This window comes from Enhydra lutris, unplaced genomic scaffold (genome assembly GCF_002288905.1).
Source record: "Enhydra lutris kenyoni isolate GAN:26980312 unplaced genomic scaffold, ASM228890v2 scaffoldscaffold13, whole genome shotgun sequence".
NCBI lineage: Eukaryota > Metazoa > Chordata > Mammalia > Carnivora > Mustelidae > Enhydra > Enhydra lutris.
This window is the reverse complement of record NW_019154097.1, coordinates 459,523-531,611: the sequence shown is the minus strand read 5'-3', so window position 1 is coordinate 531,611 and position 72,089 is coordinate 459,523.

The following is a 72,089-nucleotide window of genomic DNA, read 5'->3' as shown; positions in this document are numbered from 1 at the left end:
TTAATTTAATTTTTTAAATTTTTTTTTAAAGATTTTATTTATTTATTTGACAGAGATCACAAGTAGACAGAGAGGCAGGCAGAGAGAGAGAGAGAGAGGGAAGCAGGCTCCCTGCTGAGCAGAGAGTCCGATGCGGGACTCGATCCCAGGACCCTGAGATCATGACCTGAGCCGAAGGCAGCGGCTTAACGCACTGAGCCACCCAGGCGCCCCTTTAATTTAATTTTAAATTAGCTATTGGAATGTCTTTTATAAGGGTCAGTAAGCAACGTCCATAATCAAGTTCTTCAGCTAGTTGGAAAGATCACCATTCTTGTTCTTAAAATATCTCATTACAAAGTCTGTGACTTTACAACACACTCTAGACATTTTGAATTTTTATCCTGTCTTTCTTTAAATGCTGTCTTCTTTACTCTAATCACAGTTACTCAACTTTAGTACTATTAGTGTTGATAGAGACTGTCCTGCATATTGTAGGCTGTTGGGCAGCAACCCTGGCGTCTACCCTAGAGATGCCAGTAGCCCTTGCTCCCCCCTCAAAGCTATGCCAACCATGTCTGTAGACTTTAATAAGTGTCCTCTAGTTGGCAACCTCTGCTGCTCCCCAGTTGAGAACTAGGGTCTCAGTGATCTTGATTATGAAGTTATTAATCTCCTTATCTAGTTCAACAGATATGTATTCTTGTACTTGTGATTCAAAATCTGCATTTTATTTTCAATTTAAAAGCCAGCATTGTAATTTTATAATGAATTTCATCTATTACATATTATGAATGTGATTGTAATTATAGTATTTCCCAAGGAATTATATCATTAGATGAGATTCATTCTAAAACATTAAAAATGTTTCTGGATTTTAATTCAAAAAGGTCTTTGAAAAGAAAGTATGTATGGAATAATACATTGTGTCAGTTACGCAATGAAGTAATTAAAACAGGTCCTGTGCTAGGCCAGTATATACAAAGCAAAAACAAACATGGTTAATGATCTAGCTAAGATTCTTTAATGAGTAACTTTAAATAGCAACATAAGGAAACTATAGCAAGGAATGTGACCACATATTAATTACAACTAACCTAAGTGGGCCAAGAAAGTGTTCCCAGAGAGTTGCTGCATGACCTGAGGTTTAGTGGGTGAAAAGAACCTGGCATCCAAAGTCATGAGCCTTTGAGTGGGGAAAGACAATGCCTGACGATGATGATGATGAGGCTAACATATATGTTACTGGGTTTGTGCTGGGAAGTTTGCCAAGCACTTAGGCTTCAGATCTAATCTTTAGTTAGTACTTTCTAGTTTCTTTCTTTCTTTTTTTTTTTTTTTAAAGCTTTTTTATTTATTTATTCGACAGACAGAAATCACAAGTAGGCAGAGAGAGAGGAGGAAACAGGCTTCCCGCTGAGCAGAGAGCCCGATGCGGGGCTTGGTCCCAGGACCCTAGGATCATGACCTGAGCCGAAGGCAGAGGTTTAACCCACTGAGCCACCCAGGCACCCCTCTAGTTACTTTCTAATTAGATCTAATCATCAATGACTCTTTGAAGTAACTTTATTATGTCATTTTAGACGTACAGATCGTGTGATAAGGGTAGGAAAATAACTTGCTGGTGGTCTTACAGATGCAGTCGTTTAGTTACGTGTGAAGCCCAGATCTGATAGCCTCCTGAGTCAGGGTCCTTAAACATTACACTATTTTATGTCTCTATTATATCACTTGATAAAATAAAAGAAATTTATGGTATCTGGAGCAAAGAAGAGGGTTGAAAGGAGGGTCTGAGGACCTATGGGATGGGAAGATTAAACATAGCCTTGCGAGGTAATCAGGGAACAGACCATGAAAAGCCATGTTAAAGAGATTGGACATTATCTTAAATGCCGTGAACTACTAAAAAGTTTTAATGGAGCTAATGTCATTAGATTAACATTTTCGAAGGTGCTTTTTGTCTGAAGAAAGGAATACTGATTGGTGGGGTGGCAGAGATCCAGGTAGCAGATGAATGTGAGGTACTTGGATGAGGAAGTGGATATTTTGGATATACTCAAAATATAGTTGGGACATTGAGTTGGAAGGTATTGCAGATTGGCTTTCTCAGGAGACTGACTCAGGTGGCAAGGAACTTTTGGGAAGAGGATTAGGGAGTCAGTGCTGTTGAGAATAAATAACATCTGTGGGGGCAGAGAAAGAAGTGGATTGAGCAGAGGGTAAAGTTAAACTGCAGTTCAGCATCAAGACATGATTTAGCTCCAGCTGAGCTGAGCATTCAGAGTTGTTCTGGGCAGGATCAACTCTGGATCAATGTGGCTGGCCTTTCTGTATCTGCATGAAGTAGTTATTAGGTAGCAGGCTGGCCCCAGGAAGGTGGTGAGCATGGGGAGATGTCTTCATCTGAGAGCAATCCTTGAGGAGAACTGACCTCTAGGGACTGTCAGCATGCAGCTTTTCTAGATTCTAGATCCTTCAGTACTGAAGATCAAATTGTGTGGTGCATTACAATATCCGGAGTAGAAGAATCAACAATGTTGATTATATTTATATATATATATATATATATATATATTTTTTTTTTTTTTTTTTTTTTTTTTTTTTTTTCATTTTGAAAAAGTACTATGTCAGAACCAAATATGTCCATTCTCTAAAGCAGTTTGGGGTAAAGTAAAACTGCAGCAATAATGCCCATTTGTGTGCCATTTCCTCTTCAATTTTTTTGCTTTTACATTTTTTCTATGCTTGTTTTTCTTTTTTATATATTTCCATAGACCTTTTGAATTGGATGTTAATTCTTTAAATTACGTCTGATTAATATAGCATTTCATTAAGCCTATTAAGTCTGTTCATTTTCTACTCACTAAAATGACTCAGTTGTCAAACAAATAGTGATAAGGTTAAGAGGTCTTTTGATTATGAGAGTTTGAAAATCAGTATTCTAATATACATACATCAGCTGTTATGTGCCAGAGGACAATTTAAATGAAGGCCGCTATTTTGATTTTTTCCTCACTCATACCCTCAGGCAATGTATGTTTCATATTTTAAAATAGAGCTTCTGTGAAAAATCTCTCAATATATTGCAAAAGCATTTAATAGATTTACTTATGGTCAGATTTATATTGGTTCTGTGCATTGACAGTTCATTTAAATCTTAGTAATTTTAAAATCAGGTAAATAATTTGCTTAATGTAGGGAGATACTAATATCAAAACTAAAATTGTTTTGGGCTGAATTAAGCAAATTATCATTACATGCTGATAACATGCATGAAAAATTAAATGTTTATTGATAACCTGAGGGCCACATCATAAAGGTACAGGTGTTATCAGGGAGGTAATATCCAAGTAGGAGATACAGATTAGAATAATCCTATAATTCAAGATAAGAGCATCACAGGGGTGCCTGGGTGGTACAGCCAGTTAAACGTCTGCCTTCTGCTCTGGTCATGATCCCAGGGTCCTGAGACTTGAGCCCTCAGTCCCACTTTCTGCTCAGTGGGAACCTGCTTCTCCCTCTCCCTCCTACTCTGTGTGCTTGTGATCTTTCTCTCTCTGTCAAATAAATAAAATCTTTAAAAAATAAAATAAAATAATTTAAGATAAGAGCATCATAATTAAATTATACTTGAAATCAGGAGGTTTTTTAAAAAGATAATTTTTATTATCAAAACACCCATTGTAAAACATATGGACCCTTGGTAATGTGGGAAAGAAAGAGTAAAAGTAAATGTTGTGAGCTAGGAGTGTTTCCCAGATAGTCTTCCATAAGAGTAAAATAATTCATAAGCCTGAAGGTTAGGGAATCTGGCAAATTATCTTAGTCACATTGCTTGTGTTTGAGGCCACAATTCCTTAATCAAGTAGGTCACAGAGGAGAGAAAGGCTAAAACAAATATAAGAGTAGCTAGACAAATGATGTGGTACTTTTGCAAAGGATTCAGCCTATGGGGGAAATTTGGAGAGACCCCTGCAAGTAGAAATACTGGGATCAGGGAAAGGTGAAACTGAATTAATGTAGGTTTTAGATTTTGAGCAGGGAAGAATTGGAGTTAAGGAAAGGCTTTTCAGCATTGACATTACTTAACATTTAGCTAAGGAGAAGTCTGGGTCCAAATTAGAGTATTTTTAAAAAAATGTATGATATTAATCCATATAATTGAATATATGTCATTTATATGTATTTACATATGCATACATATGTATACGTATGAATAATACATAGTTGGCTAGGCATCCCCCATACCCACTACAAATGGAATATAATCATAATTGAAAAAAATCTGTGTGCCCCTCCATACTCTGAATTTTATAATTCTATTTCTACTTTTTTACATATAATTTTACCACGTATAAGAATAGTTTAGGGGTGCCTGGGTGGCTCAGTGGGTTAAGCCGCTGCTTTCAGCTCAGGTCATGATCCCAGGGTCCTGGGATCGAGCCCCATATCGAGCTTCCTGCCCAGCGGGAAGCCTGCTTCTCTCTCTCCCACTCTCGCTCCTTGTGTTCCCTCTCTGGCTGTGTCTCTCTCTGTCAAATACGTAAATAAAATCTTAAAAAACAAAAAAAAGAATAGTTTAAATTAACACACTTAGTTTTGCAATGTGGAATTTATAAAAATGGTGTTACACTGTATCTACTAATAATTGTTTCTTCATTCATATTCATATTACAGCTGTTGCTTTCATTTTCACTATAATCTCTGTAAAATGGACTCTAATTCTTTAAAAAAATTTGTACTCTAATGAACATTGTTTTTTGTTTGTTTGTTTGTTTTTTGTTTTTTAAAATTTTACCAGGAAAACTACTGTTGGGGTTTACAACATCATTTCAACCTGTTGCCATTGTGACGTGATGTGACTGACCAATTTACATTGTTATCTGCAATATACAAGTTTCGTTCTTTCTTTTTTTTTTTATTGTGTTATGTTAGTCACCATACAGCACATCATTAGTTTTTGATGTAGCTGTTCCATGATTCATTGTTTACATGTAACACTCAGTGCTCCATGCAATACGTGCCCTCCTCAATATCCACTACCAGGCAAGCTTGTTTTGATTTATATAAATTTCAAAATTTTGTTCCTCTAGTCAAGGTGGTGGTATTTTATAACTTATTTTTGTGGTTTTAATTTTATTTCCCTAATTACTAATGACATCAAATATCTCTTCTTCTTATTTTCACCAATTAGTGTTTTTCATTTGTGAAGTCAATGTCCTTTGTAAATGCTTATATTAGGTTGTTTTTCCTTTTTTTATTGTATTGTGGCAATATTCTAATATAGTCAGGATTCTAATTCTAATCTTTTTCAATTATATGAATTTGAAATATATACTTAGGTTTCGTAGCTTTTATTTGTCAAAGCCCTCTAGCCAGAGACCTCCAGGACACAGTAGTAGTTGAACAAGTTGGCTTGTTTATTGCTCACTGCAGGGAAGGGGAACACAAACCATGGGAACGATGGACATGTCAGAAAGATTTGGATTTTTGTTAGGTGATTTTGGGGAGAATATAAGAAAATAAGGCTTCTGTCAAGAAGTGGAGGTAATTCTATGATTGGGTAACTGGAGAAATACTACTCTGGAAGTGGGGAAGATAAATTGTGAGGCTAACACTGTAATTGATAAAGAAGCATCAGTCACTAATATTACCCAGGGGGATGTTTGGTCATTTTTGTGATTTGGACAATGTTTGTATTTTGACTGTTTTCATACGATTATGGGGTTATAGTAGGCTTAACAAGGGTCCCCAAATATATCTACATTCTAATCCCTAGAGTTGTACATGTTACCTGATATGGCAAAAGAGACTTCAGATGTGATTAAAGATCTTGAGATGCGTATTATACTGGCTGTCTGGATGTATTCTAAATATAATCACAAGCATCCTTATAAGAGAGAGGAGAGGAAGATTTGACAATAGAAGAGAAGGTAATGTGGTTACTAATTACTGAACCAGAGATTGGAGATGTGTGGATACAAGCCAAGGAATATTGGCAGCCACTAGGAGCTGGAAGAGAAAAGAGAAAGATTTCCCCCTGGAGCCTCCAGAATGTACCAGCCCTGGATTTTAGCCCCATGACTCATTTTGGACCAATATATATCACAAATCATTAACTTCCATTTAGTGGTAAAGCAGGTGTTTTAACAAACATCATAGTAGAGTTTAGATTCATTCCCATGATTCCAAATGCAGCTGCACAAATGAAAAACCACATGGCTATTTTTGTTCTTTTTGCTTTTATCATTTTTCCCTAATGATGGCTCTATAAAACTACAGAAGTATTTGGATTATTATTATTTTTTTAAAATTTCACAGAATCTGTGAAAATTGTTAGCTATTTACTTTTAAATCTAAGGATGTGAATTGTTTTTTATAATGATAGTTTTGACCTTTTAGACACTATTATAATGGTTTGGACCTTAATATCCACTGAGATCTTCAAATAATTAAAATAATGAATAACTGTGGAAACTTAACTTGGCATGAAATACGTGAGCACAGTTCAGCCTTCTCTATAGTGTTAGATAACAGAATTTACCTCAAGTCAGGCAACGTAGAAACTTAAACTATATCTTTTATCAAAGATAAACTATATCTTTTATACTATGAAGAACACTGTTGTAGATTGTTACTTTAAGCTTCCAGTATCCAGGCTTTTATGCAGATTTTACTCATATGACTGTGCTTTGCTCTGTATCTTTTGCTTTGTGTTCTGCATTAGAAAATATGACACACACACAAAAAGAAGTTTAAGAAGCTCCTGAGCATTGGGGTTTTCCCAACTGAAACATTCCTGTAACAGTAAGGAGCCCCTTGATTAGAGTGCAGCATGGAGAGACTATATCTAGACAGAGCGTAACTGACAGTTCAACCAGATCCAGACATGTGAGTAAGGCGGTCTTAAATCCTCTACCCAAAGGTGGGATGCCTTACTACTCTGGGAGAGCCTTTAGTAATCTTGTCATTAAGAAGAGATTTCATTAGAAAATAGAAATATGACTGGTATAATAAATACTTAAATGCAAAATAAGTTTTATATTATCAATTTTACTTGGGTAAAAAGTCCTACAATCACATTCCTTTATCTATTTTTCTTTATCCTCTTGCGTATATGTCCAGTATCCACCTTAAATTATCTCTGAGGAATATATAAATATCTGGTGGGCAGTTATAGTATGTTACTGTCCTTGATGTGATCAAGTCTTAGCTTTCATTTTTCCACTGATTTCTTCACCCTCAGAAAAAGCAATGTAAATGCTCCTCAATATTTTGCCTTTATCAGTATTCAATATATTGGATAATCCAGTATTCTTATGATATAAATATCATTAACTATGGTCAAAATTTCACTTTAGAAGGTACCTACTTTTTTTTTTTATGAGAAGGTAGTGTCTAGGCATTCTTAATATAAAAATAATAAAATACTAAAACTATCACTTTAGGAGAAATTAAATTAGATCCATTTTTATAATATATGCATATAAATGCCAAAATAATAGCTTACTAAACATAAAATAATAGGAAATTGTATAGCAGAGAATGATTGTAGAATCTAGTGGATGGGTACGGTTTTCTCCATACCTGATGTGAAAATGGAAAGCCTTAATGGTAAATGTTGACAGATTTTATCTTATTGCTCTGTAATTCACCATAATTAATTGAAAAGATAGAAAAAAATCAATGACTGTTAACATTTCATATAAAAATAAGACCATTGTTATGAAAAAATTTTAAGGCTGTAACTTGATATTTTCAGAAGTAAAAACAAAGGACTAATAAACACAAATCTTATGAATTAGTAAAGTAATCTTAAAGTATAACAATGGAATGTCATTTCTAAGAGTGAAAAATTTAAACAGCGTTATTTTATAGAGGGCACTGATAAACAGATTCAACTAATGGAGATTTTATAACAAAAAAATGGACTTTTACTCTAGAGAACCAAATCCTCATCACCTATTTCACCTATACACCCAGCCATCTCCCCTCTGATGGAAATTTTAACTGAATAAACTTTTTGAGACAATGTGTCGATAGCTATCGATATTTGAAATAATTTCTTATGACACCAATCTTACTACCTTACCCTAAGGCAGAAGGATTTGATGAAATGGTGTGCTGGAACTGGGTTATATCAGCTCACAAAGCCAGCTGTTAAATTTTCAGGAATTTTGAGAGTTGGTTTATAAAATAAGTCATTTTTAAAAATTAAATTATACAAATTTAGAATTGAATTGTATTAAAAATAATTTAATACTTGAAACTCATGAGTTCTGAATAAGTCCTCTATATTTTACTGCATATGCTGAAAGTTACCGCATTTACTGTCTTGTTTCAGCATAGGGGAAATTCTCTGTATTATGGTGCACTACTATTCATCTCTTCTCAATTCCATTTATGGTGTCATGCTGGTAGCTTGATATGAGCTATGGTGGGAAGTGTTTACAGGGTGGAAATAATGTTTGTTTTTACATACATAAATTGGGGACTATTTGAAAATTAGTAGTTAACCTCTGAACAGGCTGGATGGGGGCTGGAGGTGGAAGTAAATCATTTTACCTTATACCTTTGGCCTGTATTTTGTTTTTTAATTTTTATTTTTAATCAGGGAAATAAAAATAGTCTATAAAGTTCAAAACTGCTAGAAACTAAAACTTTTGAAACAAAAACAATTCACAGGAAGAAGCATAAATATGTAGGTAAATTAGATAAGACCTCCAGAATTCTAAATATTTTATCTAGGCAGGATACTAATTTAGGTTTGGGAGAGTGAAACATTTTATAGTCCTTCTTATAATGGGTATAGAAATTATGGTCATTGGGATTAGGGTAATTATTTTGTTATTGAAACCATTGCCTACTGTAGTTGTTTCTTTGAATTATGCCGAGAAAGTATTGCATTTAAAAGCTATGAAGAATCTTGCCAAATGAACTGCAACAGTAGACCAATGTAACATTCCTCTTATGTTCTTTGACTTCAATTCATTTTACTTCAGTTCTTTATGTTAGTTTTATAAATCACCATAGATTCTAGTTGCACATTAAAATTCATAACACAAACCAGCAAAATATCCAGTTATATTTCTTAGAACAAAGTCATATATTTAATAGAAAACCCAGATGCCAAATCATGTATGTCCTCCAATGAAATTAAACAACTCTGCAGGGACCAGCTTGACAACTTGCACTTGTATTTCCCTTTTTCCCATAGCTATATTTGTAATCTAAATTTCAAATTCTAAGTAAGAAAAATAAAAGCATTGTGAAACCATTTAGTTCTTTTTATCAGTACTCTAGACAGAAAATAGGAGATGAAATAGTGATTCAAGCAAAACTTATTTCCTGAAGCTCATTTGTCTTTATTATATTCCTCACTCAGTGGAGAAAGTTTTGAGTAAAAATATTATATTTCAGTTCTTTGTTTTATTTAATTCTGGGAGCTAGAACATACTCGACATTTTTGAGGTGGTGATCAGAAGTCAGAGAGTTCATCAGCATGCTTGAGCCTAATTAGAACTAAATTTGAGTTCTTTTAACTTCCTTGGCTGTATAAATTTATTTTTGAATCCCAGGGTATAACTCATTTTTCTTGGGCTACACATCTAATACTGCAAAAGATCAAATTTTATTCCCAGTCTAAAGAAGGTAATCAGGATGCTTGACCAAAATCAAAGATTATAGAACAAACTGAAGGAAAAATATATATATTATGGTATATAGTATATTTCACTCTTGTCTGTATCTTGCTTTTGATTTATGGTTACCATCAGGGCCTGATAGGGCTGCTGCATTTATAGTTGTCTCAAGGCTCACAGAGTTGAGATTTTTCTTTTGATTTAAGTTGTGTGGACTATCTTTTCCTGATCAGCTTTTGTTTTTCCAGTGGGCAGATCAAGTTACCTTTTGATTTCTGTATTAATTGTATTTAAACATTTATCTCACCTTAGAGCTTTAGAATGCATTTCCATTCTTTCAGTAAGTCAGCATAATATTAACAGCATACCTCATATGTTTCTTCAAATACACCACAGACTACGGGCTAATAGGAAACCTTATGAAAGTGAGAAATAAATTTTGTAGCATCTTGTGAATTGTTGTCACCCAATCATCTTTCAAATATGCTCAGAAGAGTAGATCAGTTGTTCATAGCTGAGGGTCAGGAAGTTGACCCATTCATTTAATAGACTTTTTTTTTTTTTAAGATTTTATTTATTTATTTGACAGAGATCACAAGTAGGCAGAGAAGCAGGCAGAGAGAGAGAGGTGGAAGCAGGCTCCCTGCTGGGCAGAGCCTGATGCGGGGCTTGATCCCAGGACCCTGGGATCATGACCTGAGCCGAAGGCAGAGGCTTTAACCCACTGAGCCACCCAGGCGCCCCTAACAGACTTTTTTATATGCGTATCATCATAATATTTCTGAATATAAGAGTTTAAGGTGAAATAATAATTCTGATTTATAACTTATTTAGCTTCCCGCCCCCCCCCCCAGAAAAGAGTATCTTAAAAGTTCTTTCCCAGTGGGAAGTGATTTCTGCAGTCTTCTCAAAGAGTGTATGTTTTCATTCTCACATCCTTCATGCCCTGGATTTTGGTGGTATCTACTTATTGCAGTTTCTAAGTCATAATTCATTGTTTCTTTCTCAGAAACCCTATTTGAAATGTGTACATTGGATTTTTATAATTGCTGCCTGTCTTTGTTGCTGTTTTACTGACTTCATAGTTTCATACCCTCTTTTTTTTTTTTTTTTTTGACTGTCTTAACCCTTAATATACCATCTTTCTCTCTATTACTCTTCCTGGTATTGCTCAAGGCTTTCATATTGACATACATTGTCCATATCCTTATCTGTTGTCCTTGACCACCTCACCTCCAAAGTTGTTTTTTCCTTCTCATCCGATAATCCACTGGATTCAATAATCCAGTCCTTACAGCTGATAATACCACATCTGAAATCTTGATTTGTAAACAGCTCACTATTATTGCCTGCCTCAAGATACTGCAAATAGATGTTGAAAATCTTTTTACAATGAAATATTAGTTTCTATGCCTCTTTAAGTCCAACTCTCTCAACTGTGCTCTAGATTCTAGCCCTCTCTCTTTTATTCATACTTTGCCTGTGCAATCATCTTTTTAAAAAATCTGTATTACAAATATTTTCTTTCCTTTGGTTAATTATCGTCATAATGAAAATGTATTACATCTCTCACCATAAAACTAAAAATTATCCTGCCTTCAAATTCTCTTCTAGCTACTGCTCAATTCTCTGCCAACCTTTACAAGATAGTTCACCCAAAGTTGTGTCTATAGTAAGTGTGTCTACTTCCCACTTTTCACAATTCATTCTAATAAGCTTTTATTTTGACCACTCAAATTATTTTGACCAAGGTTATCCAGGCCCTCCCTTTGATAACTACAAAATCAAATCTTATTTTGTATTATTATTATTATTATTATATTATTATTGTATTATTTTGTCACATTATTCTTTTAGTAGTATCTGCATCTTAACTCTTTTCTTTTGGCTTTTAATATTTTCATCTTACTCTTGATATTTTCATATTTTCATCTTAACCTCGTAGCTACTCCCTCTCAATCTCTTTTTCTGAACTGTCTTCTAAAACATTTGGATGTTCTTGGGACAATCCCTCTGCTCTCTTGTTTTATCTATTTACATCAATTACCATATGATTTCATCAGATGTGAAACTTTAAATATTGCAGATACACAACTAAATTTGAGATTAGGCGTTCTTCTCAACTGAACTTCAAATTCATATCTTTAACTGCCTTTTAAACCCCGTGCTTTGAGGTCTCATAGGGTCATCTTCAATCCTTTTCTTTATTTCTTTCCTCACATCCAATTCAGCCATAAGCCATGCTCTCTCTACGTACAAAATATTTATCAAATATGACTGCTATAAGCTCACTTCAAATCATCATCAGTTTCCCCTAACAGTATAATATTATCCTCATTAATTTCCCAGCCTCTTCTCTTACACCTTTTCTGTCTTTTACCCACACTATATCTAGAGAGGTATTCTCAAGTGAAATCGATTGCTTAATTTCCCTGTTTAAACTATAAACACCATAATCTGGGAGAATATGTATGGTCTGAAACCTGACTACCTTCCCCATCTCATGTTCGAATATTTCCTTTGTGCTTACTTTTCCACGTTGGCCCTCCTGTTATGTCTTTGCTACTGTAGTTTCTACTCTCATAATTTTTCTCAGAGGTCTCTAGCAACCTGTGATAGTATTATATATTTTAGGTCTCTTTTCACATGTTACCCCCTTAAAGTAGGCCTTCTCTAATCACTATGTGTAAAACCTTGTTACTCATCACTCTTTTTTTTATTTTTAAGATTTTATTTATTTATTTGACAGACAGAGATCACAAGTAGACAGAGAGGCAGGCAGAGAGAGAGAGAGAGAGCGGGAAGCTGAGCAGAGAGCCCGATGCAGGACCCAGGACCCTGGGATCATGACCTGAGCCAAAGGCAGAGGCTTTAACCCACGGAGCCACCCAGACATCCTGTTACTCATCACTCTTTTACCTGCCTTTATTTTTTTATAGAATTTATTACATGTGGAAATTAAATGAACTATTCATTAATCTCCTTTTTAAATTATCTCCTCTTCCCTGCACTGAAATTAAATTCCATGATAGTAGGTCTTGGTTTTATTTATGTCTGTAGTCTGAGATTCTAGGACAGAGTTTCACCCATAGTGTTTGATAAGGACTCATTTATTCAATGTATATGTACTATAAATTTGTCCAACTATGTGATCCAAGGTGAATTGAATAAGTGTTAAGAAGCCTTTGAAAAGACTAAGTAAAAATTTCCTTCCAACTTTTCGTAGTTTTGTATGTTTCTGTATGTGGAACGGATTTTATTATTTATTCATGAAACATTTCTAGAAACCAGGCATACATTTTTTTTAGTTCTCAGCAAGAATTATTGAGAAACATTGTCCTCTAATAGCTGTTTGTCCAAAGATGTAATAACAATATTTAGCTGCAGAATCCATCTTCCTCAGAAGGAACTCCTGCCTTCTCCCATCAAAATGGACATTCCAGGGGCGCCTGGGTGACTCAGTGGGTTAAAGCCTCTGCCTTCGGCTTGGGTCATGATCCCGGGGTTCTGGGATCGAGCCCCGCATCGGGCTCTCTGCTCAGCGGGAAGCCTGCTTCCTCCTCTCTCTCTCTCTGCCTGCCCTTCTGCCTGCTTGTGATCTCTGTCAAATAAATAAAATCTTTAAAAAAAAAATGGACATTCCATTCATGCATTATAATATATAAGAAACTATGAATTATGACATGTGACTCTGCTTAAATCCACCTTTTTTTTTTACACTTATTTTAGAATTGAGACTGGTTGTGGATAGTTGTATCCAATATATCATTATTAATTTTTTATATCCTAACTACTTGCCCAATCTTGATTCAGTTACTTTAAAATATTAATAGATCCATTCTAGCAGGGCAGTATATCTACAAGATAATTCCTTTGTTGGAAGAAAAATACTTCTAATCTCTTAAAGCATAGATAGAGATTCTATGTCCAGAGAGACTCTGTGTATTAATCTATCCCAGTAAAATTATCTTAGTGAATATAAGTGTGTATTTCAAATAAGACAGTGTTCTTCCCATGTATGTTTAAATTTAAACTTGATACTTCTGTGAAATTATTACCACCTTCTGGATTTCCCCTGGATCTAATGATAAGTGAAATAGATCCCCTTGGCAAGAAAGAAATTGTGTTCTATTTGGGGAAAGTCAAAAGGTTGACCTCCATTACAGGGTGTGTGCCAGTGTTAGTCCTCTATGGATTCAGAATTATTCCTCATCTGAACATCATCTTCCTGAGGGAATATTAAAGCACCAAAGTAGTTTAAAAGAAAATTGGTTCATTATTTCTAAGACAAAGTTATTTTCTCACTAAAGAATTCTGTGTAGTTTAGGTCAATAAACTCTTGAATAAGTTCTTTGTAACAAGAACTGGGTTAAGTGCTATGAAACAAAATAAGAAATGTCTCCTTTAAAGGAACTTAAAATCTATCAGATAGTGGTAGTGTCAGACATGTGAACATGTAGATTTAGTACAATGTGATAGTTTATAAGATTAATAAAATAAATCACCATACAGTACCCTTTTCTGGTCAAATCTCTGTAGAGATTTAGAGTAACATAATGAGGGCAAACAGCAACCCAGGTAGCAGTGACTTAACAGATTTTATTATCCTCATGAAGCTGTCTAGTAACAGAGGTAAGATCATATGGTTTCACTTGTGGAGCATAAGGAATAACATGGAGGACATTGGGAGATGGAGAGGAAAAGTAAGATGGGGGAAATCGGAGGGGAAGACAAACCATGAGAGATTGTGGACTCTGAGAAACAAACTGAGGGTTTTGGAGGGGGTGGTGGGGGCATGGGTAAGCCTGGTGGTGGATACTATGGAGGGCCTGTATTGCATGGAGCACTGGGTGTGTTGCATAAACAATGAATTTTGGAACACTGAAAATAAATAAAATAAAATAATGAAAAAAAATAATATACAAATTTTTAGATGATTTCATATTAAGTGAAAAAAATCTAAAAAAAAAATAGAACAACTTCAAGCTCTCCTCAAGAGGATATTATTCATGAAAATTTTTGTAGACAAGCTCCTGACAGTATTTTCCAGTCTTTCCTCACAGATAATTTTCAAGTGATTATTTGCTTTTACAAGCATTATTTATAAAAGTGGGCATAAAATATTTTGTCGTATGTGTGTACACGTATTGAATGTAAAAATGGGCACAGAAGCAAGTGGAAACATTGATTACAGTTTTTTCCAGCGCATGGGCGTTGGTACCAGCAAGTTCTTATCTTTATCTTGCTAACTCCTGACATGCAGTGTCTATAGTCCCGTGAGGCTTCACAGCTCCCAAATCCCTGTAGCCCTTAGGGTGTCAGGGAGTGCAGGTTAGGCAGAGATTGGTGATAGGAAGGGAAACTTCGATGTTTTACAGTATATTGTGTGGGTGTGATTTTGAACACCTAGGAAAAAGTGGAATGCATACTAATAGATTTAGAACGTCTCTATTTCTCAGTGATCAGTATTTGTCAGTTAAATATAATTTAAAAAATATCTACCTCATGGGGCGCCTGGGTGGCTCAGTGGTTTAAGCCTCGGCCTTCGGCCCAGGTCATGATCTCAGGGTCCTGGGATCGAGCCCCGCATCGGGCTCTCTGCTCAGCAGGGAGCCTGCTTCCCCCCCCTCTCTCTGCCTGCCTCCCTGCCTACTTGTAATCTCTCTCTCTCTCTCAAATAAATAAATTAAAAAAAATATATCTACCTCATAGGGTTATAATGAGGATAAAATCAGATGTCATATGTGTAGGACCTTACTCATTCATGATGTGTGTTATTAACCTCTCCTTTCTCCTTGGTTGTGTCACAAACCTTAGGTAGAAGCACACTCTTACTATTTAGGAATAAATAATGACAAGTAAAATACGTTGGCATATTTGTAAAACATAATATGCAATATTAAGCAGGTAATGGCATCATCCAAGTGAGAAGAAATACTGGTTTCATTTGAAAATAGGATTTTTTCTAAAAAGATTTTACCTGTCAGAGTGTGTGCCCAAGTGAGGGGTGGGAAGCGCAGGCCAAGGGGGCAGCAGGCTCCTCACTGAGCAGGGAGCCCAACGCTGGACTCAGTCCGGAGACTCTGGGATCATGACCTGAGCTGAAGGCAGATGCTTACTTGACTGAGCCACCCAGGCACCTCTAAAATAGATCTTAATCTATTTTAAAATCATAGGCTATAATTTTAGCACTTCCTTTTTTGGCTAATTTATCTTTATATTTAGGAGCAACACTGAATTTACTGTATTTGTCACTAAGGCATTATTAAAAAAAAGTGTTACTTAAAAGTTGGAGCAGATTCAGGATCTGCAATTGAAAGGAAAAAAAAATTCTCTGGGTTGGAAGTGTTAGTTCAGAGTTTGAATGTCATCTTGTCCTCTCAGTTTATACTCTCTGGAATTTGGTTTTACCATTTAAGAGTTTGGATATCTACAGTCTAGAGTTTTAATCTAAAATAATGAAGTATGTGAAAGAGCATAGGAACTAGATAAATGCTATTTAATTAGTTCTTATTGTTCACATTTAAGTATCCACTTTGTTGCACAAGAAACTTAAACTTCCTAGATGTATCTATTATTCCAAGGTTTTTTCCTTTTTTTTCTTTCTTTTTTGTTTTGTTTTGTTTTGGTTTTGGTTTTTATTTGTTAAAGAGAGATAAAGAAGGAAGGCAGAGGGATAGAGAGAATCTAAGCACACCCCACGCCCAGTGTGGAGCCAACATGGGACTTGAACTCACAATCCTGAGATAATGACCTGGGGCAAAATCAAGAGGCTGATGCCCAACTGAGCCACCCTGGCGCCCATCAAGTTTTTTTTTTTTTTTTTACTTAATCTTAAATCTTGCACATGAGTAAAACTGGCATGAAAACATAATGCAATCAAAAGCCTTTTATTTAAACTTCTAAGTATTAATGCCAATACCAGATTTGTTCATAATTCTCTCAATTATTGTATTCTGCATGGAGATAATGTATAGAAATATCCTGTCTTTGAGGAAAGAGACAGATTAGTCTGGTTAAATGAAATTGCTGGCCTATTTCCTGCTAATAATCTTTATTCAACTGCACATTTTAATGACTTTACGCCATTACTTAGAAAAACAGAAAGCAGTATGAAGTCACAACTTAAGTAGACAGCAATTTAAAAAATGCTATATATGTATACATATATATAACATTGGCTACTGTAAAAGTAATAGAAGAGGGTCTTACGGTCCTAGTATGGAAATATGTATTAAACACAGAAATACAGACAAAGGATAAATAAGAATCAAGTTATAATAAATAGGAAGTAGTATATAGACCATTTTCATTCATCTACCCAGACATTCTTGTAGAGACCCATTCATTCATCACTTACACAGCCATTGGGGAGCTACTGCATTTGAAATTACAACTAAATGGAGCACACTAACCTGTAGATCCTAATCATACAACATGACCCCAAAAGGCTGTGATTTGGGTCAGTTATATCCCTTTTCTGAACTAAATTCATATTTTTCTTTACATTCTCATCCACATTGTTGCTCTCTGTCTCACTCTGCTGCTGCTAATACTCGTGCCTTCAGGGCTTGTTGCATATGATACCCAGAAAGCCACCCCTGCCCTGAGAATTCTCCGGGATGGACTAAATAAAGGCAAATTCCTACATAAATTCCTAAATCACAAATTCCTGGGTGGCCACTAGATAGGTCAAAATGAACAACAACATTGCCTTGAAAATAAGGTACAGTTGTTAGCTCTGGAACCAGCAGGTACCAGGAGTGTGGGCTGCCATCTGATGGCCATTGCACAATGAGATTGAGGGATGGCAGGTGGGCTCTTTGAAATGCAACAATGCTCTCTTACTACAAAGCATCAATTTCTTTTTTCACCTAGTCTTTGGCTGGTTGGTGTAAGTTTTTGGCTGATTCTATAAATCTGTGAGAGTTGACTTTCGCTCTTACACCAGCTCATGAGTTCCTTTGTAGAGGGACAAAGCCATGGAGTTCCCTACTCTATCATTTTTGGATGATGCTACTCTCCTGAGTTTTCTTTTAAGCAGCATATAAGAAACAGCAAAGGAAGTTAAAGGTCATTCTTTCCTGTCTGGTCTTTAAACTTAGAAGAAAGCAGATATACAGCCACACACACTGTTCCCATGTTGTCATTAAATTAACACTTCTGACCCAATACATCCACCCATTCCTCTTTCTTCACAAAGAGAAAGGATTTTTCTAATTGGTGCAGTGGGATTAAAGGTTATTGCTGCTTGCACTAAGCTCCATTTTCTCTCTCTCTGTCCAGGCTGAACACAAGATGGAGGTAATTGCTCTCCCTTCTCTGAGTCTACACGATAAACTCATTTAGTTGGGATTGAGGTCTCTCTGTCTGTATTCCTGATTACTGGAGCTTGGTGAGCATGGCCCATTATGTTCTTTGGATTATGCTCTCTGGCAAGATAATTGTATTGTTCAGGTGATGTATTGAAACACCCTCCTTCCACAGAGAATGGAGACAATAGTAAGAAAACCAATTGTAATCACAGATTCAATTACTTTTTATCAATTCAGTGTATATAATACTAAAGCTAATATGTTGATTTCCCTTTGTGTGTGTGTGCACGTTTTCCTCCATTAGTACCAGCAATATTAGTGGTTGAAAGGATATGATTAATTATCCACCACAAATTATGCTTTGTCTGGAAAGCAATGAAAAACAGAGTGGGACTGACATTTAGTAACTGGCACCAACAGATTGATGTATATAGATCAAAGTGTAGCCATTAATGAAAGAGACATTAATAAGAGATGCAAGCCTTTCTTTGGCGGGGTAAAGACACTTTTACCAGGGCTGTTCTACATCATCATGTGGTTATTTTTTTAACTGGTTTGATGTTTTTAGGCCTTGGTACTTAACAACTGAGTCATAACTGTTGGCAATGGCCTCCTTAGGAGTGGCACAGAGTTAAATAGTCTGCAAAGAATTATCTTTTAATCCTTAATCATTCTCTGTGTTGAGTTTGGTTTTCACTTGGGTTGCAGACCGGAAGTTAAACTGTAGAAGCTAGTTGACTTGTACAGGAGATAGAGATTAATAGCATATGATACATTTAGCTATAGATTTTTAGTGGTAAGCATTCATGGATGGTATTTTACTGACAGTCTCAAATTATGTTCTTCTTTATATTATTTCAAACTCTGTCTGGGATTAAGAGAACTTTTTTTGTTGTTTGTTTTAAAGGGTGGGGGTGGAGGCTATATGTCCTACCGTTGTTCATTACCTCCCTATATCTAGCCAGCATATGCTGGGTTTGTCATGTGTAGGTTTTGTTCATGGTTTTGAATTTAAACAACCCAGAAAGAAATCAGAAAGGAGAAAATTATAATGGCATAATATTTAAAGCTACAGATAGGCAATATGAGCAGTTGGAGAATTCACCCTTTAAATTTTCAAGAACTTTGTGAAATATAGATAAAAAATGTAGACAGAATTGAATAGTGGTGAGTATCCCTGCCTGTCACACAGGAGACAAGTGTTCGATTCCCTGACAGGAAGACACCAGGAAGGTTTAGGGGCACCTGGGTGGCTCAGTGGGTTGGTCCTCTGCCTTCAGCTTGGGTCGTGGTCTCAGGTCCTGGGACTGAGCCCTGAATCAGGGTCTCTGCTCAGCAGGGAGGAAACTCTCTCTCTGCCTACCTCTCTACCTACTTATGATCTCTGTCAAATAAATAAATAAAATCTTAAAAAAAAAAAAAGAATCGAGGGAACATTTGAGAGCATTATTACCTGAGTTTCAGGATAGCACATTTATTTCAGGAGATGATGCTGGTATGACGAAACCCTGACTAGAAATCATGTGGAGTTGAATGCTGAGGGGAAGCCTGGGCATGATGAGACATTGCAGAGGATCCAGAGATGATGTTAATACATTAAATACTGGATTTAGAGTAAATCTGGATTTACTCTATGATGTGTGGTGTGGATCTGGTGTGTTTCCTCATTCGGGCCGTACAAAGCAGAGGAGTTTAATACATTTGAAAAATGAAAAATTTTGTAAATTCTAAGCTCTTTGACTTCTAGGAAAGCATGCTAGGAAAAAACTCTGGATTGTAAATAAAAGGAAAATGAAATCAAACAAGCAGTAAGCAGTTATAGCTTCACACTTAGTGGAAGAGAAAAGGGAGTGAATTAAGAAACTCAGCTGAGATTTCTAGAAAGCAATGTGAGTAGAACAGTAGAAAAATGGAGCACTGGTGGGTGATGCATTTTGGACAGCAAAATGCTTCTGCTGTCATTGAAGTTAACAAAAGTTACTTATGGGAAAATTGAAGATCTTAGGGAAACTTATTTTTTGGGGGGGGGTATTGGGGAGAAGTATGCAGTAGAGATGTTTGTTTTGACTAGAACCACCCCCTTCAGAAATCCTAAGAGAAGCTTCAGTTAAGGATTCTATGAAAAGTATTTGAACACCAGAAGGAAATGGGAGCATGATGGGAAAAACCATATGAAAAAACTTCTTAGTTTTAAAATATTTAGAAACAAGAGGCAGGACATAGCAAAAACTAATGTCCAAAGTACCAAAAAAAAAAAAAAAAAAAAAAAAAAAAGAGTCTGCTTACTAGAGAGAAAGGAAGTGACTTCAAATGAAGGCCACATTTCATAAAACATGGGAATGTCCAAAAAATAGATCCAAGGAGGAAGATGAATAAAAAGATTTTGTGTCTATGGAATGGGGATGATTTGACCCTTAAGCAGTTGACAAAGGGGGTTACATTGCACTTTTCTAGCATTTTGTAGGAAGGCAAATTTGTTGGATGTTATTCTCTATGAAATAAAGCAGGAAGCAAAGGCAGATTTTCCTGCAGTGATGTTTAATAATGACATGATCAACTCTTGGTGGGGGGTTTCTCACAATTATGTTTAGATTCATTGACTTTTTGATGATTGTAATAGACTAAATTCTTAGTGAAGCCAAATGCAAGAAAATATATATGTTTCTTTCAAGACTTTTAGTACTCTCTTCCATCTCTTAGAAACTTCTGAATCTTTCTCTGTTTTTTCTTTCTTTTTTTTTTTTTTTTTTGACAATAGTAAGCAATGTGAGTCTATTAAGATATGGAAGCATTGTTGTTTCTTAGGGTGATTGTTAGAGGGCTGGGAATTTTCTTGGATATTTATAATTTTGTGAATTATAATCCTATATGCATTATCACTTTTTGGGCCTCTTTAAAGAGTGAACATATTGAAGATTCTGAATTAACTCTAAAAATCTTAAGCCAAAATTTATCCATAGCCCAGTTCCACCCAGGTATCTAATGATGGCCAAGATTGATAGGAGTTAAGAAAGTAGGTTGGAAATAAATATAGACATTTATTTATTTTGGTCTTATTATACAAGGAAAAGGCTAATTCTTATTGAACTTCAGTGCCACCCTAGGCATTTGAAGATAGCAAGAGGTTTTATTGAATGAATTCTATCAGGTTTATATTGCTGAGTTTTGTACTATGTAATGTCTGGGGAGCTATATTGGACATTTTGGTTGAGCATAATCTAAAATGAGTAATAGAAGAAGAAGTGAAGATCTGGCCCACAGGGAAGCTTGGCCTTAAAGTGAATTTAATTGGTGTAATGTATCAGAGTCTTCTAGGGCAAAAGTTGTACTGTTCAACAATGTTTTCTGGAAGATACATAAAGGAACTGTGGTTGGCTTTTGGGGGTGTTCTCATAAAAGTGAGAGCAAGTTTGCATTAAACATTTTTGCACTTTTCCTCCAAGGGGATAACTTCAGGATTAACAGTAACCCAAACTGCTAAGCCTGATGGGTTGAGAACCAAATCCAATCAGTGATAAAAAGAACACTATGGTCTTGTCCTCCTAATTCTGGAAGGGGTTTGCTGCTTTCATAGAAAAATATGAGTTATGTTTCTGTTTCTTTTTTCTATTTTACATAACTAGAAGCAGTTACACTGATCTCAATAATACTGAAAACAAATTCTGTGAATATAAAATCTTAACTATTTACTTATCTTTTTAGGGTGGCTGCCTACAGGATAAAGATACTCTCCCTCCTCCTTCTCTGGCTTGCATGCCATATGCACACTTGGTGCAGAATGGATCTCCAGACACATGTCAGGAGATATATCTCTAACTGATTCACTAGTTGGGGAATTTGGGGGTGAAGTAGCAACTCTTGCAACTGATTAGATTAGGGTCTACTGGAAGACTATTCCCAGCTGGTACTTGGGAGGGATATCGGGTATATTAGGATATCGTAGATTAAAACCTAATTGTACTCACAGAACCAAGAGCCTTTTCAGGAATGAAACTGATGATCAGTTTCCATCTCTTTGAAATTCTTATATGTTTTTCAATTCTTAACTGGTGACTTGAATGAACACTGTTTGTGTTTATGTACAAATGTAAACCTTTGTTTTTGTCTTCCACTATCCTTTAAATTACACTTGGTATGAATGATTTTTCCATTCCACAATGAAAATTAAGGCAAACCACATAGATTTTTCTGTTTATTTTTATGCATTTGATACTTCTCTGGTTACTTACACTCACAGTAATTATGAAAATTAAGTATTAGTTTAGCATTGAATGTTCAACATTACGTATATTTTAGAGCTATGAAATCCTTTTTATCTCAGCCATTATCATGCCTTTTACCAGTGACTAAAATAGCTTTTAATGCCACAAATATGCAACTTACGAAATGCTTTTTAGGTTTAAAGATCTAGAACCCAGAATTCTTCAGATTAACATCTTATCTGGGTCAGATTAACCTGCAGAGGAGAAATTAAAAGAAGAGTTAAGAAGAGTGCAGTCACTATAAGCATGAAACCAAAACCCTATATTCCTGATAGACTTAGTAGTAGACTGGAAAGCACTGAGGGCCAGAGTACTATATCCGTTTTACTCAAAATCCAAGCATTTCAGTACCACTTTATAAATATTGCCATATTGGTATACCACCATAATAATTACTTATATTTTATAAATGAAGATGTTTTTATCTAAATAAATTGATCTATAACAAATTTTATCTAAGTACCATAATGAAGAATAAACATTTTTTTGCATTTTGCAGCCTTTGTCTCCCAGTGACAGAATATACCTTTTACCGCAGACATTGAAAATGCTTTCTTAGCCATCAAGTGATAATTGGGTGATAACTGGGGCACCTGAATTGGATTTCTAATCTGGAGCTAGTTCCTAACAGCAGAATTTATTTTCTTGAAGGCAGTGCCAGCAGGCACAGCCAGTTTCTAGAAGTGGCAGTGGCAGAGCTGCATGGAACCGTGGCTGAAGGCCAAGCTGGAGGTGGCTGTGCTCTATGCTGTGGCGGGTGGTTTAAGGGCTGCAGCAGCAGAAACCCAATCCTCACGATACTCACTTTCTGGCATGGCTTTGCTGATAGTTTTGTCTAAGTAGACTGTATTCCTCTGATTTTTTTTCTGAGATAATTTTCTCAAAATCTTAATAATTCACTGATTTTTTTTCCAATTACTTTTGGTAAAATATTTTTATACATTAATCAAGCAAAGTTCATTTTTGTTGCCCACAACTAAGAGCCCTGAATGGTAGTTAGGCAGTACAAATCAAGAAAGATAACTGCAGTAAAAGCAATCATTACATATTCATTTATATGCACCTGAAAGCGTCTGGCAGTTCTCTGATAGTACATACACAGGTAACTCTTTGGAAAAATCCATCCTCAGTATCTTAAAAAAGGAATTTTAAAGTTAATGCTCCTTCTATTAGAAACAGTGTTAGAAAGGGTTTGAAGGGGGAAAGATACTCTGACAAACTAAAAGCACAAATATGAGAATAGGTAAGATTTTTTTAAATTTAAACTTTATTTTATTTTTCCAGTGTTCCATGATTCATGGTTTATGCATCACACCCAGTGCTCCCTGCAATACTTGGTCTCCATAATACCCACCACCAGGCTCAACCAACCCCCACCCACCTCCCCTGGCAAACCCTCAGTTTGATAAGATTTAATGAAAAGTTAATCCAAAAGTTAGAATTTTTAAAAATTTTTTTAATATTATTGGCCCCAGAGGTACAGGTCTGTGAATCATCAGACTTACACATTTCACAGCACTCAACATGGCACATACCCTCCCCAATGTCCATAACCCAGCCACCCTATTCCTACCCCCCCACACCCCAGCATCCTTCAATTTGTTTCATGAGATTAGGAGTCACATATGGTTTGTCTCCCTCCTGATCCCAGCTTGTTTATTTTTTTCCCTCCCTTCCCCTAACAACCCCCAGCCCTGCCTCTCAAATTCCTATTATCAGAGAGATCATATGGTGATTGTCTTTCTCTGATTGACTTTTTTCACTCAGCATAATACCCTCTAGTTCCACCCATGTTGTTGCAAAAGGCAGGATTTCATTTCTTTTGATAGCTGCATAGTATTCCATTGTGTGTATGTGTGTGTGTGTGTGTGTATACATATTTATATATATATAAATATCTTCTTTATCCATTCATCTATTGATGGACATCTATGTTCTTTCCATAGTTTGGCTATTGTGGACATAGCTGCTATAAACATTAGGGTGCACGTGCCCCTTTGGATCACTACATTTGTATCATTGGGGTAAATACCCAGTAGTGTGATTGCTGGGTTGTAGGGTAGCTCTATTTTCAACTTTTTGAGGAACCTCCATAGTGTTTTCTGCAGTGGCTACATCAGCTTGCATTCCCACCAGAAATGTAGGGGAGTTTTCCTTTCTCTGCATCTTCGCCAACATCTGTCATTTCCTGACTTGTTAATTTTAGCCATTCTGACTGGTGTGAGGTGGTATCTCATTGTGGTTTTGATTTGTATTTTCCTGATGCCGAGTGATGTGGAGCACTGACTGAGCCACCCAGGCACCCTCTCTTGCCATTTTTAAAGAATATTTCCACTTGACGTGCACTAAGTGGTTGACAGTCATTTTTCTAACATTTGTTTGTTGAGTTTAGCTGTTTTTAGTTTCCTTTAACTGGATTATAGTAATTCTGAAGAGTTTAGCTGAAAGTCTAAGGTCCTTACCAGTAGCCCTCTTACTCAGAGGACCCTGGAATCACAGTATTTTCTCAGGTCTGTGAGAAGAACAAAAGGTCTTTTTATATTCTCAGTTTTTAAGCTTCTATTTTTTTTTGCAACTTCTCAGTCTCTCAATTTCACAAGTCTAAAAGCTATAGCAAATTAAATTAAATTTTTTAAAAAAGGTTTTATTTATTTATTTGACAGACGGAGATCACAAGCAGGCAGAGAAGCAGGCAGAGAGAGAGGAGGAAGCAGGCTCCCCGCTGAGCAGAGAGCCCGATGAGGGGCTCGATCCCAGGACCCTGGGATCATGACCCAAGCCAAAGGCAGAGGCTTTAACCCACTGAGCCACCCAGGCACCCCTAAATTGAATTTTCTTTAGGCCTCCCTTATTTCTAGGATCTTAGCTCCCAAAAATCCTTACTGATTTGAGTTTTCCAGAATCTTCAAAAGTTGCTTTTCTCTTTTTAAATTTTTTCTTTCAAACTTCTTTGATTGGACTTGATGGAAGAGGCGTTTTGAAACAAGCTATTGCACTGTTGTCAGTCACTCTGGATGAGAGGAGAAATTCAGATGAACATTTCAGTGTGTTTAGCTTTTACTTTTAACACTCAAGATTTTTTTCTTTTTCATTAATTGGTAGCAATAACTCTATTACCATTATTGGCATATGAGGTATAATACCTGTAAGACTTCACTGAGTCCATTACTCAGTCCCTATATAAAGTTTTATAAAAAATTATTCTCATTTGGGGTGCTTGGGTGCCTCAGTCATTTGAGCGTCCGACTCTTGATTTGGGCTCAGGTCATGATCTTAGGGACATGAGATCCAGTGCCACATTGTGTTCCATGCTCAGTGGGCAATCTGCTTGAGATTCTTTCCCTTTCCCCCTTGTTCTGCCCTCCCCCCTGCTCTCTCTTTCTCAAATAAATAAGTTTTTAAAACTTATTCATTTTTAAATAATAACATTCATTTCTTATTTAATTTTATAAGCATTGAAAGTGAAGTTGGGTCACCTAGGATGTTATTGAAAGACCTTCCTTTTTGTTTAAACATATATCACAGATAGAGGATTTTAAAATAACATCTGGAATGATTATTAGAAATTAATATTACAAATATTATTTAATTTCTCATAAACTCTTCTACCTTCTATTTTTCTTTACATTGATTCATATATAAATACTAACTCTGCCCCCAACTTAGAAAACATAATAAATATGTAAAGTTATCATGTAATATCTTATCTTGTTGCTAATTACCTTTAATGCTATTTTCTTGACTCTTGAAAGAGGAGAGTATAAATCTGCACTTAAGTTTTTATCCTGACTATTCCATACATAATTTTAACCTGACTGTTCATAATTTTTAACCTAACAGGAGTTAAAAGGATGCACTGTGAATGCTCCTTTTTCCTATAGAGTGTTATTTTCCATCTTTAATGTTAGGGTCTGTGGTTTTTAACTCAGGAAAGAATTTTTGAGTCCACCAGGCACTGAGCTACATGCTGTAGCATAGCACTTAAGATTGGAATATTTGGAATTCATAAAATAATTTATGATAGACATTAAGTAGTTGATAATAGATGTGATTTCAGTGATAAGAATATATCATTCTAATTATAAAATTCTAGTATAAAATTCTAAAGAAATAATCAGAGGCTTTACAGTATAACTAAATGAACTAGTCCTGAGTAATGCCACATTTCCAGTTGCCACAAAATAAAGTAAAATAAGAATAATTGTATGTTAGAAGGCTTGACTGTAGAATCTCAGCAGAGAAGAGCTATATGCTATAGAAGCAATAAAGAGTATAATGAATACACTTGATCTCTTGAAACTTGTAATCAAGAATGAAAGGAGGTTGGGATGCCTGGGTGGCTCAGTCAGTTAAGTATCTTCTTTCAGTTCAGGTCATGATCCTAAGGTCCTCAGATGAAGTCCCACATTGGACTCCCTGCTTGTCTCTCTGCCTGGTGCCCCTCCTACTTGTGTAAACAAACAAACAAACAAACAAATAAATAAAACAAATGAAATCCTATTAAAAAAAGAATGGAAGGGGGATACCATCTATTTTATATTTTGGTTTCTTGAGGGATGAAATAAAAATTAAATGCAGTTTAGTGGGATCATATATTTATTTAATGTTGAGTAAACATTATTTAATCAGGGGCACCTGGGTGGCTCAGTGGGTTAAAGCCTCTGCTTTTGGCTCAGGTCATGATCTCAGGGTCCTGGGATCAAGCCCCGTTTCCTCCTCTCTCTCTGCCTACTTGTGATCTCTGTCTGTCAAATAAATAAATAAAATCTTTAAAAAAAATTATTTAATCAAAAGGATTTTCCAAATGACATTTAGAGCTCACATAGCCAATCTTTTCATTTTAATAGATAGCTAACCTAAGGTAAGACTGGATGTGCCACAGAGGATATATAGGTATTAGCACAATTCCTATATTAACTATCTATTTTGACAAATGAGCATCTCATCTCAAATCTTGCAAGTCTTTTTCATTTTTCACTATATGTGTTATGCAAAACAAAACAACAATAATTATCAGATCAGCTCTATAGCTACAAATGTATACTACATATACTAGCACATAAAAACAAAAACATATACACATAATACAATTTCAGCTGTGTGATAGAAATCTACCTGTAAACAACCTAAATGTCTATCAGCATTAGTTGTTAAGACAAAAATTACGTAAGTTATTACAGCAACCAAAAATGGAATACTCTTCAGCTACCAAAAAGGATTAGGCTGAACAGAAAGCACATATTTAGAAAAGAAATATAGTTATGCTTTAGTGGAGAAAAGGCCAATTAAATAGCACTATATGAGATAGCCTCTGATTTATACATATGCATACATGTGTATGTATACATGTATGTTTGTGAACAATGTGTAAAACTTTTCATAACAACTTAGTGATACTGGTAATATCTGCTCAGTGAAAATGAAGCCTGGAATGGGTGGAGAATTATTTTTCTTTATATATGCTTTTCCCTGTTTATATTTCTTATGTGCATTTTAAAAATAAATTTAGGGAGTGGGTGTGGGGAAAGAGTTTATCTAAGTAAAAGAATACCTCACTAAGACACTTATAGAATTCCTTAATTGCAACACATGGAGAAATAGAAGAAAAAAGAGATTAACATTGCATTGGTATTCTAGACTTTGATTCACAGGACAGTTTATTTAGGATGCTTAACAATAGGAAAAAATATAAAGAAATACTCTATTTTAAGTTTATTAAGCCATTGAGTTTACCGCTATATTTAACAGTATTTAAATAAAATCATCGTGCTCATGGAGAAGTGTTTTAAAATAATAACTGTACCATTCTCTACCCTTTCTGGTAGAAAGGTACATACAAATCATCAGAAATTGAGGCTTATGCTCTAAATTGAATTATTTTGTATTTCTTTTTTATTTTGAAATAAAACTACAATTTACTCCATTATCTTTATGATCAACAGAGCACATACCTAAATTTTTAGGTTTGGCAAGAGACGTTTTATAGGCGAAAATATTGAAGACATTAGAGCTTAAGTGACAACAAAAGCTCAGTACCATGACTTTGATATCAGTGGCCTTCTGGTATAACTGAATGAGCTAGTCCTAAGTAATGCCTAAATTCCAGTTGCCCCAGAAATTATAAAATTAAGATTATATGTTGGAATGCTTGTCTGTAGAATCTTAGACAAGAAGAGCTGATCTGCTGCCTTCCTTTCCTTTGAGAATAAATTGCTTATGTACATATATGAAATCAATTCATAATATGGGTTATTTTTTGAGAGAAGGTAATGATAATCGAAGTACTATTCCATCATCATCTGTCCTGAAACCAAAATTAATAATTTACCTATTAATTTATTTTCATCTACTACTGTTTTTATTTTTCCTTTTCCTTCCTAGAAACATTCTCTCCAGCCAGATTTCAGCTTAGCTCTGCACTTTTGATATCACTCATATTTTTAAAAACAGGTCCTAGTCTATCAACAAGGTATTGATTGAAAGGTTAGTGTGAAAAATCTACAAATTACAAGTGTGCTGTGTACTGTGATAGTGTGTTAATATACAAATATATTACAGGGGTGGAGGGTCATTAAGAAAATATTAGCTATAAAGAAATGAAGTGCAAGGATTAATCATGATTTGCAGTTGTCAATAAATCTCTTAATGTATAAATATTTTCACCTCCATTCATTATTTATTCATTTCTTCATTCAACAAACAATGAGTGAGCCCTAATAGGGGTTGAGCATCTGGTCAGGCATTTGCTGCTCCAGTTCTTTGTGTTGTTGGTGGTTTTTATAGGATATTTTCTATCTCTATATGAATCCTAAAATGTATTAATTTTAACAGAAGAAAAATCAGATAATACTAGGAAATGTTTCTATATGTGGCCATTTAAGCTTTTGTTTTTAGTATATGGTGTAGGTTTTTTTTTTAGTCTTTATTTAGTTTTTAATCTTTACATAGTTAACAAATAACTAAGACAGAATTTCTGGGTAGGATTGCTGTGATGCACAATGCTGTTTAGGGTAAAATTGTTTTCTGGAAAAAGTACAAGGGCATTGTGGTACAATGTATGACAATAGTGCATGTTTGGATACAGCTTTCTTCCATATTAATCTCCCCTTTGGGAGTTACTTCCTTTAGAGATCAGTGAATTTGCAACTTAGGAAACAATCTATTTGCAGTTATTTTGTGTTCTTTTCATTTGAAACAGCCCAATAGCACTAGACAATAGAACAAACGACTTTTTAATAATATAGCAATTTTATTAAATATCTTGGTTTTGAACACTACATTATTATATATTCTCTCCCATATAAAAACAGTCTGTTTTGGGGGCGCCTGGGTGGCTCAGTGGGTTAAAGCCTCTGCCTTCGGCTCGGGTCATGATCTCAGGGTCCTGGGATCAAGCCCCGCATCGGGCTCTCTGCTCCGCGGGGAGCCTGCTTCCTCCTCTCTCTCTGCCTGCCTCTCTGCCTACTTGTGATTTCTCTCTGTCAAATAAATAAAATCTTTAAAAAAAAAAAACAAAAAAACCCAGTCTGTTTTGGTTTATAACTGTTTCCTCTTGATGAAAAGTTTTTATTTACTATCTGTATGACTCACTCTCATCTTCTTCAGGTGCGTGCTCAAATACCAGTCAGGCTTTTCTTGGCCCTCTGATCCAAAATGGCATTCATACGAAGATGGCACTGCTGGGACATGTGGGTGGCTCAGTCAACTAAGTGTCCAACTCTTGATTTTGGTTTAGGCCATAACCTCAGGGTTGTGAGGTTGAGCCCCATGTCAGGCTCTGCGCTGGGCATGGAGTCTGCTTTAGATTCTTTGTCTCCCACTCTGGAACAACAACAACAAAAAAGCATAAATTAAAAAGATGGCATTCCCTATTCTCCTTCCTTGCTTTATTATTCTCCATAATGTATTTTCCCATCTGACATACTGTATTAATTGTTACTGTTTACTGTGTATATTCACTAGAATTTAAAGTCAATGAATTCAGAGATGTATCTCTCTTTTGTTCACATCTCTCTGTGTAGCAGTAGAACAGTACCTGGCAACTAGTAGAACACTCTCTGTGTTCTGCAGGAACCTAAAGTTAGTTTCATCTTTTCAATTACATAGAAGATGCATCAGATATATTTATTCAAAATAGTGGAGTGTGAAATCCTCAATATCAAGGGTTCTCTTTGCGGTCCGTGCATCTTGTGTCAAGTTAAAAAAAGTAGAGGACATAGGAATTTTGTTTATAAGATGGGATGAAAACTATTCCCTATTTAATCTTATTTAATGATTTTAGAAACTTATTTGTGAGATTAGGTGACAAAACTACTCTTGTCATTCCTGTCCTAGTTAATAGGAATTTTTTTCCTTTTAGAGCTAAATATTTTCTTCCCATTTGTCAGTAGATGTGCTTTATACCTAGACTGTATGTATGAGTGGTATCTCCATACCTCCAAACCTCCTTTTTCCCTGATTATATATTTTTTCTTCCTTTCTGAGGGAGACCTTTATAGGATTCCAAGGACCCAGGAGATTAAAAGACCACTAGAGAATACAGGGAGACTTAAGTAATAATGTAGAAACCTGGACCTGAAGCCAGATCCCTGGGTTTAAATCTTGAATTTAACACTAATTATTTGTACGAATATAATCAAAGTGCAAAAAACTTCTTGCCCATTCATTGTGGTTTTTTTTTTTTTTTTTTTTTTTTTGGGGGGGGGGGGTTGTTTTGTTTTGTTTTACAAGGGTAGTGATAGTATTTACTACATGAGAATGTTGTGACAATCAAATGATATCATAATTTCTTCTCTTCCTCTCAGGGAAATAGGCAACTCAGTCTTTATAGCAGGGGAAACCGTAGGAACTATGGAAAGACCTGTCCAGTTCTGCATGCAGTTTGCTAAGTAGATGAACTTACTTATGGAAATCACTCAAAGAACATAAATCAAAAGAACTTTGATATGAATTAATCACCAGTCAGGAGTGTTTTGCCTCAAGAAAATAGGGACAGTGATAAGCAAAATGCTTCTGACTTTGTAATCTTTTAGGATGTCGGTCAATAGTGTATGCACCATAAGAAATAAATAGGATTGATTTAATGTTAGAGAGTGGTTAGGATCAGCAGGTGAACATATCAAGAGAATGTGGAACAATACCCTGAAGGCTGAGTGAGGAAATACTTTACATTTATGGGATGTGAATGTAAATACATATTTCAGTTTCATCATATCTCAGTGTACATTAGTACCATGTCCACAGGCTAGTATTTTCAAAGTCTTGTTCATCGACTTTAAAGATACAATTTGTGTGATAAACATGTGTTCCCAAACATGTTGCTTGGTGATGTGATGCTTCTCACCAGAATAAAAAGGCAGTGTGAAGCTAAGTTACTAAGGATGAGGGAAGTTGAGAATAACCCAAAACTCCAGGCTGGTGAAGGAAGAAATGGAAGAAGCTAAGTGTGTCTTATTCAGCCTTTCATTTCTAGTGCCTAAAAAAATACTGGGAACGTAGTAAAAATATAGTAAAATAGTAAAAATCAAATATTTTTGAATTAATATATACATTAGAAATGATAAATTTCTTCACAGTTATTTCTCCATGTATTTGTCTTATGGTGTAAGAAATTAATTTATTATGATATTCATTTATTAAAATTATCCACTGCAGATAAAACATTGATCATTATATTATTATATCAGAAATACTATTTTTGAATATTTTAAGCTGAAGTACTTACATTCTTAGTAATTTATGCTTGTTCCTAGTTGTCTCATTGTTCTCCATTTTGAGCCTGAGGAAAGTAGAAATACAGTTTGGGGTTTGGAAATAGGGTTTTCAAAGTGAGTATCTCCAACAAGCATTCCAATCTGCAAAGAACAATTTTTGAAGGTACAAACAGTTAATCTTGAGAGCACCATGCCTGGAAGATGTAGAGCAAAGAAGCCATATAGTAGGAAGGTTGGCACTATTCTGACCCTAGGAAAAGAGATTAAATCCCCTTCTAAGATTGGAGGGAGGGGCCTAGTGGGAGAAATAGAGGGAGGCCGGAATGTGGTATAGAAGCTGGCCTGCTCCTTGCCAGCAGCCCGCACACCACACCTTGTTGCCCTGCTCCAAGTGCCCTGAATGAGGGTTTTGTAGAAAGCTAGGTATAGTGTATACTGAGACTGATACTGATGTCCTCCCTGCTTTATATGTCTAAATATAAGTACATACATTTGGTTATGATTTTCAATTTCTCTTGGCAATGTTTTTTTGGTTTTGTCTTGTTTTGTTTTCTATTTTTATGCCTTTCTTTTTTTTTTCTTCTTTTCTCTTTCCCTTCCTCAGGCTTCTTTTTTCTTAGACAACATGGTGTCTTTGAGTAGATCTTTTTCTGGTTCCATTTTATAATATTAACCCTCTTTGGAAGTACTGGGATTTTCCTGGACCAGCTATTTTGGGGAGGTCCCATGGTAACAGATTTCATGTCATGATCTCATTATTGTGGGTGTGTCTTTGTCAGCTTTTTTGTCTTCATGGCAAACTGGAAATGTCAGCATTGGTAAAAATGCAGTATTTTCTCTCTATACTAATACACAGACAGTTTGCTTTCTATAAAAATGACTTGTCTGGGTGCTTACATTTTACCTGCCTCTTCAGACTTGCTGAATAGGGTCTATGGAATTCATTGCTGCAACCCTGCCCTTGGGTTCTATTGTTGAAAATAAGGAATTGATTTGGCCCACAGAATGTAGTTTTCATGCTGAAATCCTAACTTTATGAGACTTACAATCATGAGCATCCTTATCTGTCTTCACCAAATGTGTCAGTCCTTCTTCATTTATTAAATTTGGTCTCATGGATATATCAGAATTTCTTTGAAGATGGTGTTTTTTAGTCACTAATTTTTTTTGTTTGTTTATTTTGTGTGAAATCCAGGAAGAAATGGGGTATGTTATTCTTTTTTTCTTCTATAACTGCCATTCTAAAACTGGAACAATGAGATTAAGTTTAAACTTGTACATGGCAAAGTGTCTTACATGGAAACTCTTTTTCTTCTCAAAAGGAATATAGAGATGATAAATAAGCAATGTCCATTTGCAGTAATTCCTGCTATACTTTTGCTTATCAGTCGTATTATATAAGTTTTGATTTCCTATTAAGATTAATAAATCTATGTTTAATAAAAGTTGACACAATTGAAAATGCTTAAACTGATGAGAAACTGTCTTATCTAAGGAAACATGCCTCACTAGTCTTCCTAGGTCATACTTAATTGATTAATCATAGAAATTTTACATATAGGGCATGATTTCTGCAGATTGTTGTCTCATATTATCTTGTGAGTATTAAACTCATCTGAAGAATAGTATAATGGATCTTTCTCTTTCTTCAGGAAACTCTCCATGGAAATCCTGGCTTTTGATTTGTTTGGAACTCAATATTTTCTTTCCTTGAAGAACATTTTTTTTTTTTTTTTGGTTCTTGCTTAATTATCACAATATTTTACTTTAGTTTATCTCTGTCATTGATTTAAATCTTATTTCTCCCCCGTGCTTTTTTTTTTTTTAAACATCCTTATGATGCGGTTTTCTTGTTCCTCCTTAAAAGAGGCTGATTTTATGGTAGACCAGTCTTTGTGGGAGAGTGAGTGGGCTACCACGTATATGAGGCATCTCTGTAGACCTTTACACAGGGAATGGAAGTATATTCCACTTAAAGCATGTCTGTTTTTTGTTCATCATAATCATAGTAGCAGACATGTAAGAAAGCAGGTTCTAGAGGGAGCATAATTCCTAAGAGGGTGAGACCAACACCCTGCTCCGGTGAAGCTAACCCCAGATATGATGATGGTATCTCCCACGGAAAGCAGAAGCTTGAGTAAATGCACAGGCTGCTGGAAATCCAGCCTGTTCCTCTTTGTTTGAAGAGGTGACTGAGTGACCATAGTTTCTCTTGATTTGGTTCCTCCAAGTGTCCTGATTTGCTAGTCCTTCCATGCCATGACAGAGAATGGTATAATTAGGTATTTGCTCTCTACTCCTGTCCCTCTGTATTTCATTCTCTAATTACTTATTGTCCTTTAAATAATTAGGTAATTGTGCTCTTCATTTAACATTAATTGGACACCTATTCTCTTCTAGGCATAATATTGGAGTAAAAAAGAATACGTTCCTCAGTAGTTCACAGTTTGTTGGGAAGAAATACCTGTAAGTAATTAGAGACTTGATTTTTAGGTGTTCTAATGGATATATATGTGTGTTTCATCATAGAATAACTAGAATAGTATAATCACTGTGATAGCTGGTGTCTTTAGTTAATAATTTGAACACTAGCTGTAGGGTAGATTTTAAGAAGTGTTATGGTGGTAACAAAGTTAGCTTGTTGTTGCCTTGGAGGTGTGATGCTTTACCTTTTGCAAGATCAAAATGGCAGCCTACCTATTGCTTAGGTAGCCCCAAGTGTCTTAATATCTGAAAAACTCCCAATAACCTAAGAATCAGCTTTACAATGTGCGAATAAGAACGTGTTAACAACTGTAAAAATGTCAATATTTTGCAAACCCACGAATGATAACCTTTCCTTCTTTTCCCTCCCCTCCCGTTTTTTGTTCTGATTTGGGCAGACTAGTAATGCAAAAGAGGGAGAAGAAAATATTGTTAAACAAAATTAAAATCTAAACTGGACACTGAAGGTATGTTTACCATAAAGATTGTTAACTTTAAAACATAGAGTGCTTTATAAACCAGAAAGTAGTTAGCACCTTAATTCTAATAAAGTGCAAGAAGTAGAAATAATTAATAAGAAACAGAAGGCAAATGACCAATAACCATGAGACATAATAGTTACTTTAATGAATAAGTGAATAATGAAAATTTTAAAATGAGATGTAATTATCACATATCTTACTGTAAATTTTTTTAACCTGGATATGCCTGACATAGTGAGAGAAACTACACCATATTTAAGAATTAATATTGGCACAATACTAAAGAATTAATATCAGTGTTACTGAAATTGAGAAAAACTAAAAGCATTCTAAATAATTGACAGTTTTAGAATGGCTACATAAGATAGTACAATATGCATAAAATGGTGATTATTGTTCTTTGTAAGTCATAAAATAGTAACATTTTGTTTTGTTTTTATTTGAATATAGTTAGTGCACAATGTTATATTCATTGCAGGTGTACAACGCAGGGATCCAACAACTCTATCCATTTTTATATACTCATTACAACTGTGGCTACCATCTGTTAACCATGCAACCTATTAACAGAACCATGAACTGTATTCCCTTTTCTATATCTTTTATCCCCATGATTACCCATTCCAAAATTAGAAGCCTTTATCTTCCACTCCACCCATTTTGCATAGAGTATTACTATTAATATCATATAGAAACTTTATTAGAAATAAGGCTGCCATGACTCTGACAAATATAGAAAAATCTAAGCAAGAACAGACTACAAAAGTATGTATCAGTGACGATATAAACATAAAAAAATTCTTTCTTAAAAAGAAATATGATAAAACGTCCACAGTGGATTTTGGTGGCTAGCAGTCTTTGGGTGATCTCTTCTGTACGTTTAAATTTTGTAGTTTTCTATGAAAAAAATTTTAAAATAAAAATGAAATCAACATATATATGTTTAGAGCTTATCTCCTGAGTTTGGCAGTAGTCCATTTATAGGAAATGAGGATTTCAGTTAAGTAATATGGGACACTTCAGTGACTGCGGGTATGATGTGCTGTTGCGATGAAAATGGCAGGAAGTTAAATGTAGAAAGACAAACCTGTGCTGTCAGCAGGGATGGTTGGGAGTTCAGGGCCAGAATTTGTTTGGTAGCCTCAGACTTTTCACTATATACTAAGAAAACGAGTTATTCGTTGTCTGATGGTGAAAAGGTCAGTTTTGAAATTAAGTTAGTCAAGTTCTTGATTTCAATATCTGATATAGTTTCTGTGATTTTGTTAACCCAGTTATTTTGTTACGTTCTCACTGAAGCTCTGGGGAACATGAAGTTCTTCCCTGATTTGAACTTTTCCCCTTTTCGACAAGGGTTCTTTTCCTTTTTGGTTTCTACTAATAGATTTTTTTCCCCCCGCTATTGGCATTAACCCTTTTTCAATTTTACTCTCCTTCTCCCTCTTTTTTATAGTAAGCTGTTTTAAAGGTCATTAGAACTTTGAAATATGAACTAAAATCAACTAAAGATTTGTCTGCAATATGATACCTGGAAAAATAAGGACCTACTTATAGGATACAGATGATATTGTTGTTTGCAATATGTGCTAAATTTCTTAGATGGTTGTTTTAAGGTGAAGTTTGAATAATTTATATTCACAAAAGCTTAATTGAAAAGACAGCCATGTCCATTACTTTCCAGTGGCCCACCAGTAGTGCCCATACTTTTAAACTTTTTTGTGACATTTATCAGAGTTGTCACTGTCCTTTTATCATTAAAACATATCTCGCTTACAGTATCGGTTACAGCTTTATTAAAACAGCAGCAGAACATTTCTTTTGGTTGTACAGCTTATTTTTCCAAATGAAATTGATGTTTTAAGGGAGAGATGTCCTTGACAAAATAAAATATTACATTTTTACCACATGGTCAAAATTTATCATTTGGATGAAATCATTTGTTCCTGTATCATAGGAAGAGACAGAAGACCCCAAACCTCTAACTAGCTTTCTTTGCTCTCAAAAATCAAATCAAATTCCTGTGCTGCCAAAGCTCCGGTAAATACCCTTGCCATGGAGCGTGTCCTAAGTTCATCACTCTCCTGTTCTTGCCGTGCCAGGGTGTAAAGAATGCTTTTGCATTTACATTTTTTTCTGGGGCTTGAGGGAAAAGGGTGCAAACATCACAACAGTCACAGCAAAAAAGGTGATTTTAATATCTTGGCAATTTTTCCCTGAAACATTGTTGAAATGCTGCTTGCCATGGTTCTCTGAGTAGTATTCCCAGCTTGGGTCGCGTGCTCATGATCTTAGGGGAATGGGAACCTCAAAAAGAAAACCGAAATAACTCCCACCCAGGGAGCTTAAGCATCTGCTTGAGAAGCTAAAGGAATGATAGATTTGGGCTTTGTTTCTGACCTGGCTCGCACAGTGTCTCTGTATTTACACAGCTGAAGTGAGCACAGGGAGAGAATGTGCTGTCAAAGAGCATTTCTTTTATCCAGTATGTCACCCGTGGAAAGAAAGAAAAGACAGCTTTCATCTAATAGCTGGTCAGGACCCAGAGCAGAAGGTGCATTCTCTGTTTGTTTCTCTTTTGCTTCCTGTGACTTGGGAGACATGGGATGAATCAGCATTTGTTTCTACATTTATCAGAGAGATTCTGTAAACCATTAATCATTGGTTTTGGTGTGATTTAAGGCATTTAGAGTAAGTTGTTGAATACAGGTTATAGAGACTAATCACATCATTGCAAAAACAGCTATTTGTTCAAACTGGAAGATAGTACTGTAATAGAACATTTGTTTTTAAGTGAGGTATTATCTGATTTGCTCTGGGCAGAGATACTCTAGTATGTAGTTTATTTTCTTCCATAATGATGAACCATCTCTTTCTCTAACTTAGCTGGCAACAAATCCTTTGGAAAGGGAATGTTTGGCTACTTCCTGAGTGCAAAAAGAGAAGGGAGAATAAACGTGATTGTTTGTATTACAGTAAAAGGTAGGCTAGTGTAAAGTATTAGATCTGGAAGGGTACTAAAAGGCCAATTCATCCAACTGCTCATTATGAAGATGAATAAACAAAGGCATAGGATATGTAAGTGTTTTGCTCAAGGGCTTTGAGATTTTGGGGCTGGGCTGACATTGTGTCCTCCACAATACCAAGAATCTCATATTTATAGAATTCTAGGCTTCTGGTTGCATCCTTTTATTATCTAATAACAGCCTTCATTGCCATTAAGTCATTCTGGAAAATCTATAAATAATATCTCCTGCATTGTACTTTCTCTGGGCCAATTTCATTTTCATCCTTGATTCAGTGTTTAGTTTCTACTATAGAAGAACATGAGAAGAATCCATTAGAGAGCAAGGACATTCCCTTGGACCTTAAGCTGTAGTAATAATGGCCGAAGGAGACTGTGGCTGAGATAAAAGATTTCTTTATGAGCACAAATACCTTTATTACTTACAATGTATTCTACTATTTACTTGGAATAATTTGAATAAATGTAATAACACGTATCTGAAACGTGTTTCTTTGGTTCCTAAATATCATAGTCATACAAATATTTGTACTGGTAGATATTAAAACAGTATTGGGGTATAATACTATATTTTTACTCTTCTAAACTTAGTTTTGAAGTGTGCTTTAAAAAACTAAAATAGCATTCTGGTTTCAATGTAGGCATTAGAATATGCAAAAAGGAAAAATATTCAATAGTTAACTAAGTACCTGATTATTTCTTAAATACTGCATTAGTGTGTAATTGACACCTATTTTTATATTAAAGTCCACATTACAAAGATTTGAACACTGACACAATAACGTTGTTTTTCACCCAGACAAGTTATTTCCTTACTGTCTGTTGATGACTGAAATGATGGATATATGAGGAAGTCCTCATATATATATGATGAGTTACATGTATTATATATGTTATATATAATATATGTATATTATATAGTACATAATACATATTATATGTTATAATATGTTGCTTATATATAATATATATGCTTGATATAGTGAAATAACATATATGGTCTTCGATTTCCAAATTTAATCAAATTAATAAGATGTCATCATTTAAAGTTATGTTTCTTAGACATGTTATTCCATTTCCTGTATAATCCTATGCCTATAAAATTTTAGGATTTGCTGGAGTGTTACAATACCCCTTTTAAAGTCTGTCCCTGGATTCTTCTTATTTACAAGTTAGTCCCTGTTCTGTCTATGAACTAGCCCGTGCTTTTCGATGTGAGCCAATGTGTTCTTAGTCTACTAAAGACCGGTATGTGGCAGAGAAAATACACAAGCAATATCTGGTCTTGCAAAGAGCCTGTAGGTCAAAGTATGCTGAGCACTGGTAAACCTGCTGTGACTAGTTAAAGAGTCTTTGATTATCATAAAATATGTGTGTAGAAATTAGTTCTATTTGCTGTGATAATAAAAGCTATGTGTAGCTAATGGCCCAAGTTCTGCTAAGCAAACACAGATGTTTTTCATTTAAATGAATAGGAAAATAAATTACTTATTGCTTAATCAGTGCTGATTAGTGGTGTAATCTTTCAAGATATAGAACTCAGTGAAGAGATATTAAATGATGGCTGTTGGTGAATTAGTTAGGAATTATTGCTTTAAACCCTTTTTCTTTTCTAATACTTGATCCGAGGAGCTCCCATATCTGTCACAGAACTGTCAAATCAGAAAATGGGTAAGTGCTTAATTAGGATCCATTTTATACTTGGCTCTGAAAGGCCGCATAAAATAATGTGCCTAAGTTACAACTATTATTTGTATATGTAAAATCTCAAACCAAAATCTAGTGTGTAATTGAGGGTCTTAGATGCAAAAGAGTCAATTAATCATATTAGTTAATATATATTATTTTGCAACCAGAGTGCTATATGAATTTTAGTTTCAGATTTGATCACTCACTCACTTCTTATCATATGCATGTGCCTTTTCTCCACAGCTAGTTCAGAATTTACTTACACATGTTTTAAAGATGAATTTCTCAATCCAAGATTCATACGCGGGCTGCTTCCTGTATGTTGGTTGATTTACCCATTCACTAAATACGAGAGATGAACTCAATGCTAAGTAAAAAACTCAGAGCGCATTTCTTAAGGTGCTCACAGTCTAAAAAAGCGAGTGACTAAGAATTATGATCGAACTAATTATGGCATAACACATCATAACAAATAAATAATAAATAAATAACAAATAAGTTGAAGCCCAGTTACTCATAGTTCTGAGACTAACATCAGGTGCTGACAAGACAGCAATTCTCACAGTTGTGAATGCTTAATTTTCAAACGTGTAATACCTTTCAGCATCTTTCTGGTTATAATATTTAAGTATTACCCATCATGTAATAATCCTTACATTTTCATCCCAGTTAATTTGAAGTAATTTTTTTAAGTTAGTTCTAAATTATGATGTAATGTTACCAAAAACAGTAAATGGCTTCAGTTAAGTATTTCAGGTTGTCATCTGATAACATTTTGGGATTAATTTTCTAGGCTCTGTGTAGAGCATTAAAGACTGTTTTCTTTTAGAAACAGTATTATTTAGATATTGCCAGAGATAGAAGCGAACCAAAGATCTCATGTTAAGTAATATATTCCATATTCTCCATCTCCTTTCCAAAAGCCTATTCTAAAAGCAGGGTTCAGGAAGTAAGGTCTTAAAACGGTGCCAAACATTAAAGGATGATCTCACTTGTTTGGGCTAATAAAGGTCTGAAATAGATGTTTTTCTTTTCTTCTTGAATGAGGCATACCATTTTCTCTGATGAAGCCTACTGAGTTCTTTTAGAAGAATTCTGTTCTACATTTAATATTCATTGACATCAAGTTAAATGTCCTCATTGATAGAATTATGGGCCAGACAGCGTCTTCTTTTCTTTTTTTCCAATACAGTATTGTTAACTATAGTCACCATGCTGTACATCAGTTACAAATACAACTGTGTAACTTACTGTACAAATAAATATTTTGCACAAAACCACACAATAAATGACTAAGTCTATTTTCATTCTAACATAGGATATTTTTAATCCTTGAAAAACTTCCCAGTAAAATATGATTCTTGACCATGACCTATGATTCTTAAGTTATTAATTTACAATTGGGGAACTTGATTGGAAGGAAATGAGATTTTTTTTTTTTCTAGATAATCTTCATTATCTTCCTTAAACACCACATTAGTGTCTTACTATCTTACTCAATAATTGCCTAGTAGTAACAGTTACTGGGAAGTGAGCACCTCATAATGATCCTGACTACAATTATTATTATCTGCATGTTATAGCTGATAACACCAAGACTTGGAGATGTTAAGTGATCCTTGCAGGGTCACACACATTGTTTTTGATTAAAAATATGATACATTGTTTTACTTCAAGAGATTCCCAAGATCTTGAGGCCTTTGAATAACTTCTTCCACTTCACATTTTACCAGTCTTTCACTGGGGCTCATCTATTTGTTCAGCTGTCATACAGGGTGACCAGCTGAACTTACACCCATCTCACAGAAATTGCTTATACATGTTGTGTGGTGTTACCTCTGCTGGCTGCCCTCATCCTTGTTCTTCCTGAACCTACCACTTCCTTTTCCTTCATGTCTACACTCCCTTAGAAAGTCTACCTTGGTTGGTGCTCCTGATTTTTCATATCCTCTTCTTTTATGTTTGTCTCTTTTCCTTGCCCATGTGAGTCTGCTTCATGATGTTCTACTTTTGTTGATGTATTCAATGCCCGGACCTACTCTGTTGGAATCTCTCTGTGAAGAAAACATTAAATGACACAGTTCTAAGCTGAATTCAGTTCAGGACTCCATGAAAACAGGGCATTTACTGTAAGGTGGTACCTGGGAATTCTTTAGTGTGTTGCAAATAAGAAAAAAGCGTACTAGTAGTGAGCATTAATTGAACTATTCAGAAAGGTTTCCTAGAGAGAAAGATAAACATTATTCTTTATACTGGTAAAGAACTATGAAAATGGCCTAAATAATAAATTATGTGTTCAGACTCTTTCCTTCTGTAATTCTATTATATTTCATGGTGTCAGAATCATAGTTGGAATAGAATTTAGTGAGTGGTTATGTTTATTAAGGACTGACAATATTGTATTTGGTAAAAATAATACCTTGCCTCTGTCTACTGCTTCATAACGTGTAATACAATTTCACTGCCTTGCCATATTGGATCCTCACAGCATCCCTGAGAGGAAAGCAAGGAAGAAAATTCTAAAGGGTGTACTTTATAAATCTTCTTAACCTGCTCCCATAAGCATAACCATCTTTTCCACACCCGTCTCGCCCTCCCTTTTTGTGTCTTTCAGAGTTTGGTAAATTATAATCACAAACTTTAGATAAATAGATGCCATCTGCTTTAATGGAAATGTTATTTTAGTTCACACATAAAATGAAAAAAGAGAAAATTTCAGGTTTTTCAGCTTGTTATGGAGAACCTATATTATACCTGATTTGGTCTCCATCCCACTGGTCAATAAAAAAAAAAAAAATCCTAAAATTTTGTGTATACAGCTCTAACAGGAGCTTTTTATTAAATTTAACAGCTATCCTGTTTTGACTATCTATGGTGGATGATGGATGGCTTTAGTTTCATTAATGGAGAAATTTGGGACAAGCAGAGGGATAGAGTACCATTCTGCAGGAATTGCTGGGGGAACAGTAGTAAGCAGCATATTGCTTTGCTACAGATCATATCTGAGTGGTTGAGATTTCACTGCCCTAAAGCAGGTTATATTACAGTCCATTTATTTGTCAGGGTAGGATTTTATTAGCAACCAGTTCCAGGCCTTGCATGAGAATGAATCTTCTCACAGCCTGAGCATAAAAGACTAATGGAGTTCAAAATCAACACCACATCCGAAAGCTTTAGCCCAGGATCAGTGAGGTGAGGAGGTTGAAGTTAATGTTCCATCCTGTTCTGCTCAGATGAAGCTGATAACAAATACTACACGTGTGTATGTGTTTTCATCTCGATTTGTTGGTGTTGAGCATTAGCTCTAGATCTATTTTAGCTTATCCACATGTTTGTGCTGATGGAAAATCAAAGTTGTAGCTCAGACATGAAAGGAAAATTGTGACTTTAGCCATTTTAGAAAAGGCAAAAAATGATGGGGTTAGGCATTTGTTATAAAACACTGAAATTGCACAAAGGCTTGGGAAAGCACTTAGAGCTAATTCAACCTCTCAAGGCCACCAGAGGGTCAGCTGGCAAGACAAAAAAAAGACTTTATGTAAAATTTGATCAAATTACTCATTGGGAGCATTCTACATCTGTATACTAAAATTTTAATGATACCCTGTTTTGTAAGAGTAATAAAAATTGCTAAGACTGCTTTAAAATTTTTTCTAGGTTAGAAACAGTCTATTTATTTTATAAAATCATCTAAATAAGGATATCTACTGAAGAAGGGGAAAAAATCCTCTTTAAGTCCCACGGAAGGTTTAAGGATATTTAAACAGTTTTCTGCTCAAATTTCTTGTATAAGATCCACATTTCAGTGGTGAACAGCAGGAATCCCATTCATATATAACATAACACACCCGATATTTTGAGTTGTGTATTTTATCTTAGGGGTGGTGTGCTGGAAGGTAGTGTGTGGAGAGATGTGAAGGAGAATGCGAGCATCATGGTGAAAAATGATACTGGTGGGATTGATATATGAGCAGCAGTTCTGAGAGTGAGCTATGGTCACTCTACTTACGTAGCTATTAGTACTGTATAATACTGCATTTGAGTACATCCTGATACGGCGTCACACCAACTATCACCTCTTTTTTTTATTTTTAATTTTTTAAAGGTTTTTATTTATTTATTTGACAGAGAGAGAGAGAGATCACAAGTAGGCAGAGAGGCAGGCAGGGGGTGGTAGAGAGGGGGAAGCAGGCTCCCTGCTGAGTGGAGACCATGATAAGGAGGCTCCATCCCAGGACCCTGAGATATGACCTGAGCCAAAGGCAGAGGCTGAACCCACTGAGCCACCCAGGCGCCCCCTATCACCTCTTTTTTTTTTTTTTTTTAAAGATTTTATTATTCGACAGACAGAGAGCACAAGTAGGCAGAGAAGCAGGCAGAGAGAGAGGAGGAAGCAGGCTCCCTGCTGAGCAGAGAGCCTGATGCGGGGCTCCATCCCAGGACCTTGGGATCACGACCTGAGCTGAAGGCAGAGGCTCAACCCACTGAGCCACCCAGGTGTCCTATCACCTCTTTTTAAATCACTGCTTATTACAAGGAGGAGGGGACTATGAGTTAAGGGGAAAAAAAAAGACCTCAGCACCTAGGCTGCAGCACTCTTCTATCTCTGAGTTATAGTCTAGAAAGGAGAGGTGTTTGCAGGAGAAAAAAGGAATGGGTTACAAAGCATCAGGAGATTCAAGAAGAATAAAGCACCAACCAGGCAAACGGGAGAAGAGTTACAGGAAAACAATGGCAATCTCACATCACTGGTGGTTGAGTTGAATACTGCTGACATTTTCAAAACTCAGGAGACATGAAGGCAAGCAACAAAGAGAGCACACACACACGTGATCACAGAACAGTGGTGGTCCTTGTGATTGGCTGGTTTGTGAGACAAATTATCACCCCACATTGAAGACTGTTAAAGAATTACCTAAATGGGGAAAATGTAATGCGTATCTCTTGTCAGAGTGGAATTACTAATGCATAGGAGGCATATCCCACCTACTAAAGTAATCTTTCAGACAGACCCTCAGACCAATGGGTCCTTGAATCTTACAGATGCTGCTTATGCCTTTGCAGCCAGATGATTCCTTGATAGTTCACTGCAATAATAAAGTCTCCCAGATGACTGCCCTCATCTTGAAAGAAGACTCAGAAGCCTACCCACACGGGAACTTTCCACACACAGAATAATTTACTTCTAGTGTACAACGTGGAAAATCATATTGTTTACCATAATCCCCAAACTCCTCAATTTCAGCTTCCTCTCTGGGCGTTTCTTTTATCTCTTTGCTTTGAATAAAACCCATTTTTTATCTGAGGAATTGATTCTCATCATGCCCTCACTAAAAGACATAGCTATGAATTCATAGCCCTTAAACCTCAGGGTTGGAATATGGAGCTGGTGCCCATCACCTTACCACACTGCACATTCCCAGGCATTATTTTCTGACTGTCTTTTAAAATGCTTAGTGTTTGGTTTATTGACTGTCCTCTATCCTTTGTTATCATACCGTTTGTCAATCACCCTGCCATTCTTCTTGATTCAACCAAGATTTTGGTACCTGGCTTACCATATTTTACTTTACTAAACCTGGCATCATGCTGGATAATTTTAGTATCAATTTTAATATCCAAGTAAACTAGCTATTCTTAACTTCTTGATCTCCAAACACTTTTTTTTAAATTAAATTTATTTTTTTTTAATAAACATATAATGTATTTTTATCCCCAGGGGTACAGGTCTGTGAATCGCCAGGTTTACACATTTCACAGCACTCATCATAGCACATCTCCAAACACTTTTTGACCGTCTATCTTAGCTACCCACTTACCTGCCCACGTTCTGTAGTAATTATACATTTCTAATTCATCTCCAAATATCTTTTTGTCAAGCTTTGCATCCTGCAATTATAACTTTTTATTTTTCTGTTTTACTTGTCCAGTTACTCCCACCTCTGGGAAGCTGTCTTTTACAGCTTCATTGAGACTTTGAGTCTAACATCCTTCGATCTGTTCAAAATACATTACTTAAATCTTCATGTTATCTCCTGTCTTACCCATCTTACTTATAATCTTATTATGCCCTTTTCCATTTCACAAAATGTCACAGCATGTTGTTAAGAGCATGGACTCTGTAGCCACAAAATCTGGGTTCAAATCCCATCACTGTCTAGATGGTTAACTTTGTCCTTGGATTTCTTTTCCTTAATGTTTTCAATAATGGTACCTCTTTCGAAAGATTGTTGTGAGGCTGAAATGATTCACATCTGTAAAATACTTAAATCTTGATTGGCAGAAATTAGCATTAAAGTATATGTAATTTGTATTTGAGCATTTATTATCATAAATTTCACAGTTTGTCAAATTGGTATGTAAGTATAAATACTTATTTGCATATATTTAATTATAAATGATATTCTTACTAAATCATTTTAATTTTTATATTAATTTATTTAAAATTAGACATTTTGGCAAAACTATAGGGCTCCCTTGTTCATTAATTTTTACCCACACCCTATGGCAAATCTCATAACATGCATCAAGCCAAAGGATTCATTCTAGCCATACCTCTTTCTGGGTAGCTGACTCCTGCTGGAAGGAGTTATGTATTTGGTACTGTTACAACTCTGCAGTCAAAAAATGCAAGGCCCTAACATTTTCTGGTCATTCTTATTGTTTCTCTCCTTTTCAACATTCTCACCCTCCCTTCTACAACTGCTTATTCTTCACTCTCCCCAAATTGCTAAAATGCCTAAAATTTCCCCCCATATTTTAGTCAGGGGATGTCATCTTCTACAAAGAAAATACTTAAAAGGCAATGCCAGTAAGTATGAGTTCTGTTAATGTCCCTCCACTAAGCATACTACCTATTTCTATTGTACCCTTCCTCATTCTTACTTCTTGTAATGGAAGTGATGCCTTCCATTTAGATGCCTATCTAAAATTAATCCTGCCACATACGTTTTGATCGATTCCTCTTAACCACCTTAGGAAAGTATACATTTTTTTTTTCCTGTTTGTGTGTTTATTAACCATTACTTCTCCAGTGAAGCTTGTAAATGTTTTCACATTCCTTTTTGCATAAGGCAACAACATAAGCACAGACCTCAAACTTCCAAATGCTAATCCCTATCTCTTTATTTTCTTTATTTTTTCTTTTTATTTATTTATTTATTTATTTATTTAATTTATTTATTTTCAGCATAACAGTATTCATTGTTTTTGCACCACACCACACGGATTGCTCCATGCAATCCGTGCCCTCTCTAATATTCCACCACCTGGTTCCCCCAACCTCCCACCCCCCACCCCTTCAAAACCCTCAGATTGTTTTTCAGAGTCCATAGTCTCTCATGGTTCATCTCCCCTTCCAATTTCCCCCAACTCCCTTCTCCTCTCTAACTCCCCTCGTCCTCCATGCTATTTGTTATGCTCCACAAATAAGTGAAACCACATGATAATTGACTCTCTCTGCTTGACTTATTTCACTCAGCATAATCTCTTCCAGTCCCGTCCATGTTGCTACAAAAGTTGGGTATTCATCCTTTCTGATGGAGGCATAATACTCCATAGTGTATATGGACCACATCTTCCTTATCCATTCGTCCGTTGAAGGGCATCTTGGTTCTTTCCACAGTTTGGCAACCGTGGCCATTGCTGCTATAAACATTGGGGTACAGATGGCCCTTCTTTTCACTACATCTGTATCTTTGGGGTATTTTCTATTAAGAAAACTTCTGATAAGAATTGCCTTTACTTCTTATCTCATAATTTCTCACTTATTGCTCAGTTAACTTCAGGTTGGTTTCTGACAAATTATGATCTCGGTAACTCATCAATATACATTTTTAAAATTTTTATTCTTTCTTGACTCATGGGCAGCATTCATTGATTTCTTCCTTCTTCTCAGAATAATGTATTTACTTGACTTTAGTAACACCTTCGTATCCTCCTGGCATCCTCACAATTTATGTCTTACGGGCTAATTCTTACCTTCTACCTTCCAGCTCTTACAAGTTGGAATTCTTTAAGATTTGGTCCTAGGTTCTCTTCTCAATACATAATCTCTTTCTTCAAAAATCACCTCTTCTTTACTCTCTTATTAATACTTAAAATTCAAATGACTCACTGTTTCATATCTTTAGCCTTTGCCTCCGCTGAGATTTAGACCCTTATATCCATTTGAAATGTATTCTTTGGTGTCACTTAAACGACATATGCAAAAAGAAGGATGATCATTGACTATTTTGGATCCTTTTTCTAAATGAATAGCAAAGCTGTCTGTCTATTTATGCAAGTCAAAATCAAAGAAACTGTTTGGATGTCTTCTTTCCTCTCATTTCCCATGTCGAGTTCATCTCTCAGTTCTCTAAGTCATTCTATGATAAATGTTGATTCTATTTCCTTTTCTACATTTTACTTATTCCCTTTTCCAGTCACTTCTCACCTGTATTCTTTATATAACCTCTTAACAAGTTTCTCCACATCAAGTTTTGCCCCTCTTCAATTGGCTCTCTTTATGCAGTCACAGTGATCCCTTATCTTTTCAAAAAGCAGATTTGATGTCACTCCATTCCTTCTCCTTCCCAAGGCTCCAGTTGCTTCCAAATTCACTTCCAAAAAGGTCACGATGTCCTAGGAAATAATGCATACTCTTAACCCACTATAAAACCCTTCAGCATTATTTCAGATGTCTCAACTTTTTCTCTGGGCTCTTATTTTTGGGGGGTGGGCAGAAGGACTTGCTATTATTTTTTTAAAACTGTTTATTGAAATTTTAAATACAAATGTACATATTTAATGTGTATAGCCTAAATGGTTTGGATATATGCAAACACCTTTGGTACCATTACCACAATCAAGGTAACAGACATATCCAATGTCTCCCAGAGTTTTCCTTATGTCTCTTTTTTTGTGTGCCTATGTGGTTAAGAGCACTTAATAGGAATTTTTTTTTTTGCGGTACACAGTCCTGTCTTGTTAACTATAGGCACTATGTTGTACGGCAGATCTCTAGAAATTACTCATTTTGTATGACTGAAACCTTGTATCCATTGAACAGCAAGCAACCCACCTTTACTCCTCCGCACAGTCTCTGGCAAATACCATTCTACTTTCTGTTTCTAGGAGTTTGACTATTTTATATGCTTCATATAAGTGGAATCATGAAGTATTTATTTTTCTGTGACCGACTTATTTCACCTTGTGTAGTATTCTTCTTTAAAGTCCATTATGTTGTCACATATTGCAGGATTTCCTTATTAACAGTGAATAATATTTTATCATATATATATGTAATTTTCTTTATCCCCTCATACCTTGATGGACATTTAGGTTTATCCTTTCCATTGGCTATTGTTCTTGGCAAACACGGGATTGCAAATATCTCTTGTTTCTTTGGTTTTGTTATTAATTGGTTTATATAGTTGGCTGCTCCCATGTTAGGGGCATAGATATTTAAAATTGTTAGATCTTCTTGTTGGACAGACCCTTTGAATATACTATAGTGTCCTTCCTCATCTCTTATTATAGTCTTTGGCTTAAAATCTAATTGATATGATAGAAGGATTGCCATTCCAGCTCTCTTTTGATGTCCATTAGCATGGTAAATTGTTTTCCACCCCCTCACTTTAAATCTGGAGGTGTCTTTGGGTCTAAAATGAGTTTCTTGTAAACAGCATATTGATGGGTGTTGTTTTTTATCCATTCTGATACCCTGTGTCTTTTGATTGGGGCATTTAGCCCATTTACATTCAGGGTAACTATTGAGAGATATGAATTTAGTGCCATTGTATTGCCTGTAAGGTGACTGTTACTGTATATTGTCTCTGTTCCTTTCTGATCTACCACTTTTAGGCTCTCTCTTTGCTTAGAGGACCCCTTTCAATATTTCTTGTAGGGCTGGTTTGATGTTTACAAATTCTTTCAGTTTTTATTTGTTGGAAGCTTTTTATCTCTCCTTCTGTTTTCAGTGATTGCCTAGCTGGATATAGTATTCTTGGCTGCATGTTTTTCTCGTTTAGTGCTCTGAATATATCATGCCAGCTCTTTCTGGCCTGCCAGGTCTCTGTGGATAAGTCTGCTGCCAATCTAATATTTTTACCATTGTATATTATAGACTTCTTGTCCCGAGCTTCTTTCAAGATTTTCTCTTTGTCACTATAACTTGTAAGTTTTACTACTAGATGATGGGGTGTGGACCTATTTTTATTGATTTTGAGGAGGATTCTCTGTGCCTCCTGGATTTTGGAGTTTTTTCCCTTTGCCATATTAGGAAAATTCTCTACTATAATTCACTCCAAAATACCTTCTGCCCCCCATATTTCTTCTTCTTCTGGACTCCCAATTATTCTAATATTGTTTCATCTTATTGTATTACTTATCTCTTGAATTCTCCCCTCGCGAACCAGTAGTCGTTTGTCTCTCTTTTTCTCAGCTTCTTTATTTTCTGTCATTTGGTCTTCTATATCACTAATTTTCTCTTCTGCCTCATTTATCCTAGCAGTAAGAGCCTCCATTTTTTATTGCACCTCATTAGTAGCTTTTTTGATTTGAAGTTGGTTAGATTTTAGTTCTGTTATTTCTCCAGAAAGGGCTTTTATTTGTCCAGACAAGGGTTTCCCTAATATCTTTCATGGCTTTTTCAAGCCTAGCTAGCACCTTGATAATCGTCATTCTGAACTCTAGATCTGACATATTACCAATGTCCGTATTGATTATGTCCCTAGTCTTTGTTACTGCCTCTTTTTATTTTTGTTGTTGTTGTTGTTGTTTTTGTGGTGAGTTTTTCTCCTTGTCATTTTATCCAGATAAGAATATAGGAATGAGAGAATAAAATACTAAAAGAATGGCAAAGACCCCAGAAAAGTGTACACTAACAAAATCAGAAGAGACCCCAAATTGGGGCGAGAAGAATGGGGGTAAGAAGACATTTTAAAAAATTAAAAAATATATATATATATCTATATTAGACTTATGACTAGAAGAGAGCCATCCACTTCATTTTGGGTGTATTTTGGTCTCTTAGAAGAAACTACCTCCCAAAATTTTAAAGAAAGAAAAAAAAATATATATATATATGGGTAATTATGAAGGTGTGGAATATGACTATAAAGATGAAAATTAAAAAAAATTCTAAAAAGAAATTGATAAGTAGGTTAGAAAAAGATAGAAAAAGAAAGTGGAGAGAATTTGCTCAGAATGGAGAAGCAAAACCTATATGTATACACAAAATAAAGTTAGATACAAAGAAGGATAAAATATGAGTATAATAATGGTTTAAAAAGTTGTTTTTTTTTTTTTTTTAGAAAGGTATTGTTGAGATAAACGTTAAAAAACATTAAAAAAGGGAAGAGGAAAAGTTAAAAAGAATAAGAAAAAAATAAAATTAAAAAATTTAATTAACTTTGCAAGAATAAAGAATCATGGGGAGAAAGCCATGAATTCCATGCTTTGCTTTCCTCTCTTCTGGAATTCCGCTGTTCTCCTTGATCAGTGAGCTTGGTCTTGGCTGGATGTTCTTGCTGATCTTCTGGGTGAAGGTTCTGTTGTAATGATTCTCACATGTCTTTGCCAGAGGTGGAATTACACCACCCTTGCCACAGTCCAGGCTAAGTAATCTGCTTGGGTTTGCTCTCAGGAGCTTTTGTTCCCTGAATGCTTTCTGTAGAGCTCTCGAGGACGGGAATAAAAATAGTGGCCTCCCAATCTCTGGCCCGGAGGAGCTGAGAGCTCAGGGCCCCACTCCTCCATGTGCCCTCAGAGAAAAGCGGTCAATCATTTCTGTCTTCCTGGTCTCTGGCAGCACTCCAAGCTCACCTGGCCTGTTACCAAGTGTTTCTGTTTCTGGCACACCGACCCATTTGGAGTCTCCAAACCTAGCAGATTCCTGCTGCACTGCTCGTCTGGCAGAGGAAGGTGGGTCTCCCGGATCTGCCACTTGTGGGGTCCCTGCTGAAAGAGCAGTGGCCTGACTGTGCCACAGATCACAGTTTAAGGTAGCCCCAAGCTGAGAGCTCAGTCCTCTGCTCTCTCTCTGTAGTCGGCTTCTCCACTCCAATACCTGGCAGCTCTGCTACACTCAGTCACCCCCGATCCTTCTGTGACCTTGCAGGACCTGAAACCATACTGTCCCTGTGAGGGCTCCACCCCCAATTAGCCTCTGGAGTGACATCCCCCATGGATCAGACTTTGAAATGTTCAGATTTTGTGCTCCATTGCTCCACCACTTGCCAGGAGCCGGCTCCTCCCCCAGCGGTCCAGGTTTCTGTTACTTCAGATTCACTTCCCTGCCCATCCTACCTTTCAGAAGGTGGTTGATTTTCTTTTTCTAGAATTGCTTCTCTTCTTCTCTTCAATCTCCTGTTGGGTTTCTAGGTGTTCCAAATGGTTTGATAACTATCTAGCTGAACTCCTGCAACCTGGTGTCATCTCAGTCTGCTACTCCTCTGCCATCTTGACTCTCCTCCTGGGTTTTTAAATTTTTTTGAGGGAGGCTTGGATGTTTATGTATTTCCCCTTTTGGACCGATTTTGCTGTATCCCATAGGTTTTGGACTGAAGTTTCTTCATTCTCATTGGTTTCCATGAATAGTTTTTTTTTTTTTTTTTTTTAAATTTCCTGGTTGATCCGAACATTCTTAAGCAAGGTGGTCTTTAGCTTCCAAGTGTTTGAATTCCTTCCAAACTTTTTCTTGTGGTTGAGTTCATTTCAAAGTATTGTGGTTTGAGACTGTGCAAGGAATAATCTCAATCTTTTGGTGTCGGTTGAGCCCTGATTTGTGACTCAGTATGTGGTCTATTCTGGAGAAAGTTCCATGTGCACTCAAGAAGAATGAGTATTCTGTTGTTTTAGGTTGGAATGTTCTTTATATATCTATGAGGTCCCTGGTCCAATGTATCATTCAGTCCTCTTGTTTCGTTATTGATTTTCAGCTTGGATGATCTGTCTGTTACTGAGAGTGGCATGTTGAGATCCCCACTATTAATGTATTCATATAACTGTGACCTTATCTTGATTAACAATTGTCTTATATAGTTGGCTGTTCCCATATTGGTGGCATAAATATTTACAATTGTTAGGTCTTCTTGGTGGATAGACACTTTAAGAATGATGTAGTGTCCTTCTTTATCTCTATTTAGTTTAAAATCTAATTCATTTGATATGAGAATAGCTACCCCCGCTTTCTTTTGAGGCCCATTGGCATGAAAGTTGCTTCTCCATCCCTTCACTTTCAGTCTGGATGTATCCTTAGGTTCAAAATGGGTCTCTTGTAGACAGCATATGGATGGGTCCTGTCGTTTTATCCAATCTGCAACCCTGTGCTGTTTTATGGGAGTGTTTAGGCCCTTCACATTGAGAGTGATTATTGAAAGATATGTTTTTATTAACATCATGTTGCCTGTGAAGTCCTTGTTTCTATAGATTGTCTCTGTAAATTTCTGTTCTGCAACACTTTTGCGTTCATTCTTCTTTCTTAGAACCTCCCTTATTATTTCTTTTAGTGCTGGCTTCCTGGTCACATACTCTTTTAAACCTTTTTGGTCGTGGAAGCTCTTTACCTCTCCATCCATTTTGAATGTCAACCTTGCTGGATAAAGTATTCTTGGATGCATGTTCTTCTCATTTAGTGCCCTGAATATGTCTTGCCAGCTCTTTTTGGCTTTCCGGTTTTCTGTGGACAGGTCTGACCTTATTCTGATGAACATTCCTCTTTACATGAAGAATCTCTTCCCCCTAGGTGCTCTCAAGAGCTCCTGTCTAAAATTATGATTCATCAGTTTCACAATGAGGTGTCTCAAGGTCTTTCTAGATTCGTTGATCTTGCGGGGAGGGGATGATCTTTCTGCCTCTAGGACAGGAATGCTGGTTCCATTCCCCAGACTTGGAAAATTTTCATGGAGTATTTCTTCAGCTATGTCTGCTAGTCTTCTTTCTTTCTTCTCTGCCTCTGGGATCCCAATAATTCTGACCTTGGACCATTTCATGGCATCATTTATTTCCCTAATTCGGTTTTCATGGCTTTTAAGCTGTTTGTTCCAGACCATCTCCTGATCCTTTTTCTCTATAATTTTGTCCTCTAGATCACTAATTCTATCTTCTTCCTCGTTTACCATAGCTGTTAGATAATTTAGATTAGATTGGATCTCATTGATAGCATTTTTAACTTCTTCCCAGGTGGTATTCACTTCTGCCCTAATTGATTCCATGTTGTCATTAATGGTTTCTCCAACCTAACCATTGCCTTGATAATTGTTACCCTGAACACCCTTTCTGACATACTGTTTATGTCCATATCCAATAGCTCTGATGGAGAGGACACAGTCTTTGAATTTTTCCTCTGTTGGGCATTCCTCCTCCTAGTCATTTTGGTGAGAGGTGGTTCAGGGGATTTGTAGCTGAATATATCAATTGTAATCCAGGCAAGGGGCACCCTGGAACACTTTTGAGCAGTCAGAAGTCATACCAAAAAAGAAAGAAAAAGGTAAAAAATAGAGAAAGAGAGAGCCAGAAAAAAAAAAAAAAAAGACCCAGCCAGAATGAGCCCCAAAGGTATGATTGCCCAATTCCACCAGTTTCCCCTTAAGATCTTTTGCTCTTTTTGAGTGCTTTTTACTGGACTCCAAGTTAATGCTGGTCCCCAATCACAGGGTACTCTTGTATTGGAGTAGTACTTTCCATTGGGTTGCTTCTGATGGCTCCCTCCCCCTTCTGTTTATCCTCCAATATCAGTCCGATTCCCATTGCTTTACCTCTCGACTGCTGTCTTCTGCCCCCGTAGAGATCCAGAAGTGTATAATCCTACATCTTAGTCTGATTTCATGGGTGTTCAGAGTGTTTTGGTAGATAATTAGTTCACTTTAGGGGACTGGTTGAAACAGGGTCTCCTACTTCTCCACCATCTTGCCATAGCCTCTCTGGATATAGTATTCTTGGCTGCGTATTTTTCTCGTTCAGTGTTCTGAATATATCATGCCTGTCCTTTCTGGCCTGTCATGTCTCTATGGATTGGTCTGTTGCTAATGTAATATTTTCTACCATTGTATGTTACGGATCTCTTCTCCAGAGCTGCTTTCAGGATTTTCTCTTTGTCACTGAGACTTGGAAGTTTTACTATTAGATGACAGGTGTGGACCTATTTTTATTGATTTTGAGGGAGATTCTCTGTGCCTCCTGGATTTTGATGCTTGTTTCCCTCACCAAATTAGGGAGATTCTCTGCTATAATTTACTCCTATATACCTTCTGCCCCTCTCTCTCTTTCTTCTTCTGGGATCCCAGTTATTCTAATATTGTTTCATCTTATGGTATCACTTATCTCTCAAATTCTCCCTTCGTGGTCCAGTAGTTGTTTGTCTCTTTTTTTGCTCAGCTTCTCTATTTTCCATCATTTGGCCTTCTATATCACTAATTTTCTCTTCTGACTCCTTTATTCTAGCAGTCAGAGCCTCCATTTTTTATTGCAGTTTGTTAATAGCTTTTTTGAGTTCAACTTGGTTAGTTTTTAGTTCTTTTATTTCTCTAGAAAGGGATTGTATTTCTCCAGAAAGGGATTCTCTAGTATCTTCCATGCTTTTTTCGAGCCCAGCTAGTACCTTGATAATCATCATTCTGAACTCTAGTTCTGATATCTTACTAATGTCTGTATTGATTAAGTCCCAAGCTGTTAGTGCTGCCTCTTATTCTTTTTTTTTTTTGAGGTGAGTTTTTCCGCCTTTTCATTTTATGCATATAAGAATAGATGAATGAGTGAACAGAATAGTAAAAGGGTAGCAGTGACTCCAGAAAAATATATACACTAACCAAATCAGAAGAGACCCGAAATTGGGGAAGTAGAAAGGAGGAAAAAAATATATATATAATATTTATATATTACATATATTATTATATAATTTGTGTATTAGACTGGTGAATAGAACAGAGCTACACTTGATTTTGGGCATATTTTGGTCTGTTAGAAGAAGCTGCCTCCCCAAATTTTCAAAGACAAAAAAATATGTATATACAAAAATAAGGGTAAACAAGAAGGGATGGAGTATGACTATAAAGATGAAAATTAAAAGTATTCTAAAAAAGGAATTGATAAGATAAGAAATTGGGTAAAAAAAGAAAAAAGAGGAAAATTATGATCAGGCTGGAGAAAGCCCTGTGCTAGATTTAGGGTATATTTTGATATGTTAGAAGAAACTGTATCCCAAAAGTTTATAGAATGAAAAACCTATATGTATAGTAAAAATAACATTAAATACAATGAAGGGATAGAGTATAAGAAAGAAAAATTAAAAAATAATTTAAAAAGGTATTGATAAAATAGTTTAAAAAATTAAAATAGGAAAGAGGAAAAATAAAATACAATTAGAAAAAAATAAAATTTAAAAAATTGAACTTTAGAAGACTAAAGGATCATGGGAAAAAAGCCATGAATTCTATATGCTGTATTCCTGTAGCTCTGAAATTTTGCAGTTCTCATTGATTAGTGAACTTGGTCTTATCTGGATGTTTTTGTTGATCTTCTGGGACAGTGGCCTGTTGCAGTCATTCTCAAATGTCTTTGTCTGAGGTGGAATTGCACCATCCTTGCCAGGGGCAGGCTAAGTAATCTGCTTGGTTTTGCCGTCAGTAGGTTTTGTTCCCTGAATGCTTTCCATACAGCTTTGGAAGATGGGAATGAAGATAGTGGCCTCCCAGTCTCTGCCCCGTAGGAGCTGAGAGCTTGGGCCTTCCATCTTCAGTGTGCCCTCAGAGAAAAACAGTCAATCCCTCCTGTCTCCCTGGTCTCTGGCTGCACTCCATGCTCGCTCCGAGCTTGTCTGTCTCTGGCGCATGGCCCATTTGGAGTCTCCAAACCCAGCATATTCCTGCAGCACACTACTGTGCCATTCCTCCTGGAGGAGGAAGGAGGGAGTTTTCCCAAATCTGCCACTAGTGGGGTCCCTGCTCACACAGCAGTTGGGTATCTGTGCCTTGGACCATGGTTTAAGGTAAACCCTAGCTGAGAGCCCACTCCCCAGCTCTGTCTCTGCAGCCAGCTTTCCTACTCCAATACACTGAGGGAGCTCTGCTGCCTTTAGGCACCCCTGTTATTTTTGTGACCTTGAGGGTCCTGAGACTACACTGTCCCTGCAAGGGCTCTATCCCACCTCTCCTCGCTTAGCCTCTGAAGTGATGTTCCTCAGTGGAGCAGACTTCTAAAAGTTCCGATTTTGTGCTCCTCTGCTCTTCCATTTGCCCGGAACCGGCCCCTCCCCACACTGTCTATCTTCCTGTTGGCTCAGATTCACTTCTCCACATGTCCTACCTTCCAGAAAGTGGTCGTTTTTCTGTTTGTAGAATTGCTGCTCTTCTTCCCTTCGAACTCCTTTTGAGTTTGTAGGTGCTCAGAGTGGTGTGATAAATATCTAGCTGAACTCCTGGGACTTGATGATATTTAGGTCTCCTACTGCTCTGCCATTTTGCTTCAATGGTCTATTAGGTTTTAATTTTTATCATGCACATTTATGTATATTATTTAACTTGAATCACATAACAGCTCCATTATTACTACAGTTTTAGGACTATAGAAAGTAAGATTTAATACATTTCTGAGAAATGGTTCTTGAGATTCTGCTAGGAAGTTCTAGCTAATTCTTTACCTTAACCAATTCTTGGCCAAAGAACTGATCTCAATCTGGGTAGACTGGCCTCTTTGTCAGAGAGTGCATATTAATAATGGAGGTAAGCACTTAGCTCTCAGTGTGACAGATGGCAGAACATCTTCAGTCTCACAGTCAGTCGTAAAAATTAGGAAATTTTTCTCAATGTAATATAACTGGTAAGCTGGAAATCAGCTTGATAATTAAAATAGTCTGTACCCTGGTTTGCTCTAAAATAATACCCATTGCATAGAATTGTGGGAAGTGCTAAGTGTATATATGGAACAAGCTTTATATGATGCCTCTTGCATGGTAGAGGGACTATAAATATAGTTTCCCTTAATGTTGAGACAACTCCAACTGAGAAGTTCTATTTGTTTATACAGTGTGCCCCCAGAAGTTCATAACTGTGTCACAGCCTGAAAAAATATTGGGCAGTGCTGCCCCAGGGCAAAGAGAAGAATCTAAGACATTATGCTGCAGCATGTCACACAGCAGGCAATTTAAGATTTTAGGTTCTGAAATCCATCTCTTGAAATAGTTCCTAGAATAGATATAGGACATTTATTTCAAGAAATTCAAAACCAATCTTTTACCTTATCTCATTCATTCTCACTGCACACCATGAGAAATGGGAAGGTCAAATAACACCAACCGCAGATTTTTGATATGTAGATCTGATAAGTGATTTATTTAGAAACATAACATTTAATAGATCTCAAGCTTCTAGTTCCCAAAGCTTTGCAGTGTTCCCTGGCTTAATGAATTAACTTTCTTCTTTTATTATTATTTTTTTCCTTTTCTTATTTTGGTGAAGAGGGCAATGATTAGTTACTATTTTTCTGGCCTTTATGGATGCAGCAGTTTGAAATCTTGGTCGTTTATCTGGAACATGTTCACAAACTTGGTCGCCCAGGGTCTTTTGGGGATAGCTCAAATAAACTACATAGATTCCTGAAGTAAGTATTAACATTGTCAGGTTTAAATCACTTTGTTCATATTAGTTTCATAGGACATGTGGACTGAAAATTCCAACACTATCATGCCAGTGGAGATTTGTAAGGATTCCTTTTTCATAGAGTCTGGAGGAGCAGGAGCATAACTGCAATTGCCCTGAATCCTCACACAAATGAATAATGAATGAAAACTTATTTAAAAATAAGATTTTAAATAAGAAAGGACTGCATTGTGTAGAAAGAGCAGTTTTACTCACCCTTATTAGGATGGCATTTATTATCGCCAGGAATATCAGCATTTCTTGCTGACCTGTGTTAAACCATCACTGATCAGCTCCTTCGGGTGATTGGTAAAACAGGTTGAAATGGAATGAAATGCAGAAGTTAACATTTGGATGTGGAGAGACATCACTGTCTTTACAAGGAAGTTAAACACCGAATCAAGTTCCAAAGTAGAAATAGAACATGCAAATACTAGCAGATCACAAAGCTTAACAGTATGAACTTTGGAAATACATCTAAGCACCCAAAGTAAACGTTAAAAAAAAAAAATCCTTCTGAGGGAGGGAATTGTCAAGTTTAGGAACAAGTATTGCTTAGCATTATAAGATATAGCACTAATTAAGTGATGGGCTAGGGAGAGATCCAGAGGGATAGCTAATGCAATTTACATTATAAATAAATAGGAATTTAGGAGAGAAAAGGAGCAACTGAAGGAGAAGGGGGACCTAGGGAATATTAGTTATTTGAAATTATCTGAAACCTGGGGTTCCTGGGTGGTTCATTTGGTTAAGCGTCTGCCTTTGGCTCAGGTCATGATACCCAGGTTCCTGGGATGGAGCCCTGCTCAGCGGGGAGTCTGCTTCTCCATTTGCCCTCCTTCCCCACCCTCTTGCTTGTACTCACTTTCTCTCTCCCTCTCTCTCTCTCTCTTGCAAAAATAAATAAAATCTTTTAAAAAAAAGATGAAGCCTTTGGAAAAGGTAGGAATTTCTTGGGTCAGTGATATAAACAAAGAAATTGTAAGAAAATTTGCTTAATATGCAGTCTGTTAAACCGTTAATATAAATTATTGATATAAAATTCCTTTCCTCACAGGATATGTATGTATAAGTGTGTGTATAAAAGGGACAGCCAGCTGAGTTAGACTTAAACAGAATCATGGATAAATGAGGCTTAGTTGGGTTGGAAAGTTACAAGGAATCAGAATCGTGAAGTCAAAAGCCATAAAATATGAAAATCATGAAAATACAAGTTCTGAAGTCATATAAGCCATAAAATATTTAGGAATCTTGGGAACAGTGTACAACAGACACCTTTAGTTATCAACTGGACAAAGCTAGTATCAATTGAAATCTGCCTTTTTGCAGTTAAGAGTTGCTAATTCTATGTGAGAATTATTTTTCCATTTTCAAATTATGTTTAGTTGGAATTTCATTTCTGTAGTTTGTGCCATTTGTAAAACAGTGACTTCTGTTGCATATCACTGTCCTTTAATAACATGTTGCTGAATTTTGTTTTGTTGACTAATGAAAGACAAAGCTATAAACTGTAAAATAAAGTGTGTGTTTATGGATGTTAGGGATTATAATCCAGGAGACACAAATTTGACAAAATCAGAGGCAGGCTTTGGAGAGACGGAGATTAGAGTTTTTAAAGAAGAGAGAGGCATTTTACATAAACTTTTTTGAACAAAATTTTATTGGTGCTAATATAGGTACAGTTGCACTAATCTATACATGGTTGGTGCTTGGTTAAGCAGAAAGTGCATGTATGTCCACTCTAACATGTAGCATATGTCTTGACTTTTAGCTGAGTTCAGCAATGATTTCAAGAATTTGAGACAGAAGACATGCAAAGCCCCAGTTCCTCAATGTCCTTCTGCTTCCATTTTAAATAAGTATCTTAGCAATGCTTATTCCATTCATTCTCTTTGTTATGAGTTTCCTGTTGTTGTTTTTTTCTTTTTCTTTTCTTTCTTTTTTTTTTTCCCCCACATCCCTTTCGTTCACTGGTCTGCTTCTTAAGGATAATTCAGAATAATTGGTTTTAGCTGCCATCATACCCTTATTTATCATTTTCCTGTTTTCAGTTTCCTTTTACTCCATGCCTTTCCCCATGATGTCACCAAGTATCCTTCCTAAAATTTTATTTAATATTTCCCTTTTTAAGCAACTGCGATACCATTGCTTTATGGCAAAATATTTTGACCTTTTCATTTTTACACCAAGGGAATTTTAACTTCACTGCTTGACTCTGTTTCATCTTTGCTCTGCTACTGGTAGGAAGAATTATAGCACCATGTACAAAGCAATAAAAACGCTGGTGAAGAAGTGAGTGAGTGGTAGAACACATGCAGTCTGGTCAAAAGAGCCCAAGGTAGTTTGCCATATTTGTCTCATTGGTTAAATAGGGAGGAAACACTCACTACCTCTCTCATAAAGAATATGACTAGCACCCATCTTTAATATAAAGTAAAAAGAGTAATGACCAAAACTTCTCATTGTAAAAATGAATTTGGCAGTATTTTTACCCTCAGCTATGAGATATGATACATAAACATACATGCACACAAACTCATAATAGCAGAGGCTATAACGAGTAAAATTTAAAGTGAGAAGAATCAAAATGGTGCAAAAAACAAAAAGCTTAAAATATTTACAGAAAATAACATTTCAGTAACATTAACTAGAATAAATGAAAATGTAATAGATGGAAATGTCTTAATGTATTTTCTTTTCTTTTTTTTTTTTTAAGATTTTATTTACTTGACAGAGAGAGAGAGAGACAGAGCACAAGTAGGCAGAGCAGCAGGCAGAGGGAGGAGAAGCAGGCTGTCTACTAAGCAGGGAGCCTGATGCGGGGCTTGATCCTAGGACCCTGGGATCATGACCTGAGATGAAGACGCTTAACACACTGAGCCACCCAGTCACCCTTAATATATTTTCAATAGAGAATAATTAGTGTCAATATAGTTTTAAGTATTAAACTTGGTCTTTAAAAATGTATTACTAAAATGCTGTCAGGGTCAAAATGGTGTATGTAACTACTGCTCATTCTCCTTATTGCTTAAAGAGTTGTTTAAAATACAAAATTCAAATAACTTTCCCAGCTAGCCTCAGCCAACTTCCCAAACTATATTTCCTAATTCCTTTTCACTTCCTTAAAATAGTTCTAAGAACACACTGCTATGAGCACATTGAGATTCTTAGTTGTGTTTTTACAGTCTCGTACTTTATAGTCCTGAAACGTTTTCTCTTCTTCATCTTCCCCCATCTTTCTGCTTGGCAAAGAGTTATCTGTAAAGTCTCAGTTTACCTCCTTGACCACAGACAGAATTGATTAATTCCACTTTAAGAGCATACTACTGACATGGTATTATTCACATTAAATAGATGTCTGTTTCTCAACATATTCCATCCACCACTAATTTTGAATTCAATAAAGGCCAAGAATCAAGAACTAAGTTTTATACTTTCGTATATTTCCTTCATTAGTTTGCAGATACTTTGTGCACATTCCAAAACATTTGCTAAATAGCTAAAAATTAACAGTATTTAATTTAGAGTGCTTTATAGTAGAGTATTTTAAGAGATTCATAATGGATTACCATGTGCCCTTTTAGAATTATCTTAATCTTCATTTGTGCTTAGGATTTTGTTTTGTTTTGCTGCTCTCACCTTTAAATGGTGATGGTCATAGCAACCTAATTGAATTAATATATGCATGAATGGATGCAGAGGACTTAGAGCTGTGGTTGATGTAAAGTAAGCACTCCATAAATTTCACCTATAATATTTTTAAAGTAATTTTATGTCTTGAATATTTATGTAAGTATTTTTAATTTTTTTTCTTTTTCTTTTTTTACTTTTAAAATACTTTTATTTATTTATTTGACAGAGTGAGAGATCACAAGTAGGCAGAAAGGCAGGCAGAGAGAGAGGGGGAAGCAGGCTCCCTGCTGAGCAGAGAGCCAGATGTGGGGCTTGATCCCAGGACCCTGAGATCGTGACCTGAGCCAAAGGCAGAGGCTTAACCCACTGAGCCACCCAGGAGCCCTTTGAATATTTATGTAAGTCTTAAGTGGAAATAGGAATACACAGAAAGTTCTTGAACTTCCTACCAGCTCTGAGATTTCCTCTGGCTACTCAGTAAAAAATCAGGGATATAAAATTTGTTCCACTGTTGTTTGCACATTGCGACGTATTGTACAATGTAAATGGGATTTTAAAGTCCATGTAACTACAATTATAACTTCTGTATGATGGACCAAACCATTAAAAATTATAGAATTCAGTTTAAAGGAATTATATGTGTTGGTTTTTTTCAATGAACTAGTTTAAAAGTTAATTGCTTTTTCAGTTAATGGTTTTACCTGGGAAGTAGCTCTTCAGGAAGGTTGAAAAGCATCATTTGTTTGACTACACTTCGTCAAAGTCCTTTTACTCTTCAGTCACTGTCTGACCTATTAAAAATTAAGTATTGAATCATTTGATGAATACAAGACTTTGAATAACTACCTGGGGGGATTATAACTAACTAACTAACTTCAGAGACAATCATAAGGCTTGATTTCTACTATATAATGGCTCCAGCATTTGACAGTTTGTTTCTTAACATCGAACTGAAAGCAGACATTTTTAGGGATTACTTAGTGTGATAAGAAAGGAGATCTCCCCCTTCTAAATTCTAACCTTTAAAAACTATACACCTTCATGGATCTCAGCTTTCGGTAAGGAAAACCACCATGGCAGGTTTTGAGGTTGCTCTCCGTACCTGGTCAGTAGTTGTTCTGGGGAAAGGAAGAAGGACTATATCTTCTATGAGTAAGAGATTTTTATAGGTGTTTACTTTTAATGAGGGACAACGATGTTTGGATTCCCTTGTGGGTTTTTTTCTTGTTTGTTTGTTTTTGTTTTGTTTTTAACATGACCTATAACAATACTAATTCAGAAAAGGACATTACCAGGCAACATAAGCACATTCACTTCTGGTGAGGAGGGTAGCACAGGTATCCTTAGGGTAACTGTGGTGGTGTCTGTTATAAACAGATGAATACATGGTTGTATTTTTTCCAAAATAGTATACCTCAGCTATTTTTTGGGAAGATAACAATGTGAGTTTATGACATAGCTTGTAAACCTGTGCTGACACAAGTAGTTTTGTAAAGCCATTTATTTGAACACTCATTCATTCAGCAATCTGTTCTATAAAGAGGTTGTAACAGAGAGAAATCTCGGAAAATGTAATGATCCCAGAGCTGTACAGGGTTTGTATGTAGCTAATTTTAAAATTTGTCATGGACTATAAAAACAACAGATTTGAAGTTTTATTAGTGTTTTGGGAAATGATCATGCATCTTGGCCTCTTGGTATTTTCCAAAGTCCTCATAGACATGGGGTATTTCACATAAGTCCTGTCTTCCCAGGCAGAGATGTAACTTGCTTCCTATCCTTTTTTGAGGCTACGTAGCAGGAATGTGGCTTGTCTGCCACTCAGATAGATCCACATGAGACATCAATTCAGAAGGGATCAGTATGCGGGCCGCACCACGATACTCATTTATGGTGTCATGGCGCACTGGCACACAGAAGTCTGGTGTTCAGAAGTAACAGGAGCATTTGGGATTTTCCTATACAGTGCTCAGGATGAGCATTGTGATCTTCAGGGTACAGGGTGCATATCTAACAAAGGACAAGGTAATTAGATCCTATCGATGAGTCTGAGAACATTTAAATATCTTCTAATTTTCCTTCTCAGACTAATGATTGTCTGCAGTCAGAATCCATGATATACCAAGATATCAAGAGAAACTTATAATTTGACCAGTTTCTAGAATATATAAATAATAGTGACCACTAGCTTGAATTATAGAACTATGTAAAACTTGAATATAGACTTCAGGATTGCATTATTTTAAGGTCCTGGTGCCTGGTGAATAAGTAGTTTTTTTTTTTTTTTTCCTTTTTTTTTTTTTTTTTTTTTGGTTTGTTTGTTTTGGGGTTTTTTTTGGGACTAATTAAACACTGTCATGGCTCTTTGAAGATCATAATTTTTATTTTAAAGTGTCAATACTGATAACTTCTTAAATCAACATTTGTTAGGGTTAAATAGCATGGTTTTTACAAAATGAATCGAAGATACCTAGAATATATATAATGGTCACCCATATGTGGCTGCTGCTACTGATATATTGCTGGTAGTGGTGGTGGTGGTGGTAGCATGACCTTAGAAAAGTTCTTTATTAGCTCACCTATCTTCACAGAAACTCTAGTATTAGAATTTTGTTTTACTGATAAAGGATATGATTTGAAGTTGGAAATACCTCATCCACAATCACACAGATTTACCTTTATTCCTAGTAATTGACCCATTTTTCTGCTTCATCTAGTCTGAAGTTGAACCCCTCTAGTGTATTTTTCAATTCAGTTATTTTATTTTTGAGCTCTGTGACTTCTCTTTCCACTCTCTTATATTTTCTTTCTCTTTTAAAGTTCTCATTATGTTTATCCATTCTTCTCAGTTTGGTAAGCATCTTCATGACCAGTACTTCCAGCTCTTCACTGAGTAGATTACTTGTTTCTGTTTCATTAAGATCTTTTTCTGAGGTTTTGTATTCTTTTTTCATTTGGGGAAGTGGGAATCAGTATGGAGTTTTCTCAAAAAATTAAAAATACAGCTATCATGTAAACTAGCTATTTCACTTCTGGGTATTTATCTGAAGAAAACAAAAACACTAATTTTGAAAGATACACCCTTTTGATCATTATAACATTATTTACAATAGCTGAGATAATGGAAACAACCAAAGTGTTCATTGATGGATAAATAAAAAGTTGTGGGATACACACAGACACACACACAGATACACAAACACACTAGAATGCTATTCAGTCTTGAAAAAAAATAAAGAAGGGAACACCGTGGATGGACCTTGAGAATATTACGCCAAGTGAAATAAGTCATACTGAAAAAGGCAAAGTCTATATTACTTCATTTGTATTTGGAATTTTAAAACAGATAGAACAAAACTCATAGCTACAGAGAACAGATTGGTGGTTATCAGAGGAGAAAGGGGTTGTGGGGCGGGCAAAATGGGTGAATGGGCTCAGTTGTATGGTGATGGATGGCAACTAGACTTATGGTGATCACTTTGTAGTATATACAAATATTGAATTATTAGGTTGTATACTTGAAACTAATGTTATATGCCAATTTTATCTCAATTAAGAAAAATAAGAAGAGCAGAGTCGAAATTTCTCCAAAACCTGTGCTCCTTAATACCATCCAATATTGTCTACCAAAATCAAAGTCTGACAAACACAAGATATGAGGTAGTATCAGTGGTTGAAGACTGCATGAGAATTGATGAAGAGAAGCATCAGGGCAGGTGTGTATTGTTCCTAGAATAAAAAACTAACATTTTCAGAGGACTGACTGTGCTCCAGGTCCTACTGCAAACTTTTGACATGTATCCTTTATTTAATTTTCACAACAAACCAAGAAAGACACATTGTGTCCAAAAAGTGATTATCACCCATTGTGAGAAGATGAGCATGTGGGAAGATGAGCACGTGGTAAAGCTGGGAACTGAAGCTAAGCAGTCTACTTCTGAATCTGTATTATTTAAGTAATTGCTATGCAATCTCAAATTTGCTGTGGTGAAGAACTCTGAAGAGTCAGTCTAACCCAGATTGCTATGTGTGATATAGCGTATGTGATATATGTGATATTAAGACATGATGATATGTGAACATTTTCATTATTTAAGGGGTTAATGTTTCTGGAGGAGATCTTTTTTGTTTGTTAAGTAGACACTAAATCTGCTTCCTGCTTTTCAGTGGCAATTTTTTAGATTTTTTTTTTTAATTGAAGTATAGTTGACATGCGATGTTTCAGGCATATATCATAGTGATTGGACAAGTGTATACATTACACCGTGTATTACCTCAAATGTATTACCTCAAGTGTAGCTATCTTCTGCCACCATACAATGCTATTACAATACCTTTGATTAAATTCCAAACAAAATGTTGATGGGGGGTTGCTTGGGGGGCTCAGTGGGTTAAAGCCTCTGCCTTCAGCTCAGGTCATGATCCCAGGGTCCTGGGATCCAGCCCCGCATCAGGCTCTCTGCTCGGTGGAGAGCCTGCTTCCTCCTCTCTCTCTGCCTGCCTCTCTGCCTACTTGTGATCTCTGACTGTCAAATAAATAAATAAAATCTTTAAAAAAAAATGTTGATGGGTTAGGGAAACACTGTAGGGAGGATGCGTATATTCCATGCAGTAATGGAAAAAAAAATAGTCTGTGGAGGTCTGGAGCAGTGGAGACTGTTACCCTGATTCTTGGCAATGCCCAGGGCAGATGGTTAAACCTGGGTAATGATGGTTGTGTGGGGAAACAAGAAGAAAAAGATTCAGGCCTTGGGGCGCCTGAATGGCTCAGTTGGTTAAGTGTTGGACTCTTGATTTCAGCTCAGGTCATGATCTCAGGGTGCTCTCTTGTTCTCTCTAAAAAAAATAAATATTAAAAAATCCTCAGCTTCACAAAAGTCCCCAAATTTCAAAGTTCAGGCTTGGCAAGGAAATACTGGAAAGTCACTTATGTATGTGAATTATAATTTATATATACTACATAGGGAAAACAATCATACTCTGTCATGGGGTGTGTGTGTGTGTGTGTGTGTGTGTGTTTGAGAAATGATATGGAATCTATGGAAGGGAAAGCACAGGGACTGATAATTTCAACTGTTTAATACATTTTAATGATTTTTATTGGTGCTTTAATCATGGATTTTTTTTTCTGTTTTTTTTTTTTTTTTTTTTTTTTTTTTTAGTGAATGATCATGATTAGAATGTAAAATATTTTAATTTAAAATCTTAAGATCACAGGGCGCCTGGATGGCTCAGTGGGTTAAAGCCTCTGCCTTTGACTCAGGTCATGATCCCAGGGTCCTGGGATCGAGCCCCACATCAGGCTCTCTGCTCAGCAGGGAGCCTGCTTCCTCCTCTCCCTCTGCCTGCCTCTTTGCCTACTTGTGATCTCTGTCTGTTAAATAAATAAATAAAATCTTTAAAAAAATAAAAAATAAAAAAAAATAAAATCTCAAGATCACAAATGTCTGTACTCCTTACATTTCTATATATCTTATATTTTTCACTAAATTTCCCCTTAATATTCCTTCTCGACTTGTATTCCTCTCTCTGTGTTTTCCCTAGACTGTAATTATCACTCTCAGTGCAATCTAACTTTTGCAAAAAAAAAAAAAAAAAAAAAAAAAATAGCATCTAGGTTTGTAGAAGAACTTTTGGGATATAGTTAAATAGTAATTTTTAAGTTATTCTTGATGCTTAACTCTAAGTTGATGTATGAATATATGGTGGCAATAAACTTACTTTTTTAGTAGTACAGTTTCTGTCCAATTAAAATATGTTTATTAGCATGTGTTTGAGTTATGTATGAATAACTGCATACAAATCTTCCATTTGTGTACTTACAGCAGATAAAACTAATAGGAGTACCTAAAACAGATGAGAAATAATCTGGCTGCAGTTCAGCTACAGAGAGCCCATAAGTCTTCTCTTGTCTTAAAGCCTTCACGCCATTAAACTGTTATTTATTGATCCTGCTGACAAGGGCAGCAAAGCAGAGTCATTTTACATCTCAAAATGAAAAAAAAAAAAATTAAAAAATCCCTTTTCTGATAGATTGTGCATAGCCAGTGCTAAGCATTCCATATTTAGGTTTTTCCAGTCCTTGATTTCCAGAAGTAATATAACCATAAATGATATAAATGTATAGAAGTATCTTCTCTGCTTTTTTAATTGATAGTCTCTTGTGTTTAATTCATTTATCAAAAATATTACTATCAGGAAAGGAGAAAAATCTAGTAAGCCAAATGCCACATTAAAAGATAAATTCTTAATTTTATTTTTTAGTATCAATTTGTTAAGCTTGCTAAGTTATTTCAAAAAAAATAGAAAATTATTAATAGGAAGTGTAGTAATTATGGTAATGATTAAAATGATTGTTCATCTTCTTCTGTTTTTATTTTTGTTTTGTCTTCTTCCTCTATTCTTTATTTTCGACTTATGGAATCTACAAAGAAGCAGCAGTGAGCAGCCATGTGAACTGATTCCTTATCAGTTTGGAAATAGATTGATTTGGAAATTTTTAAATTGAGCAGTTATGACCTGTGATTTAGAAAATGACAGTTAAATGTGAATTGTATGTGCTGGCTTTTATTTTACTGGCTTTTATTTATAATTTTTTTTAGTGATCCTTACTATAATTTTCTGTGCAAATTTTAAACAGGATTTTCATTTAGGATACTGCATTTTCTACTTACTTACAACGCAGTTGACATACTGCACGGTTATCTTTTTTCCCTCTGTACTCATTTATGTATTGAGAGTGCTGAAAATTTGATGTATTAGTTCAGCATTTTATCATTGAATATGCTTCACCTGTGGGCTTTTCAGTTTTTTACCGTGCAAGAATGCTAAGGTTTCTATGCTCTTGTTGGCTTGATCAGTCTCTTCAGTGATGGTCCAGAAGAAGCAAGTCCAGATGAAAGAATCTCTGCCCCAGGGAACACCCAAATTTCCTTCTAGCAGGCTTCTGTACCTTGGTACAGCTTGGTAACGATGGGGATGTAGACTTTGTTCAGCACTTTCTGCTGATACACTAATGTCTCATTTTCTGCAACATGATTCTTATTGAGCCAGTTGATGATTTCATTGTCCTTGTCAAATATTTTCTATTTCTCCTAATCATTGATAATGTTTTTGGTATTTTTTTTACCTTCAGCCATGGCTTTCATGCTGAAGTGTAAGATTTAAAAGAATGGTTAGAAGACACCTTTGCTTCTCTGCTTTGCATTTCAGCTTTGTGGTTCTTAGTGTCCTGAATTGCACCTTCAGTGTCTTTGCTCAAAGGAAGATGTTTTTATGATGGAAATCTTGTTCTTTTTTTTTTTTTCTGTGTTGTTATCACAGACTGTAATCTGAGATATATTGTGGAAAACAGGTATATGCCTATGCCAAGCAGGTTGCCAATGGTATATTCACCTTTATGAATTAGAGGAAGCTCACTGAGCTGGTTGTCTAAGTAGTGAAGGTCTATGTCTGTTTTGGGGCATGTTGCTGTTGTGTTTGATCATGGCAATTGTGACCCCACCAGGAGTTTTAATACCAGTGGAAAACGTAGTGATATCCAAGAGCAACAAATGCTGAACCTTGTCAGATGTGTCCCTGGGCAGGTGATTTGTAAACAATAGCCTCACAGGGGTTTTGTTCTTGTCATTTATTTTCCACTGAAGATAATGGAGGTATAGGAGTCAACACTTGCTTAGAGATATCTTTCTTAGAGATGTGACTGTTTGCATGCTTTGTGGTATTCTGAACTCTGCATGGAAACCCTTTCAGGATCAGGACATGTGTCTGTGGCTTGTCTAACTTGGCATTGTGAAGGGCTTTCTCTGCAGAGTCCAGAATGCCACAGAACAAGTGAGCATTCAATTTTTCAAACTAGTACAAGTAATGGAGTATGGAAGTCAACACTTTCTTGAAGAGAATCGATATCAATTTTGCCCTTTTTAAAAGAAAGTATGTTGAGCATGTTCAGAGTAGTACACAGGCTACAGTCAGAATGGATTATAAAATATCTCCTTCTTCCTAATACCTCCAGCACTAGATTTTAGCTAGAGGTTTTAAACTTTGTCATGTTTGTCATGTCATGTCATGTCCACTGATAGTGGAAAAATTATACCAAATAATTTTAATTTGCTTTTACTTTAATACCAAAGATTTTGAGTTGCTTTCTATGTTATTTTGGTCACTTGAATGCTTCCTTCTGTTAAACACATGTTTATGTACTGTGAATACTTTTCTACTTGGAAGATGAACCTTTTCTAATTAACCTCTAGTTGATTGACTTAGTATTTCTAGTTACTTAACTGCTCTTCCCACCATCAGATTTGTTTTTACCCACTCTTCTTACATGAGGCTTGACCATGTGATTTGCTTTGGCCATGAAATGGGAGTGGATGTGATAACTGGTGATATGGAGTGGAAGCTCTGGGAGTCTGTGATAGTCCCACTATTGATCTTTATCTCCGGGCCGCAGGAGCCTTTTCTCCTAAGAGACTTTTTCTTTTTCTGCTGACTTGCAGTATAACACAGATGTTTGGTGTAAAGCACTGAGTTTTTGGTATTGCTTCATTTATTTATTTATTTTGAGAGTGGGAGTTAAGGAGGTGTGGGGAAAGGGCAGAAGGAGAGGGAGTGTCTTAAGCTCCACATCCAGCATGGAACCCAACACAGGAGTTTGGTATCACGACCCTAAGATCATGACCTGTGCCATAATCTAGAATTGGATGCTTAACTGACTGAGCCACCCAGGTGCCCATGACATTGCTTTTTAATGGAGTGTAACCTAGCTTTAGCTGAATGATATACATTTATTTTAAAATATATTTGTACACTTAGGATTAATGAGTCCCTCTGTTGATATGATTGGGTTTTGATTCTATACAGCATTTGTTTCCAACAATCTTGCCTACCAATATAGAATTAAAATACTCATTGAATGTGAACTTTCAATATTTCAGTTTTTATTTTTAGATTAACACAAAGTCTAACTTTTTGCACTAGTAAGCCTATGCTATTTAGAGTTTTAAAAAATCCTTAGATGAGTTTATAGTCATATGGGTGTTCTGTCTGACAGTGTTGTGTATATATATATTCATGTTTCTCTTTAAAAACTACAGATAAACTGACACCTAAAGGAAAACAATTAGAAAACTCCACGTTATTTATGTCATTGCAAAATTATATTTTGTTGAAAAAGGAAATATCTTTGCTTTCCTTTCCTCTCCATCTACCACCTTTGCATCTCCTTAGGTATTTTTCTTAATGCTTGTGACCTGGTAATCCAAATTCTTCTCATCTAATGGGACCCAGTTTAAGCTTTATTTTCTCATTAGTACATTTTTTCCTCTGTATTCTCAAAAAATATTAGCTAGCAATGAATATTTAAAATTTATTACGAACTCAATTAGTTGATGATAAATTGGTTCATATTCATAGTATTTATCCAAGAAAGTAATATTCCTGATGTCAGAGATGATTTTAACCTTAGGAATTCAAAATATCAGCCATAATACTAGCCAGAGAAGAGATGGCCAATAAATTTAAGATTTGAAGCAAAAACGTAAATTCTTCATAGATGCAACCTCATCACAAGAAAACATTGTGAACTTAGAATCACATATATGCCAGAAATGTGGAAGTTTAATGTCTTCTTCTGAGTATAAGGAAGAACAATAGATAATAATGTCGGGGTAACATCTTTTTTAAAAAAACTTTATTATTTAAAGCTTTTTTTTAAGATTTTACTTATTTGACAGAGAGCAGGAGAACACAGACAGGGGCAGTGGCAGAGGGAGGGGGAGAAGCAGGCCTCCAGCTAAGCAAGAAGCCCTATATGGGGCTTGATCCCAGGACCCAGGATCATCACCCAAGCCGAAGGCAGACACTTAACTGACTGAGCCATCTGGATGCCCCAGGGGTAACATCTTAAATTTGTACATCAGTTTAAGTAGATATGTCACTTTTTTTTTTAATTACCACCTTAGAAACTTAATCTTACTAAAATTAAGTTGAAAATGGAAGAGAATTACAAATATTCCTTATAAAGAATCTGGAATATTAATGTATCTTAATTTCAATAGAAATTTTAGATACTTCCAGTCAAATATCAGACAAATGTCAAAATATTGGCTTAGAGGGAAAATATATGAAAAGATATTTGGGGCATTAATTTCTTTTCATTTTAATTGACTCAGGGAGTGAAATTAAAAATATTTGTGTTTAGGAAAAGAAAGTAAGTACAGTTTTCATTTCAACTTAGTTAATTTAAATGGAAGCC